At 40.4% G+C, this 72,089-nt stretch overlaps 3 protein-coding genes across 3 annotated transcripts; 2 read left to right on the forward strand and 1 right to left on the reverse strand.

Moving 5' to 3' along the window:
* Window positions 1-9,181: 9,181 nt before the first annotated feature.
* Window positions 9,182-39,436, forward strand: LOC140135184 (uncharacterized). The gene is made up of 10 exons (XM_072156332.1): window positions 9,182-9,332; window positions 24,062-24,190; window positions 27,216-27,336; window positions 27,482-27,595; window positions 27,778-27,891; window positions 28,949-29,056; window positions 29,291-29,398; window positions 29,576-29,692; window positions 29,979-30,086; window positions 31,306-39,436. Exons 2-10 carry the CDS (start codon window positions 24,167-24,169, stop codon window positions 32,082-32,084), a joined length of 1,593 nt encoding a protein of 530 aa, XP_072012433.1. The 5' UTR covers window positions 9,182-9,332; window positions 24,062-24,166; the 3' UTR covers window positions 32,085-39,436.
* A 15,832-nt stretch (window positions 39,437-55,268) lies between these two features.
* On the forward strand, window positions 55,269-56,192 carry LOC140065924 (olfactory receptor 5V1-like). Its single transcript, XM_072113483.1, has one exon. It carries the CDS (start codon window positions 55,269-55,271, stop codon window positions 56,190-56,192), a length of 924 nt encoding a protein of 307 aa, XP_071969584.1.
* A 7,970-nt stretch (window positions 56,193-64,162) lies between these two features.
* On the reverse strand, window positions 64,163-65,095 carry LOC140065925 (olfactory receptor 5V1-like). Its single transcript, XM_072113484.1, has one exon. The coding sequence runs from the start codon at window positions 65,093-65,095 to the stop codon at window positions 64,163-64,165; it is 933 nt and encodes a 310-aa protein (XP_071969585.1).
* Window positions 65,096-72,089: the final 6,994 nt, after the last annotated feature.

The raw sequence follows: 72,089 nt of genomic DNA on the forward strand, positions 1-72,089 counted from the left end.
AGCCATCGATACGGTAACTGGAGAAAGGCTTCAGAAGCACCAATATGTTTTATTATTGTAATTCTGTCATAGAAAACTTGTGCCTTATATCATTTGGGTGTCGCTGGCTCTGCTGTTACTTTTTAAATGACTATATATTTTCTATTTTTTTTTTGTTTTGTTAATTCTGTTAAGATAAAATTTACAATTTTAGCCTATGCTTGTAATACTATCAAGAGGCTCAAACATTGTAACCAATTACATATAATTATACCCAAAGCTGGTTGTAATACTTCCAGTGCACCAGTATAAGGCTAATTTCTCCACCAGGGAAATCATTTGTATTTAGCTCTTGTAGTAAACAGAAGAAATCACCATTTAGCTTGCTGGACATATGTAATCTTCTGCTATATTCAAAAATGTAGAAATCCAACTTCCAAGGTAATCCAATTAAAACATAAAAAAATGTATTAATCATATTAAAAACATCAATCCAGATGAGGTAGTAACAGAAGATTATAGCCTCCACCGTATATGTTCCGAACATTTATGTCCGTATTCATGGTACAGAGAGCTCTCCGTATACCTGAGATCCGGACCGATGTCCTTTCTGTGGTTCCTATAAGGCCCCTTCCACACTTGAGTCTGATCAGGGTTTGGACAGTGAAAAACGCACATTTTGCATCAGAGTGCAATCAGTTTTCAGTCAGAGTTTGTTCAGTGTCTCAGTTTTTCACACGCGTTTTCAATGCAATTTCAATGCATTTTTCACGCGTGAAATGGACTCAGGACTGAGCTCTATCTTTTCTATGGCAATTGATGCATGAAAAACGCATTGGACTTGCGTGTGTCTCAGAGTGCAATGCGTTTTTGATGCATCTCCATAGACTTGTATGGTGCGTTTTTCACGCGCGTGACTTGCAAAAGTAGAGCATGTCGAGATTTAAACGTGCGTTAAAAAAAACGCGCGTGTGTGCGTGAAATAAAATGCAAGTCTGAAAAGACCCATTGGTTACAATAGGTCAGAGTGCAATGCAAGTTCTGTGCGCCAAAAGTATGCGCAGAAAACGCGCGTGAAAAACGCAAGTGTGAAAGGGGCCTAACACATGAACATAAACAGTTTACAAGAATGGAAGAGCTGCAATCTTTTGCTCTTTAGTTTATTTTTGGACTAATATTTTACTATTAGGCTGAAGATCTTAAGTTTCCTGGTTTAATCCCGAGTTTCAGCATCCGACAGTGACTGTTTTGTCAAAAATTCTATTTTCAGTAGATTTTTTTCTATAATTCTATGAATGGTAGAACATACTTAAAGTCACCTGTAAAATCGGCACCTCTGATAACGCAAGCAGACAGTGCCGCGCTATACAAAAGGAACGTCGGACCGCTCTGTAAGTGGTCGGGCATATTCATTAGGGGGCGGTCTGAGGCGCTGCTTCTCTCCCAGACCACCCTTTCCACTTCATAGGCCAGCGGTGACTGCCAGGCTTCACTGCCTCTAATACCGCCCCGCCATGATTACGCCCGACCGCTTACAACGTGGTTTGGCGTTTCTATTGCACATCGTGGCAATTCTGCTAGCGTTATCGGAGGTTTGGAATAACAATAGCAGTGTAACACTGCTGCGTCTGTTGTAGCACTAGGAGCTGCGTACCTTAGTAAGAAGATCCTAGTGCCGTTTTTACAGGTGACAGGTCCTCTTTAAACATAATCACAAGTTGTAAAAATGGTAGTCTTGGTTGCAGGACAGGAACACATACATGTAGTACTGACATCTACTGGCCACCATGACAACTACAATATTTAACCAAAAGGAAATTCAAAAGTCCCTATAAAGCAGCTTTGCCATTTTTAATTAATTGCTATATTCTAAAAACCTTTATGATTAAGGTATTTTTTTGCCATTGTTTTTTTTTTTTTTTTACAGTTTTGTGATTCAGGCAGCCCCCTGATATTGTAGGTTTGTTCTTAAATTTAAATGTTTGTGTAAGCTGGTACAGGTATTAATACCGTATTTTTCGGACTATATGGCGCACAAAAAATCCTTTGATTTTCTCAGAAATGAAAAGTGTGCCTTATAGTCCAGTGCACCTTATATATGACGTTTTAGCAGGCATTTATTGATGGTGCGCCTTATACTCCAATGCGCCTTATAGTCCGAAAAATACTGTCATTCCTACTCCAATTGAAGTGTACTTAGCTGATCAGAGGGTTTAATTTTCTATAGTATTTTAGTATATATAAATCATGCAGTATTTTTTTTAAATATGTCCCATGTATCCTATTAGACCTTGTTCACCATTATACAGGTCTGTATTTAATCCTTGAGAATGTATCTTTTGTTACATTTGCATATATTTTCAATTATGTAAAAAAAAGGAAATGACTTAGTGCTTAGATGTATACAGAATACATTCTAGAAAAAAACAGACTGCACCCAGACTCATTGATTGAAAGGATGACTACATTTATACAGATAAAAACTAGACATCTCTACACATGAAGCACGCAATGGGTCCCCATGTTGGCCTTAAAGAACACGGAAAGCTCATGGACAGAAATCATAGATGTAAAATCAGTGAAGGTAAAATATTGCAGCATAAAAAATCATGTTCTTTTCCTACCCACATGTTTTAAAAGTGCATCGGAAACAGGGCAGTGGTACACATGGTCATGATGAGCAGTGCAAAACACCAATAAAATACATCATATAGAGTCAAATCATTTCTATCATTAATCACCCATTGCTCCTATTTGCATAGTCCATCATTCATTGTGTGGCCACCTGCCTCCATCCTCTTCCTGTAAATACTGTCCTCCAGCCTCCTCCTGTAGCTCCTGTCCCCAATCCTCCTCCTGTAGCTCCTGTCCTCTATCCTCCTCCTGTAGCATCCTGTCCTCCATCCTCTTCCTGTAAATACTATCCCCCATCCTCCTCCTGTAGCTACTGTCCTCCAGCCTATTTCTGTAGCCTCCTGTCCTCTAGCCTCTTCCTGTGGCCTCCTGTCCTCTAGCCTCTTCCTGTGGCCTCCTGTCCTCTAGCCTCTTCCTGTGGCCTCCTGTCCTCTAGCCCAGTGTTCCCCAACCACCGGTCCGTGGCCCAAGACCGGGCCTTGGAACACCTGGTACTGGGCCGCGCCTAACCACTGTAAAACAAAAAAAAAACCCACCAAATAATGCACTGCTTTATTGACGACAAGCGTCATGATGTCATAACATCATGCAATTAGTGAAGGGAAGGAAGAGAAGAATTTTGCAGGGGAATGAGGAAGGTAAGTATTCTTGTTTTTGACAGAGTTCGGCTGGGAAAGGGGACATTGGAAGCATATGGTGAGGGAAGCAAAGGAAAGGAGACAAGGAGGGAAGACATAATGCAGTAAAGGGGACATGGGAGGGGAGGATGCTACAGGAAAAAGGACAATACAATTTGGGGTGCTTCTTCAGGAAATGGAACGGTGTAAGCTAAGCACACAGGGAATTATGGTGGAGCATTCAAATATACATTTTTAGCTATGAAACTATGACACCAGACCGCAACCCCCCACCGAACTGGTCCCTGAAGAAAATGTATGTTTACAGCTGGTCCCTGGGCAGAAAAAGGTTGGGGATTACTGCTCTAGCCTCTTCCTCCTCTAGAATCATTGTCCTGTCCCCCAGCCTCCTGCTGTTCCCCAGCCTCCTCCAGCATCATCCTATCCTTCAGCCCCCCGTCCACTATCCTCCTCCTATCCTCCAGCCTACACCAGCATCCTCCTCCTGTCCCACAGCCTGCTCTAGCATCCTCCTGTCCTCCAGCCTCCTCCTGTCTCCCAGTCTCCTCCACCATCCTCCTGTCCTCCAACCTCCTCCTCCTGTCCTCCAGCACCCACTGTCCTTTATCCTCCTCCTCTCTTGCAGCCTCCTCCTCTTCTAGACATCCTTCTTTCCCCCAGCCTGCTCCGGCATATTCCTGTCCCCCAGCCTCATCTATTATCCTCCTGTCCTCCAGCCTCCTCCAGCCTTTTCCTCCTCCTGTCCCCCAGCCTCCTTCTGTCCCCCAGCCTACTCCTCCCATCCCCCAGCCTTCTCCTCCAGAATCCTCCTCCTGTCCCTCAGCCTCCTCCAGCCTTCTCCTCCTCCTGTCCCCCAGCATCCTTCTGTCCTCCAGCCTACTCCTCTCTTCCCCCAGCCTCCTCCTCCAGCCCCCCTGTCCTCTATCCTCCTTCTGTCATCCAGCCCCCCCTGTCCTCTATCCTCCTCCTGTCCTCCAGCCTCCTTCTGTAGCCCCCAGATTCCTCCTGTCCTCCAGTCCCCTATCCTCCTCCTGTCCCCCAGCCTCCTCCTCCTGTCCTCCACCCTCCTGGTGTATGGTGATTTCACCTTATTGAGATCCAAAATTATCTGTGTCCTAGTCACAGGTCCACATGTACTTTGCAGGAGCCGAGGATCCTCCATGTAGATGGCACGAGGAGTTGCATGCAAAAATCTTTGTGGATTGAATGAAATAGATACATATTGTCTTCTTTTCCCATAAACCACATCCCTATTGTTCCCTCTCACACCCCACCTTTCACACAGTCTGCACCCCATCCCCTCCCTGTTTGCTTCCTTCTGGCACAGCCTGTACCACCATTCCCCCCTCCCTGTTCTGACACGGTCCAATTCCACATTTTTCACACAACCTCCATCCCAATGTTTTATTAATTCATGTGCATGTGCTGGATTAAATTTATACTAGGGCATATGCTGACCTACATATATGCTGGTGGCATGTGCTGGGCTTCATATAGACTGGGGGTATTTGCTGGGCTACATATATACAGGTGGCATGTGCTGGGATACATATATACTGTGGCATGTGTTGGCCTACATGTATACTGGTGGCATGTGCTGGGCTACATATATACTAGGGGCATGAGCTGGGCTTCATATAGACTCTGGGTATTTGCTGGGCTACATATATACAGGTGGCATGTGCTGGGATACATATATACTGTGGCATGTGTTGGCCTACATGTATACTGGTGGCATGTGCTGGGCTACATATATACTAGGGGCATGAGCGGTAGCTACATATATACTTGCGACTTGTGCTGGGCTACATATATACTTGTGGCAAGTGCTGGGCTACATATATACTGGTGCCATGTGCTGTGTTACATATATACTAGGGGCATGTGCTGGGCTACAGATATACTGGGGGCATTTGCTGGGCTACATATATTTACTGGGGGTATTGGCTGGGCTACATATACACTGGTAACATGTGCTGGGCTACATATATCCTGGGGGCATGTGTGGGGCTACATATATACTATGGACATGTGCTTGGCTACATATATTCTGGTAGCATATACTGAAGGCATGTCTTGGGATACATATAGGCTGGGGCAGGTGCAGGGTTACCAATATAATGGGGGCATCTGCACTGCTACATATATACTGGAGACATGTGCACAGACAAGTAAGATATATCTGTGCCTGCCTAGAGGGAGCCCAAATGTGTTGTTTAATACCGGTATATTATTTATTTACTGCTGATATATATTTATGCATATAGTACATTCATTTTTGGTTTATATTTATATGTGCAGGATATTTTTATATGTGTAGTGTAGTTCATAGTTAGTAAATATTTATATGTCTGGCACAGTCATTGGTATCTAAGTGTTTGATATATTCATTGAAGGAATATATTTATGTGTTTACTACAATTTTGCAAGTATACATTTAATTTTTCACCTCAGGAAAAGCCCTGATTCTGTGGCCTTGGCGCTATCTCACTTGTCTGCTTAGGACACTAACACACCTACTCAGGGCCCTGCCCAGGACCCCCATGTCCCCTTGTTCCCCACATAGCTTGCTCTTTAATGTCCCCCTCTTTACACAGACTAAGTCTAGGTACCTTCTGATTGATCAGGGGCACATAGGGTTTCAGGCTCATTCTCACACAGCATGCACCCCCTCATTCTCACATAACTTGGCCTCCCAGGGTACTCCCTGGAACTTTCCAGAGTATGCTGGGTGCTGGTGCTGGACCCGCAGAGCTGCCGCTGTGTGATACAACAATATCTGCCTCTGTGACCGCAATCGCTACACCCCTGGACATGTTGATTGGATCTGCCCTAAACCTGTGGGAAAGGGGAGGATCTCAGTGGTAGAAATGCAGTTCACCTATCTTAAGATGAATTACTATTTCTAATCATTTTCAATGTTAAGAAAGCAAATTTAATTAGACATTTGCCTTTTTTCTCCAGATACATCATGATGAAGAAAGTCAATTTAGGAAAATGTTACTTTTCTATGTGGTAAATGGCTCCTGAGGATAGTCAGTGAAATATTTCACAAATCTATGTCAGGTAATGAGGACAGCAGTATGACAGATATGCAGCTACAAGGCATACAGAAACCACAGATGTTCTGTATTACAATATATAAAGGGCACACATCACATTCTGTTGTTTTGTGCCCTTTTGAAAAGAAACATTCAAATTCAGAAATTGGTTAAGAACCGCACATACACCCAGCAGCCCTTCCCCTTGTTACACAGTGCTAAAGGATTGTGTAGACTGGATACAACTCTTACAGTATTAAGCCCTTAAAGGGGTTTTTCCATGAAGCAAGGCCTAACTTGTTGATTGCTGAGGGTCTCAGTGATGGGACCCCCGCAGATCACTAAAATGGGGGTCCGATGGGATCCAATGTACCCCCCTCACACCCCTCCTAACACTACCGAGATGTCCGGAGCAGCATGGCCGGGCTGTCGCTTTCATCTCTATGGAGTTGACAGAGATTGCCAGAGATGACTGGAGGATAAACCAAGTTTTTCAGCACAAAAATTGAGATCTTTTTGCTTCGGATGTTCCGGTGCCTCTTTGGGTCCTCTTCGGTACCTTCAGCTCCTCTTCAGGTCCCCGTGTGATGCCAGCGGTGCACAAGCAATGACGTTGGCAATGACGTTAGCCACGTTATTGTGTGTGTTGGCTGTACAAGGGGACCTGAAGAGGACCCAAAGAACCCGAAGAGGACCCAAAGAGGATCCGAAGCAAGAAGAGGACCTGCGGGGGACATCGGAAAGGCTTGACATACACGGAGCAGGGCCTGGCCGGCTATATACTGGGGGGGATGGGCTGGCTATTTACTGCAGGGGCTGGCAGGCTGTATACTGGGGGGAGGGGCTGGCAGGCTGTATACTGCAGGGGCTGGCAGGCTATATACTGGGGGGGAAGGGGCTGGCAGGCTATATACTGGGGGGCTGGCTGGCTATATACAAGAGGGAGCAGGGGCTGGCAGGCTATATGCTGGGGGGCAAGGGCTGGCAGGCTATATACTGGGGAGGCAGGGGCTGGCAGGCTATATACTGGGGAGGCAGGGGCTGGCAGGCTATTTACTGGGGGGCAGGGTCTGGCAGGCTGGGGGGACAGAAAAGTATAGGCATTGTTATTATACTGTTTTATGAAAAATGTTATCATTCAAACAACTTAGGACTGATGAAGGACAGACAGAAACGGGGTTACCATGCTGATTCAGTAATGTGTCTTTTTAATGATTTTATGCATTTTTAGTCCAGTAGCAAAAACGTCAGTATGTCTCCGATCATGTATGCGAGCCATTTCTGCCCCCCAAATATTCTATTCTATGATTTCTATGGAGAGACCACACCGCAAAAATTTAAAAAACATAAGACATGTTATATTTATATATATCTAAACATAAGACATGTTATTTATATATATATATTGTTGTCCGACTGTTAGAAAGATTTGTCAGCCAGGCTGGGGAGGTTTTTTAAAACAAATAAAGCTGTACACACCTGATCCGGCTCTTGCAGTGTCCCACACCCAGTCTGTCAGAGCTGTGCCCATTTGTATGCAGGGGCACGAAAACTCAGCTCCGCAAACTTCCGGCCAGCCTGGCATGCCCTTCTGTCCTCTGTCCCAGTGCTGTATTAGGCAATGGGACAGGAGATGGGAGAAGGAGGTGGGAGTGGTGGTGTTCCTCAACCCTCCTCCCTCTATGGGCAGATGAGCAGCCACATCTCTCAAACAGTGACTTTGGTGGTTGTGCCGCAAAACATAAAACATGTCCTATATTTTGGCAGATTTGTGAAAACGTCTGCCCAACTCGGTCACAGTGTGGTGACACACCATGTGCTCATCGCACCACGACTGGAGCCATTGCCTTCTGTTGTAGCTGTGATATAACTGCAATCGATGAAAGACTCTCTAAGCCACTTGATGTATCCACCAGGATATGGGGGGGGGGGGGCGTGGTCTTTATTATACGCTGGAGCACGGGCGCTAGCATATGTTAAATTCCCCCCAATGTGTACAAGTTCTTCTACTGAGCTTTCTCTATTCTACTCTTTAAATGCACTTGTGACTCTTTACCGTGGTTCTTAACTCAACAAATAGTTTTATTTCCCAAGAAAGACATAGGGGCACAATTCTGACATAGACTGCACATAAATACATATGCAGACTGGTTGCACATCTATTAATAAAGTGTCTGCACCAGTATTACACATTTTTTATAAACTATTATATGTTTGTGTAGTCGGAGTCACAGTGCAGAGGACAGGACTCTGAGCATCCTATTGATATACAGTATAATGCACGGAGTCCATGCTTCCCCATGGAACAATAGCACCAGTTTGTTATCAAGATTAGAGTTTGGCGCTGTTGTCTGGAGGTTTTCAGCGGCTCCTTGCATCATATATAACTATGATGATTGAATTCCCGTCCCTGGGTCAGTGATCGTTCCATAAAGTCCAACCAATGTAAGATCCAGGATTCTCAGACAATCGAGATTTCGTGTTTTTTTGTACAATGACGTTTGGTTGTGTCGTCAGAGTTATAACTGGGACAGATCGGGGTCCTTGGGGATTCAATAGAATGGCTGAATGTGAGGGATATAAGTAATTTTAAAGAAAAATGTTCATTATAACATGAGAATTTTCACAAAAAAATTTGATTAGCATGGAAAATGATGAGTTTCTTCATGACTTACATTAGTGAATAATCACACACACATTTCCCCAGGTTCTGCCCTTTCTCTTGTGCTGTCAGTCACCCTCTGCACGTTTCTGCGCTCAGGAAGAGACTGACTGAAAGTTCTGTCAGAAGAACATCACTCATGATCTTCTCCCTTCCCGGACTATTTGTTCTGCACGGAGCACAGCTACACACTGACGTTCGTGACGTGATCGCAACACACCCAACGGCAAGCGTTGGGCGCATCACCAAACTCCCGTTTATGGTGAATAGGCGGAGGGATCTCTATTCCCAGAATGTGGATCCGGAGTAGGTGAAGGATGCAGCTGGGAATGTTGTGTGGTGGCGGCGGTGGCTCCCGGACTTGGTGATGTGTGTGCGGTGAGTATGGCGATGCCGGACTCTCCTCCTCCCGCTACTCACCTGTCTTGTGCGCGGTGCCCCGTGCTAATTCTTTACCTCGGGGCCATAGTTATTCGCGAGCGGAGATGTCAGGCCCCGCCCCCCCGCCTGCTGCAGAGACAAGGCCCGGGTGTCAGGAGCGCTGAGCTCTGCCCGTGTCACTGCGCGCTCTGTGCCGAGCATCCTCTGCCTGAGCATCAGCGCTGACACTGACAGATGCCTCCACGGCACACCCACTGCTGCCCCACATGCAGTATATAGCCACTGCTGCCCCACATGTAGTATATACCCACTGCTGCCCCACATGTAGTATATACCCACTGCTGCCCCACCTGTAGTATATACCCACTGCTGCCCCACATGTAGTATATAGCCACTGCTGCCCACCTGTAGTATATAGCCACTGCTGCCCCACCTGTAGTATATAGCCACTGCTGCCCCACATGTAGTATATAGCCACTGCTGCCCCACATGTAGTATATAGCCACTGCTGCCCCACATGTAGTATATACCCACTGCTGCCCCACCTGTAGTATATACCCACTGCTGCCCCACATGTAGTATATAGCCACTGCTGCCCACCTGTAGTATATAGCCACTGCTGCCCCACCTGTAGTATATAGCCACTGCTGCCCCACATGTAGTATATAGCCACTGCTGCCCCACATGTAGTATATAGCCACTGCTGCCCCACATGTAGTATATAGCCACTGCTGCCCCACATGTAGTATATAGCCACTGCTGCCCCACATGTAGTATATAGCCACTGCTGCCCCACATGTAGTATATAGCCACTGCTGCCCCACATGTAGTATATAGCCACTGCTGCCCCACATGTAGTATATACCCACTGCTGCCCCACCTGTAGTATATACCCACTGCTGCCCCACATGTAGTATATAGCCACTGCTGCCCCACATGTAGTATATAGCCACTGCTGCCCACCTGTAGTATATAGCCACTGCTGCCCCACCTGTAGTATATAGCCACTGCTGCCCCACATGTAGTATATAGCCACTGCTGCCCCACATGTAGTATATAGCCACTGCTGCCCCACATGTAGTATATAGCCACTGCTGCCCCACCTGTAGTATATAGCCACTGCTGCCCCACCTGTAGTATATAGCCACTGCTGCCCCACCTGTAGTATATAGCCACTGCTGCCCCACCTGTAGTATATAGGCACTGCTGCCCCACCTGTAGTATATACCCACCGATGCCCCACTGACATACACATGTAGTATATACCCACTGACATGCACATGTAGTATATACCCACCGATGCCCCACTGACATGCACATGTAGTATATACCCACCGATGCCCCACTGACATACACATGTAGTATATACCCACCGATGCCCCGCTGACATACACATGTATATACCCACCGATGCCCCACTGACATACACATGTAGTATATACCCACCGATGCCCCACCGAGATATACATGTAGTATATACCCACCGATGCCCCACTGACATACACATGTAGTATATACCCACCGATGCCCCACTGACATGCACATGTAGTATATACCCACCGATGCCCCACTGACATGCACATGTAGTATATACCCACCGATGCCCCGCTGACATACACATGTATATACCCACCGATGCCCCGCTGACATACACATGTAGTATATACCCACCGATGCCCCGCTGACATACACATGTATATACCCACCGATGCCCCGCTGACATACACATGTATATACCCACCGATGCCCCGCTGACATACACATGTAGTATATACCCACCGATGCCCTGCTGACATACACATGTAGTATATACCCACCGATGCCCCACTGAGATATACATGTAGTATATACCCACCGATGCCCCACTGACATACACATGTAGTATATACCCACCGATGCCCCACCGAGATATACATGTAGTATATACCCACCGATGCCCCACTGACATACACATGTAGTATATACCCACCGATGCCCCACCGAGATATACATGTAGTATATACCCACCGATGCCCCACTGACATACACATGTAGTATATACCCACCGATGCCCCACTGACATGCACATGTAGTATATACCCACCGATGCCCCACTGACATAAAGTGTGTCCCACACACTGTCCTAGTACTGTGTATGTTAACATTCCACCTCTTGTATGTCATATGTAGTCTACCCCAACTCTTCCATATTTATATGTAATGCATGGATACATTATGTGTGCCTCCATACCATACCCATACAAATTTATCCTAGATACCGTAGATATACAGCGCTATACAGTCTGTATACATCTTCCCTACATTTATCTGTGCTCCACAGTTGCACTGGTTTTGTGCAATGTATAGACTCACATAGAACGTGTTTTATAAGGAACACGGGACATTTGTATACATTGCTCCGAATTAGGACTGTGTTGTACAAGAATGGGATGGGGGGTATATACAGAATATATCTGTATTCTGCAACTGTGCCCTGGTTATATATAATGTATAAAGCTATACTTTGTATCTGTATACCAAAACTGCTATGTATGTATATGAAACTTTATCCTTGTTATGTGCAATGTATAGATCTACAATGTATGCCAATATGCCACATGTATATACATCTATATCTGTGTGTATTCTACCGCTGTGCTATTCTGCCCTAGCAGTGTATAGAGCAGTACTATATATCTATATAGTTCTACCTTGTATGTGGTAAATATGTATTCCACAAACTCAACACTAACCCAGTTATATGTTATTGCATAGATATACTGCTTAGCTATACTGTGTGCCTGTGCCTCATATATAATGTATGTGTTCAACTGTTTTACTATTTCCTAAGTATATGAAATGTATAAAAACCTAGTGTGCACCTGTATACTACTCCTCCTAATTCTATGTATTCCATTTAAAGTATAAAGTTGGATTATGCACCTACAAAACATCTATATATAATATATATTTATTCTCCATTACTTTGCTGTAGTTATATGTAATGTATGGTGAGATACTGTGTGGCTATGCACATCCTTGCATGTATACCTCACCTCCTGTATATATATGTATTCTAGGCCCCTACTGAAACACTATGTGTAACATATATATTTATGAGTCCCTTTATGTCCCAATGTCATGCTCATACCACTCCCTCCAGCTCAGGTGATTGTATCATATAATGTATGTGTATTCTACAGCTCTTCTCTAGCTGTGTATAATCTGTATGTATATACCATATGCTATATATACTTTTTAGGTATAGTATTATTACCATTCTGCAGTTCCTGGACAACTTCTAAATAGTATTGTATAAATCTATACTGTGTATCCCATATACCTTCTATTTCAGCCATAAGGTGCCGCTGCCCTAGTTATTCGCTATGTGTATGCCTATGCATATAGCTATATGTATATGGTATAACTCCCCCTTTTTGATGCACAACTCTTCCCTATTTATGTGTTATGAAACAGCCTTATATATAGTTATATGTTTTTCTATAACCGTTCTGTTATGCAAATCAATGTGTTCCCATTTATTCCATTAAAAGGTGATTTTTTTATTTATTTATTTTTTTAATCTACCGTAATTTTTTTGGATGGGCAGATCATTTAAAGGAACATGACTTGGACATAAAATTTATGATGGTGGAACTGAAACTGAAAATAGTCTGTTCTCTATAGGCAAGGTGGTATGAGGTGGTATTTTCAAGAGTTTTTTCTTGTGTATATAGTGTATGTATTGTGTTTATAGATAGTGACATGTAGCTTATATCTACTCAGTCTGTTAAATTCTGGGACAGTAATGTGTAAGGTGAGTTCACAACACAGTTTTATATATATATATATATAATTTTTTTTTTCCTGGCACCACACAACTGTGCGTGGTCTGTGAGCTGGCTGGATTTCATTACAGTTAGAGACGAGTGGACCCAAACTTTAGTTTCGGCATCCTCCATTTGGCAGTTTTGCCTAACCCGATAATGTTGCTTGATGCACTGTAGCGCAGCTTTCCGCCCCAGCAACTAGGCATTGCTGTGATTGGCCAGGTGGACATCTGGTGGATGCTGGCCAATCAAAGCCATACCTAGTTGCTAGGGGTGCAAAGCTGCCTGATTGGCTGCTCTATAGTGCATCAAGCAACACGTCCGGGTTAGGCAGAGCTGCTGAACCTAAAGTTCTCATCTTTAACTACGAGTCCTGTCCCCGAAACTGTGGTCAGTGAGATCCAGCACATGCACTGGCCGAACACAAACGTATCTACCGCGCTATCCCAGAACATAACAGTTTGGAGCCTAGTTGCATCATGCTGACCTTAGGTTATTCTCTTACGTTACCAAAAAATGGCTTTGTTTTGTCGCCCTTCAGTTACACTTCTGTTATTCTGGCGGTGATAATAACGCAGGCGTCTGCACTATTGTTTCCAATAAAGATAATGGAAGCATAAGATGAGAGGTTTCAATTACAACATTGAATAGAAGTTTTCAGATGCTTTTTGAATTATTTTTGTCATCTCTTCCGTTGTACCTTCCGTATTTTTAAAATAAATATGAAAAGGAAGACAAAAGTGATGAAAACAGAAGATAACGGACAATTGTAGTTTTTATTCAGTTTGAAAATAAAATATGAGGGATTTGCCAATACTGAATATCATAAGCTGCTGCAAGTTTCTAAACGCATAATGAATCTCCTGCAAAGCACAGTAGGTTAAAGATTTGGCAATTATGGCATATTTTGTTTAATTTCCCCTATGTGTTTTACTATATGCAGTTTCATAGCGACCATAACCTGTGTTATGTATAGATCTGGACTGTGTCTTCTTCCTCCCAAAACTTTAACAATCATATGTTATATGCCTGCTCTATTTACAGGTATATTATTGTCACATTAGTTACCTCTATTCTTCCACAAAAAAACAGTGACACATGCTGTCTATAAGAGTAAAACATCATTCCAATTTTGAAATTCTGTCTTTTTGAGATCACTTTTAAAAGAACTTGTATTTGCAAATCCATGCATGTTTCCACTAAAGTTTATAAAAGTGGGTGTAGAAAATGAAATAAAATCTCAAGACATGTGTCCTCCTGGCAACCCCCCAAGCCAGTTGTTTCCAGTGGTCACTGACAGAAGCAGTATGTGTGTTCAGCTCTGACGTCACTATCCTTTGCTTCTGCGACCTCTCAGGCCTCTGACTGGCAGAGGCCGAGCTGTGGAAAGTACATTTTAGGGTTTGACATTGCCACTTCCACAGTCCTCCAGCACTTTTCTTTGAAGATACTCCATATTTACCAAGCAGTTCATAAAAATAGCACATTTTAAAGTTAAAAAGGTTAAAAAGCTTGACTTCCACTGCATTATGATTCCCCCCTATTGTGTCTTTTGTTTCTGATTTTTTTTTCTATAGAACTGTACCTAGTTTCATGTAAAGCACTGTACTAGACCATTATATGTGTTTTATTATATCCCATATCCTCCCCTCCTTTATATACAGCCCCCCCCCCATCCACCTCAATTATATATATCCCTGCTCTTAAAGTTACTAATAATTATTGTCCTCCTTTGTGTCATCCAGGAGAAAAAATCCAACCTGACTTCCACTCCTGGCTGCTAGCCAAATGATTCCAGCTTGTCAGATTATAGTAGATTTTCCTACAGTTCGTTTCATATCTATAGTTGATTTTCCTGGCTCCTAAAATCCCCACTTTATTCATCTCTAATACTGTGTGAACCCTCCCCCTCTCTTAAAGCACCACCTGTCACCGGCTCATTTTTGGTATTTTTGTACATTGACAACTGTCTGAAAACTTTCATTTGCCAGACTGGGGCTACACAGTGATTTGTGTTATATATGTGTTATATATGTTATATATGATATGGTGCTCGACTTGTGAAGGTTATTTAATTATTTAGTCATGAGGATCAAGAATTTGATGTAATTGTGAAAGTAAAAGATTGTAGGGATCATTTATCTTAGGTTTTTCTTATTCTTCTGTTATATTGGCTCCATTTTTTTGGTGCATTTACAGATTTGCGCAAAAATTTGAGACCTTTTTCTTAGCTGTCTAGCAAAGTTTTCTGTGATCACATTTTTCAATCCATCTGGACATCTAAAGAAAAAAAAGGTTGCAAACCAGAGTTACTCAAGAATTTGAGCCTTTGCCCACTAACAAAATCTGGGATTTATCCCCCCCCCCCCTCCCCCCACAAATAAACCAGGTACGAAACTCCAGACTCAAAGTACAACTGTAAAGCATAAAAACTTTTGCCTAACTCTGCACCAAGCAAAAATAACCAAATTTCTAATTTACTCTAATTTGCTATCTGCAGCTGTTTGGCAGCTAGTAGACGTTTTACCTTGTGTCCCCCCCCCCCCCCCAGGCTACTCTCCATTTGCTATGCTTCCTGGTAACCATTGGAAACCGTATAGAACAGCTACAGACAACAGGTGGCTTGTTGGGAGGTGTTGCAGTAGGGCAGTGCAGAAGAATAGGACATGGACTGGTGTCATAAGCATGTGACTTATTACATGCTTCGAGTCGTCCAATTACAAACCTGCTGTCCTGATTCATGTTAAAGGTTGAGGGTGCGTTCAAAAGTTCAGGTTTTCAGATGCAGTTTTTCATGTCCAAACCAGGAGTTGGGTGAAAAAAAGAGGAGCAGCTTCTTTCAATGATATGGTCTTACTTACTATGAACCACACCTGCTTTTGGCTTCAAAACCTGCATTAGAAAACTTGAAAGTTTGAACGCACCCTTAGTGTTCTGGCAAAGGACCTTGAGTGATGTCACAAACATGTGACTCATCACATGCTTCAGGTCGGCCAATTACAAACATGCTGTCCAGACTCGTATGAATGCTCGAAAGTGTGCCCAATTCAGAAATAGCTGAATATGATTTTATAAGAAGGGCTGATGGATATAACAGGCTGTATCTACAGCTAGGAAGAAGCCAGCAGCATTATACAGGAATCGTTGGAATTGTTGTAAAAGACTCTTTTCAGCTGTGCTAAAACTATTTTGGTGGACTCATGTGAGACAGTTTAGCTGCTGGCTTTGCTGCTATGTTACCACAAAATCACAATTTTGCAGTACTGATGGTAAAGCCATGACAAAAATGCAGCTATAAAAAAACCACAGTGTCAAATCTGTGTATTTACACCCATGCCTCCCATACCTTGTGTTGTTGTAAAGCTGCATTGCCCAGCATGACCTGTCACTGTCTGTAGGTAGCACTGTGAATACAAACTTTATGTGACAAAAGCCGTCCAAGCCCAAAAGTTGCCCACAAGTGTCCCTTAAGCTTGCGTCTGCCTTTCTCCATGATGTACTCCCCACATCACCTTCTCTGCTCCATCTGATGCCATGGGATGTTTGACATTCTTGTGTATTTATCACTGAAAGTATCATTATATTGGGGCTTTTGGGCATGAATTTGATTAAGAGGAAAGAATCCTCCACTGCAGGTATCACAGAACATGGGTAAATACTAGGACGTGGGTGCCAAGACCTCAGAGCAATTAGTATATGTAACACAAGATGTCCGGGACTAACATGCACTTTGTTTAGCTATAATCATGCTTGGAAAACATAAATGCAAACCAAGTAGCGGAAGAAGAATTATAGTTCTTACAACAGCATATTTTTATAGTAAACTGTACACAAACTCTTTTACTGTTGATTGTTATGCCAATTGTTTTCTCCAAGATTTTAAGTTGAGAAAATTACCACACATACTCGAGTATAAGCCTAGTTCGGCTTGTACTCGAGTCAAGGAAAAAAACAAAAAGTGAACTCGACTTCTGACGCTCCCCGGCATCCATCGTGGCTCTGACATCAGGTCCTGGTCCGTCACAGTTTTCGTGACGTCAGCCACATTGGCACACACTATGATGTCAGCTTGCGGCTATATACTCCAGGGGGCTGGCAGGCTATATACTGGGGGGACTGTGACCAATGCATTTCCCACCCTCGGCTTATACTCGAGTCAATACGTTTTTCCAGTTTTTTTGTGTCAAAAAAGTATATATCGAGTAAATCTAGACTTTAAAACGCACATGTCCTGTTTTGCCATGCTGCAAACAGTGATGGTCAGGCTACATTTTCTACTCTGTATTTGAAAGTACTAAAAAAATTTAAAATATAATTCCCTTTCTGGAGGGATTTCCCGGTACCAGCAGTGGTTCTCTGAACACTAGGCATGTGACGTCTAAGCCAATCCTTCGCCTCCCACTGCTGAGTAAAGGGGTTGGATGAGATGTCACATGCACAGTGTATGGGACACAACACTGAGGGTGCTGTCACACGTTAGCGTTTTGATTCCGTTTTGTAATGGAATAAAAATGCACTGGACTGAGGTCGATCGCATATGCATTTGTATGCAAACGCATTTGCTCGGCAATCGGACCCGGTGTTTTGCATTTAGATACATATGCAATCAGCTGCAGCCCGGCCCAATGCGTTTTGATTCGATGATAAAACGGAATCAAAACGCTAACATGTGACTGCAGCCTTGTCTAATGCTACCAGAAGCACCTCTGACACACTGATATAATCACATCTGTATTACACTGTGTTACATGAATGAGAACTTGAACAAGCGATCAAAGCATCGCTTGGTCAAGGCTACCTGTTAAAAAATATGGGGAAAAACCCAGTTTAAAACACTTAATAAAGTTTTTCTAATAAAAACAATTAAAGGGGTATTCCAGGAATATGAACGTCTAATACAAAAAACCATAATGCTATAAATAAATGAATGAAACAAAACTCAATGTCATTAGTCACAAAATGGAGCTTAAATAGTTTGATTTTATGATTCACTAAATTTTATGGCCTCTCTAAAGTTATCACCAAGATGTCCGCCACTTAAAACTACAAGTTCCAAGATCCTTTAGTTCTCAGTAACTCCTCCTCCCTCTTATGCTCTGCTCCCAGTGATGATGTAACAGGTTTTCTTGCTCTGTTACCATAGTAATGTATGTAACTGACATCACCAAAACACTGACCATACTGGATGCACTGCAACCAACCGACTACTGCCAAACATAGTAGTGATCACATGACCTGCCCAGGCAGGTGCAGGACATGTGATGTGAACATGTGACCAGTGGCCATCTTCTGTCCTGTCGGTAACAATCTGTAAAATAACTCTTGTTCGGTGAACACCTTAAAAACAAAACTTGACAAAAACATTTTAATTAAATCCCTTCACAAAAATGTTCCAAAAAGTGAGCAAAAAGAGTTATGTGCACCAAAATGGTACCACTGAAAAGGACAAGTCAACACGTAAAAAACCCTAAACCAGCTCTGTCAACCAAAAATTTATTACAGTTATGTCTCCGAAAAGATGGCAATATAGTCTGGTGTATGTGCAATGTTACATGCCTTCTGATGTGAGTATCGGCCGTGTGTGCTCTATGCCAATAGACTGCACCAGTCACACGCATGTTTAACATCTGCTCAATTTCTGCCTTTTTCTTTTTGCACACGAAATTCTCAGATACCTCAAATATAAAATTGAGCAAAAACTTCGAAATTGAGCAAAAATATTAAAATTGTGGACAGAACACAAGTGTGGCTGGCCGGCTCCAGAAGCTGGTACTTTACCTGGAAACTTTATAACTAGGTACAGAAAGACCACAACTATTGCTTTGTATCTGCTTAATCCTGACTTTGCTGCTCTTATTAAAAGACTTAGTGTGAATATCTGGTATTTGTGTAGACATGTTAGGACTTGTTACTGCTTCCAGATTTTTCCTTTCATTCACTTGACCAAACTGATGACAAGAATGTTCTCCGAAAGATCTGGAGCCTAGCGGTGACAAGTAAAGCAGACAAAAATAAAAGCTCCAAAAAATGGTGCAAACCCCATGATAACTCTACAGGGGGGGGGGAATAAGTGTTTGATCCAAGGTCGATTTTGCAAGTTTTCCCATCTACAATTTTTATTGTAGCTACACTTCAACTGTGAGTGACAGAATCTAGAAACACATCTGGAACCTGTTTTGAACTTATTTCCTGTATTAAAACACCTCCCCAAACACTCCTGACATTCCAACCTCTTCACCATGGGCAAGAAGGACCTGCACAAGGCTTGAATGGGCTACAGGACAATAGGCAGCAGCTTGGTGAGAAGACAAGAACTGTTGGCACAATTATTAGAAAATAGAAGACTTGATGACCTTCAACCTTCCTCGGTCTCCATGCAAGATCTCACTGTGGGATAAGGATGATTCTGAGAGAGGTCAGGAATCGCAGTATAACTATACAGAAGGACCTGGTCAATAACCTGAATCCAGCTGGGACCATAGTCTCAAAGTTAACTGTTAGTAACACATTACCCCGTCATGGATTAAAATCAAGCAGGGCTTGCGAGGTCCCCCTGCTCATGCCAGCACATGTCCAGGCCTGTTTGAAGCTCCCCACTGACCATCTGTATGATCCAGAGGAGTCATGGGAGAAGATCATGTGGTAAGATGAGACCAAAATAGGATGTGCTGGTATGTCTGCTACTGGGTAGCAGAAAACTTGTGACAGGTTCTTGTATATCATTATTATTATTTCCCTGGCTCTGTTCCTTTGAAATGGTTTATTCACATTGCGTGTTTAAAACACCATCAAAACTGCAAAGGAAAACAATTCATTTTACCAGAGAATTTTTTTTGGGATCTTTCACCTCCAATATTAACTACTTTAAATAGTTGAGTATAATCCGAGGTTTTCAAAACAATGCTTAAATAAAAGCCCCACCTGGCTTATACTTGGGTATATAAAAGAAATAAAGTTAATACATCACTGGCGTCCTCTTCTCCCCGCAGCACCTATTTGGGTCCCCAGCCGGGTCGGCAGATGCACATCTATGCTATCTACCGGCAGGTGGCAGTGTCACCGCCTGCTGATGTCATAGTTTGTGTGCATTTGCCGACCTGGCCCTGAATTGAAGTGGTTCTACGGGGAGAAGAGGATGTCAGTTCTAACTTTATTTTTTTAAGGGGGCACTCCGCTGGACATTGCATTAATGGGGGCACTCTGCTGGACATTGCATTAATGGGGGCACTCTGCTGGACATTGCATTAATGGGGCACTCTGCTGGACATATTAATTGGAGGGGCTACTGTGGACATTTCATTTGTGAGGGGAGACTGCTCTACATTTTATTAGAGAGTAGTTGCTGAATTTCCCACCATAGGCTTATACTCGAGTCAATAGGCTTTCACAGTTTTTATGGTATAATTAGGTACCTCGGCCTATACTTGGGTCAGCTTATACAAGGTTATATGGTACATGTAAACAGCATCATTTAAACACGCTCTAAATATATTATTCAGCTTAAAGATTTCGAAAACTGACCTCACTTTTATGGTCATGCCCTTAAGCGCTCCATCAAAATGAGCTGTGGTCTCCTGAGTGCAGCTTTGATTTTTTTGTAGTTACATTTTTTGAGAATCCTATTTTGGTGGTTTTCTTCTGTAGGGACTAACGTGAAGACTTTGAGTAGAGCGTGCCTTTTGTTGTCTGGGATGGCAGATTTTGCGACATGGAATGATTTTTATATAAGTGTTTATGGAAAGTCTTTTCATTGTTCTTTTCTAAGGATTTAGTCACTTATAGGTGGCTTTAAACTCTTCAAAGCAGCAAAGCCTTTAATGTCAGGCTGTTAGTGGGGCGGGAGGCAGGTATAATGCTGGGCGGATGTCTACATAAGGTTTCTATTAAATACAGACCGTAAACGTTTTCAGACATGGTGCATGAACCTACTTCTTTAATCTGGTGATTTCTTTTGGTGAATCTTTTTAAAAAGTCTGACCATAACAGACTATACTACGAAGACTCATACACAACCAAATTCCGGTGTGGAGACCTAACCTATAGATGTGCACACTGGTAACTAGCAGATAATTGTAAAGTTACTATCACTATATTACTTCACATTATATATTCAACTCGACAAAGAGCATGTGTGTTCTGAATAGCGAAACCAGAATAAGCAAGTCCGCAAGTTTTACCCCAGTTCTTCACAGGCTAATCCTTGTACTTCATGCAGAATGCCAGTTTTGGGTTTGGGCTGCAGAGATCAGAAAAGGAAGTATTTCCTATTATAAAAACCCCCTTTTGAACTGTTTTGGACGTCTGGGAAAATCCTGGGGAAAGGTTTATCATGAGACAGGGTTTCAGTATTTTAAGACTTGGGAGCTTTTTGCACATCATATTTCTGGAGTGGATTTGCGCTTAGTTTTGTGACTTTTTGAAAAGTTGCACTTCATAAATATGTCTCCCACATCTGGATTCAGATGATAAATCATGAGCAAGCTGCCTGAAGTTAAAAGTGTAAATTTTGAATACAGAGAAGTGACGGAACTACAGTTATACATCTTCACCACCTTTACCTGCCAGACCTTTTCACTGGGTTATTCTACATCCATGGATGTCGGGTTACTCTGAACACTGCCATACATAATGGTATTCAAGAGCAACTTCCCCCAAGAATCCGGGAGCAATTTGGTGAGGAGCCACACTCTTTTCAGCATAATGGAGCCCTGTGCCACAAGGTAAAGGTGGCTCGGTGAACACTTGGGTCAGTGGCCTGCAAAATCCTTATAATTAAGGTCAACAAACAAAAACATGAGAACCTGCTGATTAAACAAAGAATGTGTTGCCATCTGCGGGAATTTGGCCAAGGACAGATAGCTTGCTGTGGTACATTGCTGAAGGAGGATCAATACTAAGTTTTTGAATAAACTGGATGTTATTTTTCAATAAACTTTTAAAAAACATAATTGTTGCTTATGTTTGTATCTTAAGCTACCATAGAAACATCTGACTAAAACATCTAAATACACAGAAGCCACAGATTTGGTATCATTCTCAGAATTTTGGCCACAAATGTCTGTCCCATTTCTCCTTTTTGTCATTCTGCTAGATTAAAATTATATTAAAGATCCTCATTAATGGTTTATAATCGGTAAGGAAATATGTCTTCATGCAGCACATCACAAAGTAGTTGGAGAGTGAGTGGTTATCTGCTGATCATCCAGAATGGCCTAAACCAGTGGTGGCGAACCTATGGCACGGGTGGCTCTGCACAGAGTTCACTGGACAGGACTCAAAAAATCTAACTGCAGTTCCATGCAAGTCAAGTTTTACTAATCACACTGCTATTAACTCTTTAATCGCCTTGGAAGTATCTCGTATGTCCTCATAGAGTGGCACCTCAGTGGCCAAGCATGTATGAGATACATCCTGGAAAATAGAAGCCATAAATTTAGATCCCTGGCACCTAGAATCTCTTGGCAGCTTGGGACTGAAGGAAAAGCGAGAAGGTGCGGAGAGGACCAGAATATCTATGAAGGTCCTCCTGCTGCAGTGATAGTCCGGATTTGCCCTCCTGCTTTCAATTGTATCTGTGTCCTCCGGAGGCTGGTATGTTAGGAGAACAGTTCAACAAATAAATTACTGATTATATTGGCACTTTGTTATAAATGCATGGTTTTTGGTTGTAGTCTGGGCACTCAGTCTTAAAATGGTTCGCCATCACTGGCCTAAACCTTCAGTCATGGTCTCAGGCTATCCCCATCTTATCTGATAGCGGCAGAGATTAGACTGTCCTTGGCACTCTGCCATTCTCATAGGTTCTAAGCTGTTTCCGTCTCTCATTGAGGGGAGTGGGAGTAACGGAAGCTGCATAGAAAACCATTTTCAGCAGTTTTTCATATGAAACCACTTCAGAGTGGTGAAGTCCTGGTCCTTTTAATGAGTATTCAGAGCTGTGGCCTCTTAAGTTGAATTGTGTAGTTTCTTCACTAAACCTTTAAAGGACACCTCTCATCAGGTCTCTGTAACTAATAGTTTCACCACAAGCAGCTCACAAGGATCCCATCCCATCTTTATCTAGTCTATTCATTCATTAATCATAGTAAAATCATCTTTTACAAGATAAATGAGGCTGGTCATATGGTCTGAGGCAGTGATGTCACCCCTGTTACCCCTCCCCCTTCTCATGTCTGTATATAATGTACAGTGAAGCATTTTGAGTGTTTGTGATTTATCTGCTGAAATGTTTTCTTCTTCTATACACAAATGTGAGACACAGACAACAGCTACACAAGTACCTGACAGTTCTGCAATACAAATGGCTGCATCCTGAAGCACTTAAATACACACACAGACTGCAGGGGGCGCCACCACCAAGAGGGTTACATCATTATACAGGCTGTCAGTCAAGCACTGGGGGTGGGGGGGGCTGTACCTCCCACTCATGAATAAGCTGGAAAGCTGAATACGATAATGATTCATTGGACATCTATCAGGTAATTTGCATACAGGCATGTAGAGGGACAATGAAGGGTTAGGGGAAATGCTTTCTAATGGCAGTTTATGAAAATATATTTAGTTTTGGAGATTAATTTGCCTGACAGGTACTCTTTAATGAAGGAGACACAGCTCCTCACAATACCTGCTGTGTTGATTCTCAAGATTGGAGGAGGTGCAAAAGTCATTAAGTGTTGGAATAACCCTTTACTGCTAAATATCCCTTGCAGAACCCATTAATATAAAATGTTTTACACCTAAACGTTTTAGATGGTAGACTCTAGCATGCTTAGTTATACAGAGGGACTCACTTGCTACTTTCCCTATTCGTTAGCAGGCAAGGACATAGTGCTACAGCTTCCACATAGGTAATGGAAGCACACAGCAGGTAGACAAATTCAATGGTATAACCTCTTTATTTCTTCTGTTTGCTTTTAGGCTTCGCTAAAAGTTTTTCATTGCCGTATGTGGCTTTGACCTTTACACACGCAGATCTCCTTTCACCTTTTATTTTGTTGCGAAGACAAAGAAACGGGTACAGACATGGCCGGCCATGTATCCCCCACGGTAAGTTTTTGTATTTATTTTAATATTTGCACAGAGAGAATCTACAGCAGATACCCAGATCTGCGATCGAGATTTTTTAGACTTGACCTGCAGTGCCACAAACTTGTTGTAGATTCCCCCTATTGACTTCAGGTAGTCAAAATCTAAAACAAATACATTAAAACAATACACTGGTTTTTGCATGATCCACTGATGCATTGTTTTCTGATCTCCATCACCTGTTTGTGATCGGATTTGTGGTCCAAATTGTGACAAAAAACTGACCTTTGTGCACTAACTAATAAGAGGTTCAAAGTACGAAGAGCAGGGCTGTGGAGTCTGAGTTTGTGTCAATTTTGGTTGATATTGGGATAAAATGGACCTGCGCTGACTCCACCCCAGAAATTAAAAATACTACCTCAGAAACCATATACTGCATTCCGAGCAGAAAATAACAGTGGAGACCACAGAGCAGACAATGATAGTAATTGAGAGTCCTATCTTTTCGTGGGGTACGGTGCGGTACGGTGCCATACGTCTATGGGGGACGTATATCGGCTGTATATACGTCCCCCATGCGGCAGTGTGAATGTAGCCAAACATACAAATTCTTTGCAGATGTTGACCGGTATGGGATTTGAACCCAGGACCAGGACTGCAAGGCTGTAGTGTTAACCACTGAGCCACCGTGCTGCTATATACATATATATATATATATATATATATATATATGCAAATAAATAAGGTTTGTGTATATATCGCGCTCCTCCAATATGAAAAAAGTTGGTATTTACCTTTTATTGTTACGGTGCTTGGGTGGAAGGTAAGGGATCAGTGCACTGTTTTGCTTCTGCCACGGATCCGGCGCAGCCCCGGCCGGTGACCGCGTTCGGATGTACGTGGACGCTGTTCGGAGTTCTCCGGTGTCTGCTTCGGTGACGTCACCACTGGAGCTGTTTCTTGCTGTGTCCGCAGCTACACCATGGGTATAGTTTGCCAGCTTTCAGGTCCACTTTAAAAGGATGTTTTGTTGCGATGACAGGAGTTGACGGTGCCGTGCTAAAAGCCCGCGACACTATGACTTTCAGCCCCTATACTACAGGGTACATTAACCCTAGATGGTCAGATCGCTCCAACAACATACTGCAATACTTCTGTATTGCAGTATATGGCATTTTTGCAGCACATTCATTACAATGAGCCACTGGCTCATTGTAACGAATCTGCAGAAGCCATGTAGCCTCGTGTCAAACGAAGACCCGAGGCTACCATGGCAATTGTCAATCAGCATAGGATGGTATCCCTGATTTAGGAATGTCTTCCTAAAATTCTTTAGATGTGTTTTTGAAATGGCGACGTCCGGAAGCAGTTATTTAGGATTTTTATGGTTGTGTCCAAGTAGTTCATTTCACTATATGAGAAGTTTTAATGTCCGGTTTATTGTGGGATGGCATTTGTTAAAATTATCATGAACTGTAATTAGCTGTTGTTCTCAAACTGTCCAGATGATCAAAATATCATCAAAAAAGCGGTAGTAGGTTAAGGGTTTGATGTGGCAGGATTCCAGGAAGTCATTTTCGAGGTTGGCATATTGTGGCGCCATCTTTGTTCCCATGGCAGTTCCAGTCTTCTGTAGGTAGATTTGCTCCCCAAAGCAGAATTAATTGTGCTTCAGGATAAATTTGGTCTGCTGTAATACTGGGTTTGAGGCAATCCTATGAGCCTTGAGATGAATTTGGAACGCTTTTAGTCCCTCTTTGTGTGCTATGTTAGAATATAGGGATTCCACATCCAGGGTAGCCAGGATACTGCCCTTGGGGAGAGGACCTATGGAAGAAAGTTTCTTGAGAAGGTCTGTGGTGTCCTGGAGGAAGCTGGTGGTATTTCTCACCAGTGGTTTAAGGATACCCTCTACCCATCCTGAAATTTTTTCAGTGAGGGTTCCCAGACCTGAGATGATTGGTCTCCCTGGGTTTCCTGGTTTATGAATTTTAGGAAGCATATAGAATACACTACTCCTATTTTGGGATCCCCAGGGATTAAGTACAGAAGGTCTGCAGAATCTGTAGACAACCCTCTAATGACTTTCCTCAGTTTTCTTGTGTATTTTTGAGCTGGGTCCTTATTCAATTTGGTGTAGTATTGGCTGTCAGTGAGCTGTCTGTGGCCTTCTTTCATGTAGTCAGATGTATTCATGAGGACTACAGCGCCACTCTTGTCTGCAGGTTTAATTGTAATTTCATGGTTGGTTTTTAGGAACCAAGTTTATAATCTACTATATAACTCAGAAGCCAAGGCCCTTCTTTCCTGCACACTTGCTTCTCTAGTATTGAAGACAACCTGTCTAAAAGAGTCAATGTAATAATCAAAAGTGTTGTTGCCAGGTGAGGGGGTCCAGTCAGATTTCTTTTTGTTTTTCAGCCTGTCTTGAGTTTGGCTGTTTAGGAGTAACCTCTCTTCTTTGTCATGGAAGAATTATTGCGGCATAGAAAGAAAGGCTTAGAATGATTAGCACAGCCGTGCTACAGGAAGGCGTCTTAATTCTACGCCTGACCCCTCAACCAGCGGCCGAGTGCCAGAATTTGTTGTTTTAAAGTTGTTGAAGTAGGATTCCAATTCTGTGCGTCCAGAATACAGATAAGGAGTGTGATTTGAATATACCTTGTAGTGGAACTGATGCTTCATTAGACTTAGTTTATGCATAGACATGCAACTGCTGCACAGCCAGGAACTCGAAGAGGTGCTGCGGGGAGAAGAGGAGGCCGGGGGTCAGCGCTGGAGGATGAGTACTATTTTAATTTTTTTTCCTATATACTCGTGTATAAGCTGAGTTATTCAGCCCAACTCAGCTTATACACGAGTTTATACGGTAATAACATCAGTCAGCAATGAATACACAGCTGAATTTTTATTCTTGATTAATTAGGGTAATTTTTCAGCATTTCCTACTTACAAACCTGGTAATCTGGACTATACCATTTATATACTATCAATATGTAAATGCTTCGCAGTAACAGTGATGTTTTGTCTTTGTTATAATTTGTAGGTGATTTTCAGAGATGTTGCTGTTTATTTTTCTGAGAAGGAGTGGGATCGCCTTGAAGGGTGGCAGAAAGACCTCTACACTGGTGTTATTAAAGAAATTCATGGGATCTTAATCTCACTGGGTACTTTCCTATTTTGCTATTTTCTAGAATATTTTGACATGAACTTTGCGGCTGCTTCTTTTTGACTTAAAAGTACATTTTATCAGGAAGTATTATAATTGACCTCACTGATGTTCTTAAGCAATACACTTTTCCTGTCTTTCAGGCTTTGTCATCCTGAATCCCAACAACTTCCTTAGGATACAGCCGGAAGAGGAGCCTTGTTGCAAAAGCCGTCAAGTAGTAGAAAGAAATGAAAACTTGAATATTGTTGGTTCTGGTGAGTCTTTTTAGAACTGAAATTATTTATTATTTAGATTAGTATTACAAGGTTACCTTGGAAGACCTTGGTAAGGCTTTTCTTGTTCATTATCCCACATTAATGATTTTCACTTGTTGCTTTAGCATAACTCCGAGCGGGAATAGCAGCTGATCATTTGCTCTCTTTTCGCATCCATTTAGAGTGTGGTATGGTGAATCCTGATATTTTATTAACTGTCAAGCTTGGTGAGAAGCAGCGAATGATGAACCCCTATGACCAGGATGTCAGAGGGAGTGTGTCTTTTCCCAGTACAAGTAAGCTCCATGATAAAATAGATGTGTACTTGTGTAATTTTGTCACATAGCTTTTCCTGTAATTCAAAATACCTCTATGCACTTCATTGGCATCTATGGACTGGCACAGGCAGCTGCACAAATCCTTCACTCTGGGTTTATAGCACAAGTTTATAATCTACTATATAACTCAGAAGCCATCTCTAATAAAAGTGCTCTGCCATCTTCCCTGAAGTTCAGTAGTCTGAGATTAAATAAGAGCTCTACATGAGGGGAAGGGGGGGGGAGTAAGCGGGAGATCAGTCACAGCATCAAGTTTCCTCCCATGTGGTAAAAAACAAAATCACTCATTCAATGCAGAGCAGAAAACTGCTAGAAAATAAGGACTGTCATTTAATGGCCATAAAAATTGTTACACCTCATACACAGTCAAGTGACTATTATATCATGTATGCTGTATGACATTGTGAACATATAATCAGATAGTCTTCAATGACTCCATCATAATTTTGTGACAGATCTTTTCTAATCGGTCTATAAGACAATGCACACTCTCTTAAGGATTGTGGGTAAGAAATATGTAAATAGTTCCCACATGCTGTCTCACCACACCTTGACTGAGCATGGAAACATATAGGACATGTCTTATATGTTGCTCTATTACTGCACCTGCCATATGGCTTTCACTGAACATGGTGGGAGTAGGGAACGCTCAATCCTCCTCTCTCCTGTACCCAGCTGGATGCACGCCTAAGCCCCGTCTGTGTGCAAGAGGCCTAAGGTAGATTTCTATACATCAGTGCCTAGTGACATGACATGGGATAAAAGCCAGTGTCTTCCAAAAGAAATAGAGAGTGTAGAAAGCACTTTAAAAAGTGCAGAAATAAGTTTTAATGTAATGCAAAGATGTTTATATTTAATCTACTGTGCAGTATAGCTAGAGTACAACAGGCATATATACATACGATCTAGGTGACCAGCAGCTCCTAGCAATGAAAACTCTATTATACAGTGGCTTCTTACCTCTGAATTGCTCCTATTATGTAGTTTAGCCAATGTTGTTTTGACTTTTGAACAGGTAAATTTATTGACAGATTTGGAGAATACACAGCTGTCAAGGATGAGACTCAACTAGAAGATTATACTGTTATCTCAGACGTTGAATGCTTGGATGACGCCGAACAATGTAAGTAATTGTGTAGCCATTCACTGCAGCCTAACTTTCAAGTGCAAATGCACAGTTGTGTTGCAGTGTGTTGGGAGGTATGTATTGCCATCAATTTATTCCTGACCTGTACTCATCACCACTACCTGCTTTTTGGCGTAGTGGGAGAGGAGGGTAATTTGGGTGTGGATGATTGAAAAAATATGAATGCTGTATATATCTACTCGCAGTATATATGTTTTCTATTTGGTACAGGTTATCCTTCTAGTCCACCGGTTTCTCGCAGGGTTAATAATTTTCAAGAGCACTCCTCTAACAACTCCTTGCAAATCGATGGTAAACACGGTATCAAATATGCAGCTGGTGAGTCTTTCTCTCCTCAGGAAAGCCATTTAATAATACTGTGGGCCCATGTTTTGTCTGCAGCATATTTTTTAAACTGAGAAGCTACACAGAAAAAGCAATATTTGGTGCAGAGTGAAAGTATATTATTCTGGTCAAGAATTTAATTTGTGACGCAGCCTTATCTTCTCCTCCTAGTACAAGGTCACAGAGCATCTACCTCTGGTATCAAGAATACGAGTGTGGTTGCATCTCCACAAAAACTCATAATCAAGAAACCCTACAGCATTTGTGAAAAAAATGTAATCTTGAAAGGTAAATGCGGAAATGATTGCTACATTTGTACAAGTTTTTTTGTTATGTATTGTACATAGGGCCGTAGCTGTGCGGGCATACATCAGTGTGCATGTGGCCTAAGTGTCCCTGGTTTATCATGTTTGATTTTGATGAAAAATTTCCTTTAAAAAAAAATCTTGTCCCGAAAAAAGTCCTCATTCCGCTATGTTGAAAAATGTGGGGCCTTAAACAGAAGAACAGCAAACTGGTATTACTGGACCACTTCATTTTGTAGTACTTCAATTTTGTTTTTTTCTTCTCATAGAATTTCCCAGCATTGAACCTGTTACTCTGAGAATGAAATCGAAGGAGCCACAATCGAACAGTGAAAATATTTGCTTGGATGGAAGAGATGTCATTAATTACACAGTCGGTAAGTTTTTGAGTTTTAGTTTTTTTCCTCCACAAATAGTTGATTTTTTTGCCACTTGTTACCTGGGGCTGTTGAGCTAGTTTAGAGTAGAGTCATAATTAGTAGAAATGTTGCAGCAGGTGATTGACTCCAACAATGACCTTACCCAGGATGGCACATCAGCTGACAAAAGCCAAACTGGGGCTTCAGGAGCCAGCACTGGGCTCCCGTAACTGGTACAGAAGGTATCAATATTTATTCAGCCCACAAAATGTCACAGATGCTACTGTACCCCTTTAAAGTGCACCTGTCATTCCCTGGAAACCAACGCTGCATGTATTAAAGCAGAAAATGACATTTGTAATTACTTTTTCTGTCCTTTCCCCAAAGCTACGTTACCTGGGACCATGACCCTACTGGATTGTTGCTGAGTCTTCTCACACTCATTTGCATACTGGAGCCACTGGCATTAGACAGGAGATGCCAAAAATGAAAGGGAGGAAAAATATTAAATAAAAGAAAAATAACATGAAAAGTAAGCATTTATAAAACCTATGGCACTGATAGGTGATGTGTAAAGTCCATAATAAACTCCAGTTAGTAAGTGGAGAATGACAAGTGCACTTTATAGATTGTTAGTTGTTTCATTATGGAAATGATTTTGGAAGACGACGCTCTGTTCAACTCCACATATACGTTAAAGCCGAGTACTATACATATGCAAGGCTAGTTTTTCTGTTCTTTTCTCCCTTTTTGCAACCAAATTTGGATTTGGAAGAAGGAGGAAGCCACATATCTCTAAGGAAACAAAAGAATTTGGCGCATTGAAATCTGAAAATGGCACCACGAACATAAAACTCTGTCCCTCATTGCCAACAAAGGGCTAACAAGAGTAGGGTATTAGGAGGAAATGTACCCCTGTTTATTTCTGGGTTCTAGATACCAATAGTTTTGTGTCAATAAGGTATTCCATATTCCACATATATGCGATTGACTATTATGGTGGGAAAACCCAAATGACGCAAGGGTGTAGTCACTTGGTAATATTACAATATCACTGGGTGACAAGTCACAAAAGCAGGGGGAGAGCCTTTATTCCAGAGTTATTAGTCATGCGCTAAGGTTTTAATTTTTCATATCATGCACTGAAAATGATGGAAGAACCTTTCAAAATATTGTATCTTCATTAACTGTTTGACAAATGTAAAATATCTTTTTTTCCCCGTCTTCCCAACAATAGATGACGAATTGATTATTGAGAGCCAACGCAGCACTGAAAAATTCAACCTAAGAAATATTCCTTCAAAAAACAAAGTGAAAATTCAGTACAACATGAAAACCAGTGGATACTGCCAAAGATTAGTTAGGTGGCCAATAGGTCAGAAGGAAGAGCTTACACAGAGACGTTATGGGCCAGTTTCCCCCAAGGAGCTCGATAGGACCTTCAACTGCACTGAGTGTGGAAAGAGATTTTTAAGAATAAGCGATCTTCGGCTCCATCAAGGAACCCACAAAATGAAAATAAAACCGTACAATGGCTCCATGGTTCAGTTCAGGCCCCAGCAGAGGGTTGAATCCAGTTTAAAACTTCCAGTAGACGACAAGTTTCCTCATGCTATCTCCATTAAAAATGTATCCGTGGCAAAGTCTTTGACGTGCGTTGTTTATGGGAAGAATCTTAACGCAGGCCCGTCGGTCATGCAAACACAGAAGACGTTTGCGAGGGAGAGGCGCTTTGTGTGTAGGTTCTGTGGTAAACGCTTTCAGAATAACAGTAATCTTATTGGACATGAGAGGATACACACCGGGGAGAAGCCATTCGAATGCCCAGAGTGTGGCAAGAGCTTTAGCCAGAAGGCAAATCTTACCACTCACCAGAGGCTGCACACCGGGGAACGACCCTTTGTCTGCATCACATGTGGCAAAGGCTTTGCGCAAAAGATAAACCTGCTAACACATGAGCAAACGCATACAAAAAAGAAGCAGAAGATAGATGGCAAGCTGGTCCTAATAAACTAATCCAATATCTCACATCAGGTTCTGGTTGATGACAGGTCGGCCGGGATAACCATAAAGTGCCTGGGAATGGCTTATTCCTATTCACTAAGTCTACTTATTTTTAAATGCACACTACACAGAATTTGTCGTTGACTCGCAGGCTAATTTTACTGTTGAAACTAGTTTTTGGGTTTTTTTGGACTAGTATTTTTTTGACAGGTGCTACTCCGAGAAGATAAGATACATACAAAAAAAAAAGTACCTCAGACGTGAGAAGTATTTTAGAGATTTCTAAAATACGAATCATTTGTTCCAATGTTTTTCTAGCCTTATGTTATAAGAAAGTATATATAAATGTTGTAACTAATTTGTATATAACAGTTGAGTTATATAGAGCTCAGTGTCAGGGCTGGAAATCTTGACCATTTCTTCACTAGTAATTTTTCAGGGGTTAAAATCAAAAGACTTTCTGTATATACAACAGTATATTCTCCTCCTCCAACCTCCCCCTCCAAACTACAAAACCTCAATGATACACTTTTTTTTGTTTTCCAGTATGGTCATTGTGTTGTTTCTGGAGGTAAAGTTTAAAAAAAAAAAAAAAAGTTTCTCTATTTTTAAAATGAAAAAGAAAAAAATGACTTCAGCTTATCGACTTGATCGGGGAAATGTTTTTGTTCTGTTATTTATTGCATAGTATATCTTTTGGTGCACAATTCTCCATCAGGTCTTTTGGTAAAAGGTTTTACTATATACACTAAACATCCTGCTATAAGGTATCCTATAACCTCCAGCCGTAACTTATAGTGCAGTAGTGCTCCTGATTTGTGCTTCTATGTAGGCAATGTTGAAAGATGTTACATGAACCTCCATGTTTTAATGGTGTGTTTTTTGGTTTTTTTTTTTTTTTTTTTTTGCCTAACCAAGACTGTCATCAAGACTATATAACATTTTGGAAACTGAGTTCCGCTACATTTTGTTTAAGAAACAACTTCTTACTACTGGGTCAGGTTTCTTCTAATTATTCAATTGATTTCAAGTTTAGACAGTGGAATATATCTATTTGGCTACAAATTTTACTGGTTAAATTTCATTTCTACTTGAGAAATATTTTTTGCCAGAAATTTACATTACAATATGTGGTTTTGGGGTTCAGTCCACCCACTGATCTTTAGAACAAAGTGGTTGCATTTCTTTTCAGGTTAATACCAGCAAGGTTTCCCCCTAGTATTGCGTCTCATTTACTAGAAGAGAAGTCAATGGGACTGAACTTTGTAGACATTTGTCACTGGAGTGCCATGACTCCTGTGCAGTCAATTGGGGAGTTGAGTTCACACTAGCAAGTTCTGTTCCCCCATCTGGAAAAAATAGTGCAGTAACCTGTGTCTTTTTTTCTGGCTAATATAACAGAAGTGGAATGGAAGACAAACTTACATTAAAGTCAATGGGAAAGAAAACTTCCATGACATTCTCTGGTTTAGAAGAGCATAACAAAAACCCCTGATGCAGGTGTCTTAATCTGGTTGCATGATTTGCGGCCAAATCACAGCCCCCATAGACTTCTATGGGTGCCGGTGCGGTGAGCACTGCAGCGCCACCAGGTCGGGTGGCCACGCCACAAATTATAGAACTTATATTCCTGCAGATTTGCAGTGCAGCCACTCGCTGCCCGGCACTGCTCATCCAGAATTACTTATAAGGCCCCACGCATACAAATGTTGTTTCCTCCAAAGATACGGCTGAGCTTTTTGCGGCTGTCTCGCAGCTCCATGTATTTTTATGGGGTCATAGACAGCTGAGGATTCCTCAGCCGTGTTCCTGTTGTTGGCCCTGTTTGCGGCTGTCCCAAGGCTCCATGTATTTTTATGGGCTCATAGATAGCTGAGGATTCCTCAGCCACGTAACGCAGAGCAGTTGCTGTTCTTGCTCTCCCATAGAAATTTATGGGGTCCTGAAAAATACGGCTGACTTGGTGTATCATACGTGTGTCTTTTGTATGTGTGATAAGAAATTCCAATTTTTTATTTTTTTTTTTTTTTGGTGGGACTGTAAATACGGGTGATTTACGGGTGACATGTGACCTTTTTTTGTGGCAATATGGTGCGGGCACGGGAGAAATACTGTTGACACACAGACCTCAAAAACAACTAATACACCCGTATTTTGCTGCCATAGGAAAAGACCTTTGTGTGCAGCGTGCCTAACTAATAGTTTTCCCAGTCCCATGACTGTAACAATGCCTAAATTATTATCCAGGTTTCCAGCTATAGATCTTTAGTTTATGGATTTCGGCTTCCAGAATGTATCACATGATAGGCAGCTCATGATAGAACTGCTGTTGTGTGTAGTGACAGGCCTCATTGGGAAGGGTAAGCCCAAGCGAATATTTGACTTATAGGTCTAGCGCTATCACTCATGATTCATAACCTTGGTTGGCCTTCTATATATTTGCTTCTGATGTTAGTGTAGTCAAAGCTACAAAGTTAGCTTTTGCCATAGGCCGCAAGATATATTTAAATAATATTTAGTTTGTACTTCAAGGATCCTTCTATAACCATGGTTATAAGGATTGTCATCTAAGTGGCAGTCCTTTATTTAGGCTCCCGCTGATAAACTAGTAAAATGGTGCCCTCAGCTCAATCCATCGGAAATCTGCTATATTTTCATAGAACCCAACAGCGCCACTACACTCCATCTTGTTCATGTAATCCATGGATATCCCATATCCCACGAAGCCACGCTGGCTAGTAGGTCTGATGAGTCCACCATCAACTCAGGATTTTCTAGTGGGCTTTTTAAGGATGGGTTTTCCACATCAGATTATTAATGTTCCTTATATCCACGGCTGTAACAAGGAAGGAGCACAATGTCCTTGAATCTTTGACTTCCCTATAAGTTATGAGAATGTTTGCTTGATGCTCATTGCAGCAACTACTTTAAGTTATATTTTCTCTAGTGTGTAAGAAGTTTGCACAAAAGACACTACAATTGTATGTGGAACGCAAGGGTCTTGTGTCGCGCGTTACACATGACTGTACTGACACGGTTTCTGTTGCTCTATGCAGTCCTCAATCCACAACGGGTTGTTCTATAGAAACCTCTGGGTTCAACAGAATAACTGTTCTAAGCTGCTCTAACGCCACCACTGTTGCGTTTTCTCGGTGTTCACAGATTCTTTATCACAAGTTCATCAAGGTAGAAGTGTTTTGGTCTGTTCATCGTCGGGTAGGGACAGATGTTTTGTATAGGAAGTGCAGACTGCATGTCTTTAGAAAGACATCACAATATAAGAAAGCTTTACATATAAGAGGTGATTGCAGCGCCAATGAGTGTATGTTGTGATTCATGGAGATCAGTCGCAGTGGACCCACTGTAGTTCTGGCACCCTCTGGTTTTGTCTTTTTTTTACAATTTGTCTACAAAAGAAAACAATGTTACACTGTTTATTTTGTGTTTACTGTATCCATTATTTCTGTTAAAACAATAACCATTTCTTCCCTAATTTATCAGACTCAAGGAAAGCAAGTGAACTCTGATCCTAAAGTTGTTACCTTTGTCCTTCTTACTTGTGCGTTAATAGGGGTTATTTTGTTATACACCTCCCATGCTAAATGTCTCATGTAGGGGGTTCTTTTATGTGTGACCAGATGCCTAGGCAAGCCATGTGAACATTGAAGAATTGTACGTAGTAGGTGCTGAGCTTTAGGTACATGTCTAAAGTTATAGGGAAGCTGTCACTTTCTTCACTATTACCAGGTATCTGCATTACATTGGGAAGTTTTTTTCATGTTTGTTTTCACTACAATAATACCAATATTATATGATATAACGCACACAGATCACACAGCGCTGCACAGAACTTGCCAAATCAGTCCCTGTCCCCACGGGGCTCACAATCTAGTCAACCTACCGGTATGTGTTTGGAGTTTCTGCCAAAACGTTTCTGGTCGGACTGCCTTGTATGGTAGCTAAACCCAGTCCTTTTTTTCTTTGCTTTACCCATAGTTTCTATAAATCTACAGGTCTAGATAAAAGCATAGAGAAATTTGTATCAATGTGGTAAAGGCAAATATCCGGAGCGAACCGATTGCCAATGTTCTTTTGAACTAGACCAAGCCTAAAGTTCATATGATCATTTGTGTCTTATTGTTCTGAGTTTAGAGAGGCTGACAGTCCTGGTTCACAGAATGACCTTGCAGGCACAGTTTTGGCATTTATGTGGCATCATTGTTCAATATTGAAGGCACCTCATATGGTTAGAAGAATACCTCAGTTGTGTTGTAGCTTGCCATGTATATATGTGTGTGTATAATCACAGATACAGTATATGGACGTCATTTTACATGACTATATGCATGGTTACTCAGATGAATGGGTCACAGAGGCGTCTGAGTGTAGAGCCATGACCTTGCAGCAGCATTTCTGTAAGATCTCTTTTTTGGATATAGGCTCCTTTTTGTTTTCTTTTGAAGTATGTTAGTGTTGTACTGTATGTAGATTACCTTCTACACTCCACAATAGTTATATCTATTGTACCTTAGTTTTTGTGTTAATTATGTTTTTTTTTTTTGCTAATTTAATGACACGTCCTTCTGCCTTACTGCAGATATATGGTTGCCACAGCAGTACTGGTGCCTTAGTAGTCCCCACATATTTATTTACTGTCTATTGGTACATGGGGGTCATGGGAAGCAACTATTTTCCCTTTATGCATTGTAAAGATCTGCAGACCTAGTTGATGCTATTGGGTGCCTTTAAGGTGCATCTAGTTATTTTTAGAGGTTATTTATTGGGTTGTTTGGGATTAGAAAATCCTGGCTATTTCCATTGGTAAGCAGCGTACAGGTGTCAGTAGGTTTTAGGTAGTAATGCGGCTAAGCCCTTTTTAGGTCAATGAAGCTGTTTTTCAGCACAGTACACAACCCGTTAGTACCTCCGCATCTGGAAGATAGCAGACTTATTTTTGTAATCCAGGTCAGCCCATTTAAGGATATTGGTGCTGTTGTCGGTAGGTTGAGTTTTGAAACTCTATAATAGAGTTTTACACCATGGGTCATCTCCTTCAAATGTTACATATACTGTTAATTTATTTACAGGGGATTTCCCACTATATAGACAGGATAAGGGGGTGATTAATTAAAGAAAATCTGCCATCAAAATCAAGCCTGATAAACCAGGGTGGATTCAGACACCATGACACTGGGAATCCTTTTTAAATTTGTTTCTTCTAAAATCAAATTTTAAAATTAAGTTACCAGAGCTCCTCTCTGCTGTAGGTTTGCAGGCTGTTACACTGTCCAAGGAGCCTTCTCCTCTCCCACCATGTGAGATTACAGCAGGCAGAGAGAGGGTGGAACAGCATAACATCCTGTGAATCTAGAGCATGGCTCACCAGCATCTTTTTAAAAGTTGATTTTGATGGTTGATAACCTTTTAAATGCAGAGGGGACGCTTTATATGAATAAAACACTAGTTTGCAGGCTGCATTGGGGTATAAGTGAACATACTGGGAAAATTCCTTTAGGTTTCTGATGTCACTTGTTCTTTGGATCACTAATTAGAGAAGGTAGTAGGACTTCAGATCTGTTCTCTTTCATTTTCCACAATCGGCTTATTCACAAATCCGTTTTTTTCTCAGTATACTTTCCGTGATTTTGAAGCACAGCCTACTGACCATTTATTTTCTACTTTATTTTTCACATTTTAGTTTTTTTCCACTGATCCGTGGCAAAAGTTTTTGCCCTTGTCGTATTTTTTTCCAGTTGTGCGGATCACACATGACAATAAAAGTCTAAGGGTCAGCATAAAAACTGATAACATTTATATTTAGTCAGGTGTTTTGCTGCCTTATTAATGTAAACCATCAGTTTATTTTTTGGACGCCAAAGACGTCATACAAAAACAGGTGCAAATACAGAATGGATTGAACGTAAATCGTCAGTATGCTGAAAAGAACTGAGGTGTGAATAAGCTCTTTGTCCCGAGTGTCAAACCCTTGCCAATCTTATCATCAGATTCACCAACCTGGAAATCATAAGGTGTATGAATAGAAACGGGTGTCTAGTGACAACACAAGAGTCTTTCCCAGTAGAGATTTCTCTTATTTGCCAAAAGCATCATTTTAGGCAAGTAAGGCAACCAGCTGGAACATGAGACATTTCTGCTGCTGAATATGTTGACTGTTACTTTAGATAGATCATTTGCGGTGTATTACATGTTTGGTGTCGCTGTATGAACAGGCCTCTGAAAAGAGAATAGACTAATAGCGGGGGCTTCCCTCCCCTATTAACGTTGCCATATAGTTCTCACTTACTAATCTATTCTTCTTTAACTTGTCCGGGTGTGTATTGGAGCCTCTCCGTTTTCACATCCTATTTTGTCTGTACTCTTACATTTTAAAATGCCTTGTTTGTTTTAAATTTGCATTTCTTAGATTTTTTTCTAATTATTTTATTACTATTTAAGCTATCGTAGTTTTTCTGTTGCTTGGTTTGTCCACCATCAGCGCCAATTAGCACTAAAAACTCATTTTTTGTCTACCAATTTTAAAGCACTAAATAAATTTCAATTTGAAGATTAAAGGGGCTTTCCATGAAAAAAAAAATGTGTGTATATAAATATATATGTATTTTTTATTAATGCTTAGCCCCCCCAAAATTAAAATTGCCCCACTGATGCTCCCCAGGCACTCCATGTCCTGTGCTAACTGCTCCCCCACCTCTTTGCACTTCCTGGTCCAGCACCCCTATCCAGAAACGGGATGGTACTGCTGCTGCCAGCCACTGACTGTAATAGTAAGCACTTGAAAATGTATATATTTATATATAACTTTTTTTTATGGAAAACACCTTTTAATATTAATATTATTTGTATTCATGTCTTTTTAATTCTTGGAAAATTGAACATAGTAAATACAGATTGAGTTAGAATATTTTAGATAATTCCTCTGATTTATTGTTTTCCTGCTTTGAAAGCAGCCTATTATGTTACTATTCCCACTTAAAAAATTATCGAAACCAAATATTATATATGCAAGTTCTTTACTGTTTTCTGCACACTTTTTTTTTGTTTGTTTTTTTGTTTTTGTCACGTGGGGGGAAAAAATCGGTCTTACAACTGTTTCTGTATTTGTCTGTCAGTGTTGTGTGTAACATGCATTGCTCTTCAACATGGGTTAAGCATGTTACCTGGTTTTTCGTGTGTCTGAAATGAATAGAACCTAAGGTACTTCTAGATGAAGGTTGTTAGCTGTTACTGTAATCTTCCCATTTAGAATGAGTGCTTCTTAGGAGTTGAGTTTGTATATGTGATTCTTTATGGTTGTCATAAATCCTGTAATATCTTCCAATAAACTCCTGTTTTGTTACCTATTACCACTTTGTTCTCTCATTCTTTATGCGCTTAATGACCAGGCCCTTTTTTGTTCTTCCATTTCCATTTTTCACTCCCCACCTTAAAAAAATCTATAACTAAGAGTTGTATGACGGCTTGTTTTCTGCTTAACAAATTGCACTAAATCATGACTGTATTTCCTTTTCCATGCCATGTACCGGGAAGCAGGAAAAATAATTCCAAATAAAGTGAAATTGGTGAAAACAAGCATTTGCACCAATTTCTTGTGGGCTTGGTTTCTATGGCTTTTACTGTACCCCAATTGACATGTCTACTTTATTCTTTGGGTTGGTACAATCACAGGGATACTAAATTTATACAGGATTTATAATGTTTTCATACATTTACAAAAACTGAAACCTGCTGTACAAAAAAAAATCTTCATTTTGCCATTTTCTGGAGCTAATAACTCTTTAATTCTACAGGCGGCCCCCTACTTAAGGACACCTGACTTACAGACGACCCCTAGTTAAAGAGGGACCCCTCTGCCCACTGTGACTTCTGGTGAAGCTCTCTGTAAGCTTTACTATAGTCCCAGTCTGCTATGATCAGCTGTAAGGTGTCTGTAATGAAGCTTTATTGATAATTCTTTGTCAAATTACAGCAAAACATTTTGAAACTCCAGTTGTCACTGGGGCAAAAAAAATTGTCTGGATCTACAATTATAAAATATACAGTTTCGACTTGCATACATATTCAACTTAAGAACAAATCTATGGAAACTATGTTGTATGTAACCCGGGGACTACCTGTACAGTATATGGAGCTGTGTGTGGTGTCATTTTTTACAAGAAGTGATGACGTTTTCAATGTTTCCACTTTGAGGACTGTATGGCCTTTTGATCATTTTTATAACAAATTTTTAGATGTTGCAAAATGGCAAAAAGTTTCATTTTCGATTTTGGGCGCTATTTTCCGTTACAGGCTTAAACGCCGGGAATAACCGCTATTATCTTTTGATAGATTGGACCTTTTAGGACACATTGATTTAGATGTTTATGATTTTTACTGTTTATTTTTATATCAGTTCTAGGGAAAGGCGGTGATTAAAATTTTTAGGTTTTTTTAATTCATTTTTTCTTTTACTTTTTTTTTTCTATTTTTCAGACACCCTAGGGTTGTCTGATTGATCCTAACATATACTGGGCTCAGCCCATGAGTCCTCTCCATACACCTACAGCCGATGTGTGACTTACTAATACGTCACCTGTCGGTAAGGGGTTAATGGACATCTTCACCAGGTTGAAGGATTGTAAACCGAGAACACTGACATACTTTTGTGCGCCCCCTCTGACAGGATCTGCTCTTCTTAAATGGAAACTGTCTCCAGCCACACGGCTGTTAAACCCCCAAACATACCTAATAGGGTGTCTTAATTGTTGTCCAGACATGTCCTTATAATAATTCTGAGCTGGCCTCACGCTGAAATATCAACTTATATTTACTGACAGGTAGCAGTCGGGGCTGGCGTTCCGATAGATCAGTCAAGCACTCACCCACCCTTCAGGCTGCTGCGTTATGAAAATCTGCATACTTCTCTTCATTGAGCCGAAACCTGCCCTGTCTCCCGTGAACCCATCCTGTCCCCCCGTCCCCGTCCTCCTGTGCTCTCGTATCAAATCTCGGACGTGCACAGGTACACGGCGAGATTGCCTGCTCTACCCTGAACCCCACCACCCTGACTTCTACCTGCCCGTGAATATAAGTTGATATTTTAGTGTGAGGCCAGCTCAGAATCTGGACAACAATTAATAACCCTCTAAGGTATTTTTGGGGGTTCAACAGCAGTGCGGCTGGTGACAGGTTCTCTTTAAGCTTTCTATGCCCTTGTTTTTAAGAAAAAAGGCTTTAAAAGTTAAGCAAATGAGACAGAGGGGCTCCAGGCTCCATTAACACCTCTGTCTAATTTGCATAATTTGAAAACCCATTTTTTGTAAAAACGGCATAAGAAGGTAAAAGAATGTCAGTGTGCTTGGTTTTAAAATCCTTGATCCTCGTGGTAGTTATCATTTAAGAATTTATTTTAAGATAAAATGCTACATTTCATCAGAGCATTGCTCATCTTTTAGAAAAATTGCATATATCAGTAGTGCAGATGATAATTGTACATTTTGTAATATTGTTTATTAAAGAAACATGTTCCTGTCTCCTTCTTTCCCCCAAGTAAAAATGAAATTATTGGGGACGTCACTGACACCTCTCTGGACCAGTGGGAAGCTATGCACAAGTATCACCCTCGATATTACAGGGACAAAGAGGTAAAAATAGAATAGAAAGTACTTGTACCAGATTTATCCAGTTTGACCACGGACGACCCCTAGTTACAAACGGACCTCTGGATGTTGGTAATTTCCTGTACTTTAGCCTTGGGATACAATAAATAGCTGTAATAGTTATCAAAGGTGACTGCAATTAAGCTTTATTTTTATTCCTTGGGCATGCGTCTTTCACCTCACACTCACATCCGGAAAAAGCTAAGTACAGGCAGTCCCCGGGTTACATACAAGATAGGGTCTGTAGGTTTGTTCTTAAGTTGAATTTGTATGTAAGTCGGAGCTGTAAATTTTATCATTGTAATCCCAGACAGAACTTTTTTGGTCTCTGTGACAATTGGATTTTAAAAATGTTGGATTGTCATAAGAACTAGGAGTAACAATAAGCTTTATTACAGACGCCTGTGATACATGTTATAGATGATTATTGTAGCCTAGGACTAAAGTACAATAAATTACCAATATCCAGTGGTCCATTTGTAACTAGGGGTCGTATGTAAGTCGTGTGTTCTTAAGTAGGGGACCGCCTGTATATTAGAGCTCCAATGTAGATGTAGCAAAGCTTTTCACCTGTGCTCCCGGAGCCTGATACTGCCCCAGTAGGTCAGTAGGCATTGTTGATTTCCAAAGGTGCCCATATCCCAATATCCAAAGACAGTTCAAAAACCCATCCCAAATTCCTACCTCTTATTTCTGTATTGTTTACAACCAACACATGAATTCAATAGACCTAAGTGATACATAGTTATAAACTATGAGAATCGAATAAGATTACATAAAAAAAAAATAATGAACCTCTAATTACATATAAATTCAAATAAAGTTAACAAATATTCTAAACAAAAGTGTTGAAATAAAAATGGAATATGTTGTAAGTTCATAAGCAGCGCTGCCAAATGTATCTTAATAACACTTACTCCTAGTTCTACCACAGATAATAAGCCTTGTTATTTATAGTCTAGCAGCATATAATATATGGGAGACCAAATTTCTTAGATCATTCATTTGAAAATATCTCCATGCCCATAGTTAGGAGCGCTAGCTCTGCTGAGGAGTTTAGAATTCTCTTTTTTTCTGGTTAATAGTGCCAGCAAAATACTATTTTTTGCCAAATCAATATGGTTAATGCACATGGAGTACAAGGTTATTGATTTCCATGATAATTCCCACTCTTGTTTAGAGAGCCTGTTTACGTCTGTCTCCCATTCCTTCATAAAGGCAAGTTTGGATGTTGTTTTATTTACTATATTATCCCTATATATGTCTGATAAGCATTTTGCTTGTTTTTGTTTTGCCTAGATAATTTTAATATGAATTCATATGGTTATTTTTGGGTGTATATTGTCTCTATTATTTTATATTGTTTTAGAGAACTGACTACAGGCAGTCCCCTACTTAAGAACACCCGACTTACAGACGACCCCTAATTACAAACAGACCTCTGGATGTTTGTAATTTACTGTATTTTAGCCTTGTGCTACTATAAACAGTTATAAGAGTTATCAAAATGGCTGCAATAAAACTGTATTGTTAATTCTGGTTCTTATGAGAACCCAACATTTTTAAAATCCAATTGTCACAGAGACAAAAAAGAATTTTGACTGGGGTTACAATTATAAAGTATACAGTTACAACTTGCATACAAACTCTACTTAAGAACAAACCTACAGAACCTATCCTGTATGTAACCCTTGGACCTCCTGTATTTGGGCATGAGATAGAAAGTCCTGAGATGTAAACAATCTACAAGCTTTAAGTTCCTCAAACTTAGCTAATCTGTTATTTACAATTAAATCCTGTAGAGTTGTTTTTTGTGTTTCAACCAGAAATTATGAGGGATGTTTTATATATATATATATATATATAAGTAGAAGATCCAGAGCAGCACAGCTAGCGGTGGGTGCAGAAGCCGGTGATCCCTTGGCCAGGGTCTCCAATATAGGTTCAGTGAAGAGGCAGCACTCCTTGTAGTAGTGAAAGGGGTGAAGCTTTATTCCATAAAAAGCGACGTTTTGGTGTACTGTTACACCTTTATCAAGCATAGTGTGAGTAACAAACAGCCAACTATTTAAGGACCAACAGACCTGCTGATTGGTCAATGGTAAGTGACAGTAATTCAGTGTACATCATACAGAAAAGTGACAAACAAGTTATAACATTATTCATATACATGTTATAAAGTGACCAGTGGTGCCAATATATTATTATGAAGTGTACCATCATCATAAAGTGACATAGTGCAAAAGTAAACACAGTAAAACACGCCCATCGGTTTGTAGACCTCCTCCACGTCTCCTCCTACTCATTCATGAAAAACAATTGTTTCAGCTTGGCCACCTGTTGTATCAAGCCATGTGCATTGCCAAACAGGAAGTGTATACTTTGACCTCCAGGAAACCGGAAGTGAGGTAATCAGCTTGGATGGTGCATGTGTATTGAAGGTATTGAGTTGATGGCGGCCATCTTGGATAAGGGCAGCCCTCTTCTCATTCGACCAACACCAATATGACAAGAGGTAAGTATTAAAATACCATTATTTTTAGCGCACGTTATGTGGATCAGCATGTATTGTTCGTCCCCAGTGTACAGAGGACTCGCTCGTGCCAAGTACCTCCCTAGTGCCGCAGGATCCATCGGACGACAGACCTGAAGCAAGATGGGTATATAGTACCATTGTCCCGAACGTGTAATCACCAATTGGGATGACAATCCCACCTCATAGAGTCATGGATGAAGGTCTGGGGAGTTGTTAGAGGGTTATGCCGCGCCAATCGAATTTGAATGGGAGACGTGGGAAAAACGGTCCTTCCGATGGGGGTTTTCAATATATGACTTTAACTCTGTAGATATAAAGATATAGGTATTAGTTGGATGTAAAGAACAGTCTAGCGTTACATAATACAAGAGATGGTAGGGACAAAAAATACATTCAGGCCAAGGTGCCAACACTCCACCATGTCTGCTCCTGTGTTAGATTATGCTATTTATATTAAATTCAATATTCAAACCATATGGATGGAGTGTGTTTAATCGATGGATCCATTTTAATTCACATTTTCTGAGAAGTTGTGCCCTGTCACCACCCCTTCTCAATGGAGGAATGTGGTCAATGAGGATAAAGCGCAATTGTGAATCGTTATGTCCTTTTTCAAAAAAGTGTCGACTGACGGGAAGATCCCGTCTCTTTTTATGTATCGTATATTTATGCTGTGTAATCCTGACCTTGAATTCGTTCGTGGTTTCACCAATGTATTTTAGTCCACATGGACATATCAACATGTAAATTACATGGTCACTAGTACACGTTAAATAATGTCGTATTTTGTAAGAAACTCCTTCATGTGTAAAAGACTCGTCTTTTTGCATCAGTGAGCAGTTGATGCATGATCTGCATGGGAAACTCCCAGTGCGTGTAATTCCCATTAGACCCGTTTGTATAGATGATCTTAATGGTCCCACATCTGACCTCACAATACGGTCACCAATATTCTTGGCCCGCCTGTATGAGAAGAGGGGGGGATTACGGAATTCAGGCACACCGGTGGATTCCTTCGCTAGTGTATTCCAGTGTTTTTTATTATGTAAGATATTCGGTCACTTTTATCGGAAAAGGTAGTAATAACTGGAATTCGACTGGAGTTGTGCCTTTTATTTTTAGGTCTAAGTAAATCCTTCCTATTGTAAGTGTTGGCAAGATTCCTATTTTTGTCAATTATTTTTTTCGGGTAACCCCTTTCCAAGAATTTTTTTGACATTTTCTCCATGTTGGACATACACTTATTGTCGACACTGGAAATTCTTTTTACCCGAAGAAATCGACTTAGAGGTAACGATTTTAACATGCTTCTTGGGTGTGCACTGTCATATTTTAGTAGGGTATTCCTATCTGTCGGTTTGACAAATAGGTCTGTGTATAATGCATGTTCTGCATAGGATACTGTAACATCTAGGAACCGAATAGAATAGAGTACACCACCGTAAATTTGATATCTTCATCTATGGAGTTCAGGTAAGTGTGAAACAGGGTAAGTTCATCAATAGTCCCAGTCCACAAGAGGAAGACGTCATCTATGTATCGCCACCACTCCACAACATGTTGGAAGTGGTGGGACACATAGACAAAGTCCTCCTCAAGTGACGACATCATGATATTGGCGTAGCTGGGAGCCATATTTGCCCCCATAGCTACACCCCTCAATTGTGTATAAAATTCGTTACCAAATAAAAAGTAATTGTTATACAGAATCAGGTGTAACATATCCAAAATGAACGTGATAGTTGACGGTGAGTAAGAAGTGTTATGTAGACATTTTTCTGCAGCTTTTAACCCTCTGATGTGGTCAATGGAGATATACAAAGACACCACGTCGAATGAAACCAACAAGAGATGGTTATGTTGGGACAAGTTAATGTTTTGTAATTTGTTAAGAAAATCCGATGTGTCACGAATATATGATTTGCTTTTCATTACAAAGTCTCTCAGAACAACATCGAGAAAAATTGCAATATGTGAAAAAACAGAGTCCCGGCCAGACACAATAGGCCTACCGGGGGGATCCTGGAGACTCTTGTGAATTTTTGGAAGTATATTATTACAGAAAACATGCACAAGTACCTAACTGTTCCATACCCGATCACACCGGTGATATATATCCTTCGGGTAAAAAGAATTTCCAGTGTCGACAATAAGTGTATGTCCAACATGGAGAAAATGTCAAAAAAATTCTTGGAAAGGGGTTACCCGAAAAAAATTATTGACAAAAATAGGAATCTTGCCAACACTTACAATAGGAACTTGACCTAAAAATACTTAGACCTAAAAATAAAAGGCACAACTCCAGTCGAATTCCATTTATTTCTACCTATTCCGATAAAAGTGACCGAATATCTTACATAATAAAAAAACACTGGAATACACTAGCGAAGGAATCCACCGGTGTGCCTGAATTCCGTAATCCCCCCTCTTCTCATACAGGCGGGCCAAGAATATTGGTGACCTCACAATACGGTCACCAATATTCTTGGCCCGCCTGTATGAGAAGAGGGGGGATTACGGAATTCAGATGTGGGACCATTAAGATCATCTATACAAACGGGTCTAATGGGAATTACACGCACTGGGAGTTTCCCATGCAGATCATCCATCAACTGCTCACTGATGCAAAAAGACGAGTCTTTTACACATGAAGGAGTTTCTTACAAAATACGACATTATTTAACGTGTACTAGTGACCATGTAATTTACATGTTGATATGTCCATGTGGACTAAAATACATTGGTGAAACCACAAACGAATTCAAGGTCAGGATTACACAGCATAAATATACGATACGTAAAAAGAGACGGGATCTTCCCGTCAGTCGACACTTTTTTGAAAAAGGACATAACGATTCACAATTGCGCTTTATCCTCATTGACCACATTCCTCCATTGAGAAGGGGTGGTGACAGGGCACAACTTCTCAGAAAATGTTAATTAAAATGGATCCATCGATTAAACACACTCCATCCATATGGTTTGAATATTGAATTTAATATAAATAGCATAATCTAACACAGGAGCAGACATGGTGGAGTGTTGGCACCTTGTACTGAATGTATTTTTTGTCCCTACCATCTCTTGTATTATGTAACGCTAGACTGTTCTTTACATCCAACTAATACCTATGTCTTTATATCTACAGAGTTAAAGACATATATTGAAAACCCCCATCGGAAGGACCGTTTTTCCCACGTCTCCCATTCAAATTTGATTGGCCCGGCATAACCCTCTAACAACTCCCCAGACCTTCATGACTCTATGAGGTGGGATTGTCATCCCAATTGGCGATTACACGTTCGGGACAATGGTACTATATCCCCATCTTGCTTCAGGTCTGTCGTCCGATGGATCCTGCGGCACTAGGGAGGTACTTGGCACGAGTGAGTTCTCTGTACACTGGGGACGAACAATACGTGCTGATCCACATAACGTGCTCTAAAAATAATGGTATTTTAATACTTACCTCTTGTCATATTGGGGTTGGTCGAATGAGAAGAGGGCTGCCCTTATCAAGATGGCCGCCATCAACTCAATACCTTCAATACACATGCACCATCCAAGCTGATTACCTAACTTCCGGTTTCCTGGAGGTCAAAGTATACACTTCCTGTTTGGCAATGCACATGGCTTGATACAACAGGTGGCCAAGCTGAAACAATTGTTTTTCATGAATGAGTAGGAGGAGACGTGGAGGAGGTCTACAAACCGATGGGCGTGTTTTACTGTGTTTACTTTTGCACTATGTCACTTTATGATGATGGTACACTTCATAATAATATATTGGCACCACTGGTCACTTTATAACATGTATATGAATAATGTTATTACTTGTTTGTCACTTTTCTGTATGATGTACACTGAATTACTGTCACTTACCATTGACCAATCAGCAGGTCTGTTGGTCCTTAAATAGTTGGCTGTTTGTTACTCACACTATGCTTGATAAAGGTGTAACAGTACACCAAAACGTCGCTTTTTATGGAATAAAGCTTCACCCCTTTCACTACTACAAGGAGTGCTGCCTCTTCACTGAACCTATATATATATATATATATATATATATATATATATATATATATATATACAGGTGGTCCCCTACTTAAGAACACTCGACTTACATACGACCCCTAGTTACAAACAGACCTCTGGATATTGGTAATTTATTGTACTTTAGTCCTAGGCTACAATAAACAGCTATAACAGTTATCAAAGGTGTCTGTAATGAAGCTTTAGTGTTAATATTGATTCTTAATATAAGCTTTAGTGTTAATATTGACAACCCAATATTTTTAAAATCCAATTGTCACAGAGACCAAAAAAGTTCTGTCTGGGATTACAATGATAAAATATACAGATCCGACTTACATACAAATTCAACTTAAGAACAAACCTACAGACCCTATCTTGTATGTAACCCGGGGACTGCCTGTATATATATATATTTAAACCACAGAAGTTTAATTTCACATGGAAGGAAAGTCAGCCAACATTCCCCCATTTTTTTTACAGCTTTCCATGTCTTAATCATTTGCTGGATTATGTTGAATTTACATGTGGGTATTTTTATTCCCACTGCCATACTAAATAAAATTTGCCTAGGAATCCAAGCCGTTCCCAGGAGTTCTTTTTCTAATTCCAACCAGGGGAGTGGATCGTCCCTGAACCAAAACACTGTGGACTCTACCCTAGCAGCTAACAGATATGATGTTAAGTCAGGGATGCCAATTCCCCGTAAATTCCAAGGTAAACTTAATATTGGGGCAGATTTATCAAGCTGTCAGAATATTTCTAGTTGCCCATGGCAACCAATCACAGCTCTCCTTTAAAATATTCATGGGCAACTAGAAATATTCTGACTTTCAGACAGCTTGATAAATCTGCCCCAGTGTATTTTAAATCCAAGTATTTTTCCCTTCCAGAGGAATCTGAGGAGCAGACTTTGTAAACTGTTAATATTATTATTTTTGTTAATATATTATATTTTTTGGGAAGGCTGGAAGACAGCCAAATATCTATAACATTTTCAGAAGAACCAGCATCTTTATTATGTTTACTCTAGCTATCCAGGTGAAAGGACCTTTAGGATAATCCATAAGTTTTTAGTTAGAATTTGTGTATTAGCTTTAATTGTTGCTTTCATATCTTTCCCTATTATAATTCCCAGATATGACAAATCCTCAGCATGTTTATACCTATAAATCTGTCTCTGATCCATTAATGAGAAAGTACTGATATTTATCTTCATTTAGTTTTACATAGATGCAGCAGAGAAATCATCTATAACAGATTTAACATATTGAAGTGATAGTTTTGTACAAGAGAACACAATATTATCAGTGTACATTGAGATCAATGAAGATTTATTCCCACACTGTACTCCACTTATTTTGCTACATGATCTCAAAGCCACCGCAAGTGTCTCAATCACCAAGTTGAAAATGAAACGTGAAACTGGACACGCTTGTCTAGAACCATAACTAAGGGTGAATTTAGCAGAGGTGCAACTGTTTAACATTACTATGGCACATGATGCATATAACCTCATCATCGAAGTCAGCATTGCTCCATTAAATCCGCTTTAATGGAGAGATAAATTGTATTCAAGAACCTATAGGTTGCATCTGGTTGGCTTGCCTGGCATGAACCCAATCTGATCCCGCTCCACCAACGAGCCCATTCATTTTCTTAAGTGGCGAGCCAGGATAGAGGCAAAAATTTTAAGATTCAACAGGGTTATAGGTCTAAAGTCCTCTGGGTTATTAGAGGTTTTACCAGTTTTTTGGGATTTCAACTATTGAACCCTCCAACATTTCTTTTGGAAACTCTTCTCCCTTAGCTACCTGGTTGTACAGTTTCACTAGATGCGATGCAAGGACCTTTCCAAAACATCTATAATAATCATTACTCAAGCCATCTTTCCTTACCCACCTTTAAGCTGGAGATTGTGTCTAGTACCTCAGAATTATTACATGGCCATTACAGTGGCTTCTTCATTTCTATTTTCTGCTCAGCAGTTAGTGATGTTAATTTCACTTTATTCAAGAAGGTGGAAATATTAAGATCATTAACTCCCCCCTTTTTTTTCCCTATGTTATAGAGCCCTTCATAGTATTCAGCAAATACGGTACATTAACAATCTTTTGTGGTGAAAAGAACAATTCCCCTGTTTTATTTTTAGTGCCATTTACATTGCTGCTAACTATAGTTTGGTTAAGGCGGTTGCTTAGTAAACATCCTGCCTTATCTCCTACTTTATAGTGTTTTGCCTGAATTTTTTTAAAATTCTCTGCGTGCTCCATTTTCCCTAATAAGTTCAAGGATGGAAGTAGTTTATAGTCCTGCTCTAGGGTTACTAGTTCTGTTTGAAGCTCCTCAAATTTCTTATTTTTTGCTTTCTAAGCCAACCTATTAATTGAAGGCATTTACTCCTGGCTGTAATCTTACGATAGGACCAAATGCTTTGTGGGTGTGTGTTATTGTTTTGATTGTAATTAAAGTATTCACAGAGAGTTTCAAATATACTATTTTATATATTCTAAGTCGAATAGTGTTGATTTTAAATGCCAAGTCCTCTGGTTAGAATTACTTGCAAGCTATGCAATTTCGATGGTTATAGGGGTGTGGTCAGACCAAAGTTCTGATCTTAGCTCTACTCACTCTTTCAACTAAAGATCTACTAACCAAAAAGTAATCAATACGAGAGGAAGACGGATGTCGGAAGTAGAAATAAGTGTATTCTAGTTCTTTCAGGTGAAGATAATGTCACACATTGTGCAAATTATATTTCCTCAACAACTCTTGCGTGTCCTTATGTTGATTTTAAGCTGGCGATGCTGAGTCGCAGAGGTTATTTGCAACCATATTAAATTCCCCCCCTCACTATGACATTAGAGTAAGCATATTATCAACCTTCCTAAATACTTTTTAACAAATGCATCTTGTTTTGCATTTGGGGAATTTAGATTTAACAAAACAAAGCTTTTTCCTTGGATGTCCCCACTTAATATTAACTATCTCCCTTTTTCATCACAGTCCACATTTGTTAGAGTATAGATTAAAGTATTTTCGATAATTATAATCACCCCTGCCTTCTTTGTGTCAGAGTTACCAAAAAATAAATGTAGAAATTTTATGTTATGGATTCTAAAGTTTTCTTTAACCACCAAATGTGACTGCTGAATAAATACAATATCACTCTTACTCTTTATTATTTAATTCCACATCAGGAATCTCTTCTGGGAGAGTTAACATTTAAAGAAAGGTATTTGAAGCCCATATTCCTAATCTATTTATATAACCAGATAATACCTTTTGTGTGGGTTCACAAAGTTTTCAAAGGCCAGTATTTGGTAAAAAAAAAAAAAGAAAATCTATAGAAACATTAGTTAAATGTGATGACCTCTGCTTGGGGCCCTCTGTACTACACAGAGTGGTCCTTGCAGCACAAACACAGACTGAAATATATTCCTTTCTGTCTACACTTTTCCTGCAGATTTAGGGGGACAGAAGAAAAAATAGTTAATTAGTACATCACATTATTTAAACTGTTCTACCGAAATTTAAGAAAAACATTTAGCAAGACTCTTTTTTTCCCTTCCCTCTAAGTAACAATCCAAATCATATTCCTGTAAAAGCTCTACATGGACAAGCTATCATGCCACATTCCATTTTTCTTTTTGTCTGTAAATTTTGGTCTGTACTGTTAGTTACCTTGTAAGCAATACTTCAATGATGTATGTTTTTTGCTGTATTTAAAATGTTAGAAAAATACTCTTGAAACCAAATGAGAAAAAAAATCAAACACGAAACCAAACCTACATACTTTGTCAGAAATCTTTTTTGTCAACTCTGGATGCAGGGCTAATGGAAGTTCTCTAGCTTCAGTGACCACATTTGAAATATTAGTAATCACTGCCTTCTTTTTTTAACCTCTTTATCAATCAATAATAGGTTTTCCAGTTGGGACTCCCGTTTCGTGGCAAAGTTCAAAACAAGACAGTCGTTGGGTTTGTTTTCCGCTCATTGGGAAACATTTAACAAGGGCTGTATACCAATTTTCAAATGTACAAGTCCTGAAATAATCATAATTCCTGGTGTACTGCCAGCAATGTATGATTGTGTTTCCCTTTTGGTCACTTCTGCACCAAGTTGGAGGATGATTTTCAGAGACTGATTGGGCCAACCTGGGGCGTTTCTGCCCTGCGTCTGCACATTAGCTGTAGCCTTCGTTCGTCCAGCACAGTGGGAGGAGCAAGATTTAATCATACGCTGGTGCACAATATAATATGATAAATGCCCCACAAATGTTTTTTTTTATGTTACCCAAAAGGAAAGAGATTGGTCTTCATTAATAAGGCTTCCATAAAACCACTTGTCTACGTCAATGTATTTGACTCACAATTAGAATCTTCTTTATTAAATTAATTTAAAAATGCATACAAATGTGTACAATTGCTATTAAAATACTGATGACATAAAAATAATAAAATTAAAGGGCATCTACCACCAGGATGAAGATTTTCCAAAAAAAGGCGTTAGGTGTTAATGGAGTCTGGAGCCCCTCAGGCTCATTTACATAATTTTTAATGCCTGTTTTCTTAAAAACAGGGGCATAAGAAGCTTAAAGTAGAGCGGATCCTGCCTGAGGGGGCACACACCAGTATGTCAGTGCTTGGTTTACAATCCTTGGTAGATGTACTTTAAGTTCTTCACTTATTATTACCTTGATGTGTTATTATTTCCCTAAGGGAAAGTAACAACATCTGTGCTCATACTGGTGTCTCAATGCTATGCTAGATAGGCTTTAAAACATGAAGATTCAGAATCTGTCTCAGAAGGAAGAGAGAACTGTATGATGATGCTACATTTTGATTTTCAATTTTATTTTCATTTTTTTCAGATTACAAAAATATTTTTTCTATTTACCTTAAGCAATTTGAGTTGGTAAAATATAAAAATGAAACCATGGTCAGCTGAGAATAACCCTTCCAGGTTTGTCTGTTTCATTTGCAATAATGATAATGATATGTTTTCTCTTTTGTGTAATTTGCCATCTCCCTCAGTAGACACAATTGTATTACAGCTTTGTAAATGTTGGTGCTCTGTGGAGCTGTGGTCCTACCGTACAAGACCAATATTGAGTTTCTTTTAATAAAAAACAAATCTGACAAATTGTGGCATGTTCCATTGTATGCAGCATTGCACAGGCATTCTCACCTATTCAGATCGCTACAGGAGCAATAGGTAATAAAATAGGGCAACAAAATGTATACTCTTTAAGGCATTAGCCATGACAAATTAGTGGTAAAATTAGCAACTTCACTTTAAATTGATAAAAAATGAAAAGTGAAAGAGGGGGCAGAATATTTAAAAAGAGATAGCTAAGGTCACAATTATAAGGGAACATTAAAAGGAGAAAATGTAGGGGGGGGGGGGGAGGAATAGGTGCTTTAAAGGAAATCTAATTTAAAAATCAAGCATGATAAACCAGGGACATTGACTCATCCAGTCACCACGACTGTGGTAATCTTCTTATATATTTGTTATCCATGGCCTCCTTCTAAAATCAATTTTTAAAATTATGCTAATAAGCCAAAAAGGCTTTGGGGGCATTACCAGTGTCTCTCCATGCTGCAGCTGCACAGGTTGTTACATACCTCACCTACTCCCCTGCTCCCTTAACAATTCCCATTGCTGTTTGTAATCTCATGGCAGCAGAGGAGGTTTCATCACACAATGAGAAGGAGAAATAATTCTGCACAGTGAAACAGCCTATGAAGCTACAGCACAAAATGGCTCTGTATAATTTTAGGAGTTTATTTTAGAAGGAAGGAGGCCATAGATAGCAAATATAAGAAGGTTACCACAGTCATGGTGCCTTGGGACCTGGATCTATGAGTAAGTGTCCTTGGTTTATCATGGCTGATTTTTATAGATTTCATTTAAAGTATATATTTAGTCTGCATTGTAGTGTATCCCTCACACAGATTGAAGAATTGTTCACATTATATAGAATATTTACATTTTTTTAAATCTAATTTTTGTAATGCACCATGTATTAGCTTACATGATATTTGCGCCATTATATTGGCGCCAGTAACTTGTGTATAATTAAAGAAAACCTACCATAAGAAATCTATGGTCAGAAGCAGATCTGACAGGAGATTCTTCCTGTCTGCCTCTGCCCTAATCTGTAATTTAATAATCCTGTAACCTAACCTAACTTGTTAAATACTTTATTTTAGTAATATGTAAATTAACTGCAGAGGCTACTTGGGCGTGTACTATACTGGCCGGACACTGGGAGCTAAGGCTACTCCACACCCCAGTAGCCCCTGCAGTTATTTTACATATTACTAAAATAATGTTTTTAACAAGTTAGGTTAGGTTCCAAGATTATCAAATTACAGATTAGGGCAAAGACAAATAGGAGGAATCTACCATCAGATCTAATTCTTATCATAGATCCCTTATGGGATCACTTTTCTTCTAAAAAGTATCCACTTTTTATTTTTCAATATTAATTTGAAATTATTTATGCATTGAAAAATAAAAGCAGATACTTTTTAACTATTCAAAAGTGACTAACGCCGATTCATCACAGAGGAAAAAACGCAGGACCCATTCATCTTGCTTGTCTTCTAGCCGAGTACCTCCAAGAGCGCAGCCGGATCACCATTTGGATACACTGCTGTTGCTTCGTGTTGTACCAATTGTACAATATATATGATGTGCTTGAATTTCATACATGTGGCACACCTGCCATCTCCTTGCCTTTTTTCTTTAAAATAACAAAGGTAAAATCAAATCTAAAAATTAAGCACACAACAATTTACAATACAAAAAAAAGAAAACATTAAAAACCTCCAAGCTCAGGCTTAAAAAAGAATGGAATTGCTATATCATGGATCCATGGTTTCTGGCTTTAGCTCTAAAGCCATAATACCTTGCAAAGTACATTATACATAACTGGCACTATTTTTTTCTATTAGATGTGTGATGGTGAATAAAAGTTCCGTGAAGGAGTTTATTCTCCTTGGGTTTCCATCTATGCTTTCTGTGAAACTTTTATTATTTTATGTATTTTTCATATTTTATGTAATGACTCTTGGTGGAAATTTTCTCATTATCTTTGTAACTTTGGGCAGTAAGGCGCTTCAAACTCCGATGTATTTTTTCCTATGTAGTCTCTCTGTTCTGGAGATCTTCTACACGTCAGTCACGATTCCAAAAATGCTTCTAAACTTTATTCTAAAGAGAACCTCCATTTCATTTTATTTCTGCATGGCTCAAGTATACTTTTTCATTGCGCTTGGCAGCATAGAGTGCACATTACTTGCTGTAATGGCTTATGACCGATATGTTGCCATATGTAATCCATTACAATATGTGCTGCTCATGAACACTAGGACATGCATAGCATTAGTCTGTGGCTCCTGGATCAGTGGCTTTCTCAATTCCATGGTCCACACCATCTCTACCTTCCAGCTACCCTTCTGCTCATCCAACAGGATTAATCAGTTCTTCTGTGACATCCCACCTTTGCTAAAGGTGGCTAGTGGCAATACATTGCCCAGCGAGGTTGTTCTTTTTACGGTTGGAGGAGTTTATGGTTTTGGTTCATTCCTTTCTACTGTAATATCCTACATCCATATAATTTCCACAATTTTGAAAATCAAATCTACAGAAGGTCGTAAGAAAGCTTTCTCTACTTGTACTTCCCATCTTACTGTTGTAACGTTATTTTTTGCAACATCATTTTCTGCCTACCTGAAGCCAACATCTAAGTATTCATCTGAAGAGGGGAAACTGGTCCCTGTGTTTTACGCTGTTATTACACCTACGTTAAATCCTATTATATATACACTGAGGAACAAGGAATTTAAAAATGCATTCAAGAAATTGATAGGGTTAAAATTTTAGAAATTATTATCTGGATTATAGTTATGCACCTTGATCTTGCTAAACAGATAAACAAGCTATGAACAACAGTGAGAAATACACATTTATCAGTGCTTCCACGCCAGTTTTCTGGTATAGAAGCACTGAAATAATGAAGGGGCGCTGCCGCTGGTGGAGTGGTCCAGCATGTGGTCAAACGTTTGTTCGCAGGTCTTTGTGCAGAACTACAACATAATCTAAGTCAGCAAGAAAAAAAAAATTATAAAGGTGTGAAATCCATTTTCCTAATGCTAAGATCAACATTATGCACTAATCAACAAGAACTATTCTTTGAGATTCTATTTTACTCTTTATAGACAGACCCAATTCTGCTGAAAAAAATTGTGGTCAGATGGGAACCCTACCCCACATTTTCCGGTAATATCCACTGGCAATATGGCAATCCATACAACAACTCTTAAAGGGCACCTACCACCACAAATCTACCTATAAAGGTAGATCGGGTGGTAGGTGGATCAATGGGACGTGAGGATAGCCCTTTTAAGGGCTAATCCTCGCGTCCCCGCACTTTTTTGGAAACTTTTATTACCCTAATATGTAAATTTTGTTATGCGGCTACTAGGGCGTGGAGTAGCCGCATCTGAGGTTACACGAGGCGGCTACTCCACGCCCCGGTAGTCACTTTACCCCTCCTACTCACCATCTTCAGCGCGCAGCTGCTCGTAGCTGCGCGCCCTCTTCCGACAATCCTGCCGTCTGCGCATGCGCAGAACAGCAGGCCCGCGTCTGTGCAGCCCCGGCTTCGGAGCAGTGACCGCGCAGGCGCCTCATGTAACCTCAGATGCGGCTACTCCACGCCCCAGTAGCCGCATAACATAATTTACATATTAGGGTAATAAAAGTTTCCAAAAAAGTGCGGGGATGCGAGGATTAGCCCTTAAAAGGGCTATCCTCACGTCCCATTCATTCACATACCACCTGATCTACCTTTATAGGTAGATTTGTGGTGGTAGGTTTCCTTTAAGTCTCTTTCAAACTAATGCTATGGGGACGTATATCCGGCCTCAAATTTGCCAAGACGCCTATGGAGCCGTGGTAAGGTGCACACACACATGTGCGGCCATATCGTACCATGCATGGGAAAAAGATAGAAAATGCTTTATCTTTCCCCATGTTTACAGCCTGGCTCACTTCTCCTCTCCAGCATGCAGCTGTATGCTCGCCTGGGCTACAGCCAGGCAAGCATACAACAGTATGAAAGAAGTCTAACCTAAACCCCAGAACTTTCCCCACTTGGAGTTAGTATAGGAAATAAACCCAAAGGTTATAGAACAGAAATAAGCCAACCACTGGTTCTCTGTCATAGATTTCTTATCACTCTTGCTGACAAAATCTCTCTCTAGCACACCGTTAATATGTCTGTTTAATATCTTAGAAGAAGAGAGCTGGTCTTATCAAGAAAGAATCTTCCTTCAGGAATCCTTATTCATAGCTAGGAAAGCTATCGCCCTACGCTGGATGGGTGACTCTATGCCATCTCTTTCACAATAGAAACAGTTGGTTAATCAAATTATTCTATATGAACGTAGGGGATGTCCTGAGAAATTTGATAAGGTGTGGAAAAAGTGGTGTGATTCCCCGCTCACCGCATTTACTCCAGAGGAATTGGTGGCAAACTTGCATAGATAGCTCCTATAAGTGACTGACCCTGTGACTGACGTATGGTGGGAATGGTTTTTGTGGTATACCCTCATTTGGCCCCTGACCATGCCCTGTGAAACAGAAGAATCTCATGTGTAACCATACCAAGTAGATAGCTTACTTTATTTAGGTTTATACTGCAGTATTGTGTTTTCATGTAAAATATGATTGTACCTGCATACATCTAGCAACACGTGAATATTTCAAAGTGATCTGTGCTATTGCGTACTATTATGTATATCTATCCTCTTTATGACTGTATCCCGTGTTTGATGCTCATTGGACATATATTTTTCAATAAAACAGTTTAAAAAAAGAAATAAACTCTATTCACAATTATTTAATCACTAGCACACACATTCCCAATATACAATATATAAGAGATTTTCAAGTAAACAAATAATAATTACAAACATAAATTACAATTACATGAATATTCTGCTGTTCCATTTCACTTACCTAAAAACAAAATACACAGCAAAACCAGAGTCTCAGTGATAAAAAAAAACTTGTTGTTGTACTTAACTCTCCCATTGCAAACTTAAAGGAAACCTACCACTTCATAAGGTAGGTATGAGATACAAACACCGGGCACCAGCTCAGGGTGAGCTGGTGCCGGTGCTTAGTCTCGTTAGTGTTAAAACCGCGGTATCGCGGTTTTAACACTTTTGAAACTTTCTAGCAGGCACTGCTTCGGCGCTTCGTGCACACGATCGTGCGCGCGCCTACATTGGAAACGCCGCAGGCGCTGCGCGCGCACGGTCGCGCGCAGCGCCGAAGCAGTGCCTGCTAGAAAGTTTCAAAAGTGTTAAAACCGCGATACCGCGGTTTTAACACTAACGAGACTAAGCACCGGCACCAGCTCACCCTGAGCTGGTGCCCGGTGTTTGTATCTCATACCTACCTTATGAAGTGGTAGGTTTCCTTTAATCCTCTCCTACCTGTGCGTAATGTATTTTGCATGTACTTCATACAAATGCCCACATATAGTATGGGCTGTGCGCGGATTTCCTGGCAGACTTTGCGGTTTCTTTTCAGTGCAAACTGCTTGCACGGATATTTAAGAAGTGTCCGAGACACATTTGCGTCGCACGCAGCTGCACTTGTCTTCATTCGACACAAATTTCTGCACTGAGGGAGGCTCTCCGGAGCATGGGCCAGATATAACATGCAAAATCCAACACAAGTGTGTCTCACGGCCTATGTTAAAGGTGCACAGAAAAAAGTGGTCTGCATTCTACACAGGCAAACTGCACATTCCTCCACTATTTGTGAATCTCCTTCAAATTTTTTAATGGCCTTTTTTTCACAATCCTATCAAGACTCCAGTTATCCTGGTTGCTTGTGCACCTTTTTCTACCACACTTTTTTGCCACTCTATGTTCTATTAATATGCTTTGACAGAGCACTCTGTGAACAGTCAGGCTCTTTGATTTTTACTTTTTGTGGCTTAGGCCCCTTCCACACTTGCGTTGCAGATCACGTCAGAGTTTGATCAGGGTGCAATCAGGTTTTGGTCAGTGAAAAACTGACATTTTGAATCAGAGTTCAATCAGTTTTCAGCCAGAGTTTGTTCAGTGTCTCAGTTTTTCACACGCATTTTCAATGCAATTTCAATGCATTTTTCATGAGCAGGTAATGCGCGTGAAAGGACTCAGGACTGAGCTCTATCTTTTCTATGGCAATTGCTGCGTGAAAACGCATTGCACTTGCAAAAGTAGAGCATTCCGAGATTTAAAAAAAAAACATACGTGTGTGCGTGAAAAAAACGCAAGTCTGAAAGACCCATTGATTACAATGGGTCAGAGTGCAATGCAAGTTTTGCGCGTCAATAGCACGTGCAGAAAACACGCGTGAAAAAGGCAAGTGTGAAAGGGGCCTTACCTTCCTTGTGGGGTGTGTCAATGGCTGCCTTCTGGACATCTGTAATGTCAGCAGTCTTCCCAATGATTGTGTCGTTTAATGAACCAGACAAAAGGACCTTTTAAAACGTGTAGAAAGCCTTTGCAAGTGTTTTGGGTTTATTAATTGCATTTTCTGAGATAAAGATGAGCATGTCCATGAAAAACATAATCTGGGATCTCCACTTAGGGGTGGGGGGGGGAGGGATGGGTGGCCTTACTGTGAAAAGACATGCAGTAGATCTTCAGACTGGACTGTTGGCAACTGAAGGGCCTAAATGACCAACTATCATTCACTCTCTTTATCTGTGCCACTCGCAGACTATGGAGTGACTGTACAATCTAGGAATAATGAATAATTCTATAAATCTAGGAATAATCCCTGACACATACCCGGTGATAACATGCTGGTGTGCTTTTATGGACTACTATCAGTCTATCACCTGGGCAACATCCGATGTCTTTTATCTGTTTATCTGCCTTCCTGCTTCTAGTGAGTGCTTTCCCCGATGTAAATATCTGTATGCATATCTCACCCCTTTCACCGCTGGCACCTTCCATTGTTTCTGTTTGGGCCCTGCCACCTGTTACCTGTCCTTCCGCTCCATGTGAATATAGCGATTCAATGATTTATATCCCGCCTCAGTCTGAGGTAGGGTGTTGGTGATCACCCCATCTTGCCACTACCATCGGCACATGTGTGTTCGCATGTGTGTGTGTGCCCATTCCCCCTTCCCCACTACACAAGACACAAACATCCTTATGCACTGATGACAATTGAAAATGACTGCCTGGGACGTGCATACGAGCAGAAATAGGACCTAACCCATTTTTTGTGTTTTTACCAGTTAGCTCATACACTGGGGCAAACATACTGTCATTTGCTTAAGTCCATAGTCGTGAATTAGGACATGTGCTGAGGCTCCTGTTGTGACACTGCTTTTATCAACTGTCCAGAGGTGATTGATGTCACTATAGAGGGAGTCCCATTATCTACCTCTAAGTAGCCATGTATAAAATCAGCTCCAGGACCTGTAGTGATGTTATAAGCATGTGACTAATCACACCTTAACACAATGTTAATGTATGTGTAGTTTTGTAAAAACTATTTTAACAGTTATGTAATCATGGGGATTTTATATCTTCCACTAATGGTGTATCATCCAGTATAGGAGAGCCGTGGCCATTATATGTTGAGATGCAATTAGTATTGAGGAAGGTGTATACTTATCCCATTCACAGTGGGTTTGTTCTTGTAAGTAGGGTGTACTATCTTCTTACCAGTAGCTCCGCATGACGGGACATTTTGAGAGTCTGTATTTTGATACATACAGTATAAGGGAGAATTCACACGACCAGTGAGGGACGTATATATGGCCACCGTATATATGTCCCCCCGACAATGGGTGCACGGAAGCTGTACGGTGCACGTGCGGAGACCGTACCATTCCGTACCCGGGAAAAGATAGACATGTCCTATCTTTTCCCGTATTACGGTGCCTTGCGCCATATATCTTTAAGGAGTGGGGTGAGGGCGAGAAGCGCTCACCCCCTCCTCATCTACCGTGCACCAACATGTGCCCGCCATGCTACGGCGTCGCGCGCACATGTTCGTGTGAATTCGCCCTAACACTTATGAAGGGTATTCTAGTGTTATTCTACACATGATATCTCTAAGATCTCTCTTATATCTTTAAGAATATAATAAAATATAACAATTAAGTTTTATTGCACCTTCAACTTCTCCCTCCTTATCCCTATCCTATTTTTTGTTCATACATGGTATTCTTACCACACCTGGTGTCCTGGTGCTGCATAGGATCGAGGGTAATTGGTGAAGCACACACATCCTTACTGGAAGGAGAGACTTATGTTTTAAAACCTTAATGTCTCACATGCTGCAGATGTTATCAATGTGGATTCACTCTGCACGGTGCTAGAATGTGTTTTACATACTCTATCTAAATACCTTATACATCTCTAATGATAGAAACCATCTAGAAACGCGGAGGGTCTTATGTCAATTGGATTAGGTGCAACTGGAGTGTAGTGAGGTAGACGCTAGTTATCCCTGTTCCAAGTAATAGAGAGACATAGCTTTTGATGGAGAAGGGAGCACAGTCTAGTCTTAATGCCAATAAGCACCTAGAAACTCAATTCTAATCTTGGGATGTTATTAAACAAGTGATACAGCAGGTCACATATCACAAAATTTTATCTGCTGGTAGTGAGACACACAATATAATGGGGGCATGTAAGGAGGGTGGCAAGAGGATGCATGATGACAGACAGGACACTGAACCCTATAAGCTGAGCCCCCCATCCCTCCCCAAACTGTCACTGATCTACTTACTGGCCCCACCCTAAACGCTGGGCAGTAACTAGGAGCCGTTACCATCCTAGGTCACAGACACGAAACAAGACTGACAAACAAACAACACAAAACACGAGGTCAGGGGTCTGAGTCACAAAGAGATAGCGGGTACAGTACAGAATTGAAGTCCGGGAGGGATAAAGAGCACAAGCATGGTACGGAGCTGTGATAATATAACCAGCGAGGTCTGATGGAAATAAGCAGGCATATACTGTATAGCAGGTCCTAGACTCGACTCCAGCAGCAGCTGTCCACCAGGATAGTAACCCTTGCTGGACAGGGCTGTAATGCAGAGAGCAGGGTGTGGCTCAATAAACCCAAAGCACACTAAAGGCTAAGTCACAGTTCACACAGAGGAAACACATCTGTGTGAAAAAAGATGAACACCAAAAATGATCAGTTCATAGGCATAAACAACTTTTTAAATTATTCTATTGAGCCAAAAAGGCTCTGAGGGTGTTACCAGAACCCCTCTGTGCTGCACAGGCTGTTACACTTTTTCACTCACCCCAATGCTCCCTCAGCCCTACCCCCCTCAACCTCCCTCTGTCTAATTTCATGGCAGCAGTGGAAGACTGCAAAAGAGGGGTAGTGCAGCATACACAGCGTAACAGCCTGTGAAGCTACAGCACCTAGGGTCTCTGGTAACATCCAACAGAGCCGTTCCAGCTCATTAGCATAATTTTAGCAGCTAATTTTAAAAGTGCCTCTGGATTATCATGATTGATTTTGATTTATTATGGGCAGCACGGTGGCTCAGTAGTTAGCACTACAGCCTTGCAGCGCTGGGGTCTTGGGTTCAAAGTTCCACCCAGGTCAACATCTGCAAAGAGTTTGTGTGTTCTCTCCATGTTTGCGTTTTGTTTTCTCCAGGTCCTTCTGTTTTCTCCCACACTCCAAAACATACTGGTAGGTTGACTAGATTGTGAGCCCCATGGGGACAGGGACTGATTTGGCAAGCTCTGTGCAGCGCTGTGTAATCTCTGTGCGCTATATAAATAAAGGAATTATTATTATTATTATGGTAGTCTAAGTAACAGACTGACACTTGCTAATTTTGTAGGGGTGCTATATGCAATAATCACCTCATTTACATCATATCCAGGGGTACAATAGAAGATAGCATCTCTATACAAAACATCATTGGATCCATTACTGTCAATACATGATGTTTTTCAGCAGTGTATCAGTAGATGTAATTATTATTCTGCAATTATTTATTAACCTCACTACTGTGGCAATTTTATACATAAAAATTTTATTCATAAATTATATGAATTTAGTCTTAGTTTGGTAGCAGTTTTGCTATTCTCATTAAAATATGAAGAATATGGAGATGTTGAAAGAAAAAATAGGATCACTCCGGCACAGAGACCTTCTTAAAAACTTGCAGTATTTATTAATCCCCCAAAAATTTTTTCAAACGATAAAATCAGTAGCAAACATCCATTATCGCATCACCAGAGACACTTCTTGTGGAGAGAGCGAAGCCTACGCGTTTCAGGTGTGTACTACACCCTTAGTCATGGCATATGGAGATGTTGTTCAGTCATGATCAGATGGATCTGTTTAAACATTGTATAGTATAGTGGTGTTATTTTGTTCTGGTATGGCGACACTGTTAAGTCAATGTATAAGTCAATTTACAATGGTGATAGCCAGTAATGTTATGATGGTATTTTCCAGTCATTACATGGCCTGTAATGTTAAAGGGATTTATCATGAATTCTGGAAAATCCTTTGATGGCGGGAGCAAGGGTAGCAAAAAAAGAAAGAGTACTTACCTTGCTCCAGCTTCCAAATTCTGCTTTTCTCCAGTACTTTAGGACCCCTGGACACTGGAGACACTGTCCCTTGAGATGTATGGGGAAGTCACTATCATCAAAGTGATGAAGGCCATCGACAGTGGTCCAAGAAGGGCACAGATAGGCCAAAGCAGGCCCTGTAAACCCCAGCACTTCTGACCATATAATACAAAGTAACTCCATGGCAATATTGTGGAATATCTGTCAATTTTATTTCAGATGATGATATTTTCCAGTAAAAGCCTTTGTCAGTGCCTTCCTGACCTCTTGGTTCCTCAGACAGTAAATAACAGGATTGAACAAGGGGGTTAAAACGCTGTACAGCACAGATGAGAGCCTCACTATGTCAAAAGATTCTCCCGGTGCAGGTCCGATATAGTTAAAGTTAGCAGTCACATAGAACACTGTAACAACAATGAGGTGAGACGAACAGGTGGAAAAAGCCTTCCGTCTACCAACTGATGAACGTATCTTTAAAATAGTTGCAATTATTTGTACATAGGAAACAATGACAAATACAAATGGTGTCATCCCAAGAAAAACACTGACTATGTAAAGTAGTAACTGACTAGTGTGTGTATCAGTACAGGCTGCATTCAACATGGGGGGAACATCACAGAAAAAGTGGTTGACATGCCGATGTCTGCAAAAAGTCAATTTAGAAGTCATCAAGGTATGAAGAACAGAGTTTAAAAAACCACTGAACCAGGATCCTCCTACGAGGTATGAGCAGAACCTCTTATTCATAATTACATGGTACTGGAGGGGGTCACATATGGCCACGTATCGGTCATAAGCCATGGAGGCTAGAAGAAGACATTCAGATCCTCCAAGAGAGACAAAGAAGTAGAGTTGGGTGAAGCATGTGTTGAAGGAAATCCTTCTATTTCCAGTAATAGCGTTGACCAGCATAGCTGGAAGGGTTACTGTAGAGTAACAGACATCCAATATTGATAAATAACTCAAGAAAAAGAACATGGGGGTCCGTAGATGGTTATCAATCTTTATGACACTAAATATGGTCAGGTTGCCTAGTAGGATCATAGTATAGATTATGAAAATAAGAAGAGACAGCAAAACCTTTCCATTTGAAAATCCTAGCAGAATAAAATCACAAAAATAAGTCTGATTTATCGTCGCCATCCGATGCTGAACCAAATGCTGTAATAAAAATATATTTAAATATTTCAAGTTAGGTGAAAGATTTGTCCATTCCCTGTAACCCCTTAGCGCTCCGCAGCATTTAACTTAGCTTTGGGGAGTCTTTCCCCCTTGATTGCCCCCCCCCCTCCCGTACCGTCTTCGTCCGCCAAAAATTATAATTTTTACCTATTTAATCCCACAAAAAATGCAATAAAAAGTGATTGAAAAATCATATGTACTCCAGAATGATACTGTTGCAAAGTACAACATGTCCTGTAAAAAACAAGCCATCAACCAACTTTTTTTTTTTTTTTTTTCAAAAAATTCATAATTTTTTCTTTTTTTTTGTAAATAAATGCAAAACTTATCAGCCAACATTTACCACAAAAAGGAAGTACAACATGTGGGGAAAAAACAATCTCAGAATCTCTTTGAAAAGTAACAATTTTCAAAAGTTATAACCATATAAAGAGACGCAAGTCAGAATAAAAAAAATGGGGCTGAGCCTTAAGCTATAAAATGGCTGTGTCCTTAAGGGGTTAAAGAGAGTTTGTTACCAACTGTGTAATTGTGTACTACTCAGGTGTGTACCCCTCACCTGAGTAGTCCAAAAGTTATGTGCCATCCAATGACTGACACGTATATAGCGCTCCATCTTTACTTTCCAGGATCTTCAGTGTGCATTAAACAGTAAGCTATGCCTGCAGTTCTAGAACCTTATATTACACAATATCACTGCTGCAGAATACACTGACGTAACTGAAAACTCAGTTGATCTAAGCCATTACTGTATACTTTTTGGGTGCTGAAGAACATAAAGTATACACCTCAGGGGCTGCAGAACCTTAAAGGGGTATTCTCATCAGGGCATTCACACACATATATACACACATAAATATATATATATATATATGTATATATATATATATATATATATAGACTCATCGGTCACTTTATTAGGTACACCTGTCCAACTGCTCGTTAACACTTAATTTCTAATCAGCCAATCACATGGCAGCAACTCAGTGCATTTAGGCATGTAGACATGGTCAAGACAATCTCCTGCAGTTTAAACCGAGCATCAGTATGGGGAAGAAAGGTGATTTGAGTGCCTTTGAACGTGGCATGGTTGTTGGTGCCAGAAGGGCTGGTCTGAGTATTTCAGAAACTGCTGATCTACTGGGATTTTCACGCACAACCATCTCTAGGGTTTACAGAGAATGGTCTGAAAAAGAAAAAACATCCAGTGAGCGGCAGTTCTGTGGGCGGAAATGCCTTGTTGATGCCAAAGGTCAGAGGAGAATGGTCAGACTGGTTCGAGCTGATAGAAAGGCAACAGTGACTCAAATCGCCACCCGTTACAACCAAGGTAGGCAGAAGAGCATCTCTGAACGCACAGTACGTCAAACTTTGAGGCAGATGGGCTACAGCAGCAGAAGACCACACCGGGTGCCACTCCTTTCAGCTAAGAACAGGAAACTGAGGCTACAATTTGCACAAGCTCATCGAAATTGGACAGTAGAAGATTGGAAAAACGTTGCCTGGTCTGATGAGTCTCGATTTCTGCTTCGACATTCGGATGGTAGGGTCAAAATTTGGCGTCAACAACATGAAAGCATGGATCCATCCTGCCTTCAGGCTGGTGGTGGTGGTGTCATGGTGTGGGGAATATTTTCTTGGCACTCTTTGGGCCCCTTGGTACCAATTGAGCATCATTGCCACGCCACAGCCTACCTAAGTATTGTTGCTGACCATGTCCATCCCTTTGTGACCACAATGTACCCAATGCGCCATGTCATAAAGCTGGAATCATCTCAGACTGGTTTCTTGAACATGACAATGAGTTCACTGTACTCAAATGGCCTCCACAGTCACCAGATCTCAATCCAATAGAGCATCTTTGGGATATGGTGGAACGGGAGATTCGCATCATGGATGTGCAGCCGACAAATCTGCGGCAACTGTGTGATGCCGTCATGTCAATATGGACCAAAATCTCTGAGGAATGCTTCCAGCATCTTGTTGAATCTATGCCATGAAGAATTGAGGCAGTTCTGAAGGCAAAAGGGGGTCCAACCCGTTACTAGCATGGTGTACCTAATAAAGTGGCCGGTGAGTGTATATATATATATATATATATATATATATATATATATATATATATATATAAATTAAATGGATACGACCACCATGGCACTCCTCTAACAGTAGCCAGGCATGCATTATTGATGCACCCAACTGCCTGAATTAAGCTCTTGTTACCACAAGATTAGGGGTGGATTAAGACTGCCATGGGTCCTGGGCTGTTTGAATATTATAGCCCCTACAAGTCTGGAATCACTTCCTACATATAGTACTAGAATCACGCTTGTTGGAGGATGGAGGATGCGTCCCTTCAGCCTGCTTTCAATCTGTAGTTTCAGGACCTTTGGAGGACCTTCAAAGTATCTGAAATGGCTCTTGTGTACATGTGTAATGAGAGCATGAACAGATGTTTGAGGATTTTTTGGGTAAAAATACTTATTAGTTTGTTGGTTGGTTTGGGTGGCCATAGGACCTCTAGAAGGCTTGGGCACATGATGGCTGTGGGACATGCAACAACATTGCCATTTCACTTGCAAAAACTATTTCTTAGCAAAATCTCAGCAGTACTGGTCGTATCCAAAGACAACGGACCTCTGTTTCTGATGTACCATATGACTACACTATTTATGGCAAATTATCTTCACACATGTACTTTATTTTTAATAACATCCAGTTGATGAAATGTATGTATATCACACATGAATTAAATTAAATGTGAATATCCAGATGAGAATACCCCTTGAAATACGCATTTCCACTGCTGCAAAACATCACTACACACTCCTCAACCGCTGCAAAATACTGTAAAACTTTGAAATCATTCAACTCATCCTAATGGTTCTGCAATATCTAAAGTTGGCCATATACATTGGCTGTGTATTGGCTAAAATAATCGATTTGTGGGGACTGGTTGTTCAATTAATATACAGGGAAACCGGACCTCAGCAAAAAAAGAATGGGGGGAATAATGTCTGCTTGATTTGTTTTCTGTTGTTGACAGAGTTATCAAATGACACACATACTAACTGGCTCAATGTGTATGAGGTTCAAACAAGCATTCTGCTTACAGCTGTTAATTGGATAAAGAAAACTTTAAAGCTGGCTGAGGCCAAGGGATGGAGAGAATTCCCAATTTTACACAATTACACACATTTTAGTGTTCTGTGTTGTAAGAAGGCATCCAGGCCCTTTTTGAGTCTTTCTTCTGTCCCTAATGTGAGCGACTCTTGAGGCAGGCTAGTCCATGGATCTCATAGTAACAAAGACTTGTCGCCTCCGCAGACTAAACCTTGAAATCTATATAGAGAGTGCCCCTTCTTTTATGAGGGGAATTTACATGTAACAGCTCTTCACAATAATTTTTAGTTTCAGCCATATATATGATTAATATAAATGAATCATGTTCCCACTTTGATTTTGTTTCCTAAAATTATTTAAATTTCGATTTTACATTTACATTTTGTAAAGGTATTAAAATATAATGTAAGCCGTATAAATTTGGTATCCCAGTGATCATACTGACCCGATGAATAAAAGGGATGTGTCATTTGTACCTCACAATGAATGTCATACTGGATTTGGAATTTTTTACCAGTTTTCTGGTGCATAGCATGGAACTTTAAGGCAGTACAGTGTGTCCTGCTGTTAACAATCCCGCAGTAAAAGGAAAATGTTATGGCTTTTGGAAAGTGGTGAGTGAAAAATGGAAATTCAAAAACTAAAAGGGGCCTTGTCTGGGATAAATGTGTTTTGTGATATGTTATAGGTATCATGAGGTTCTGCAGCAGCTGAGGGTTTGCAGCCACTTAGCTCAGTGATGTGCATGGTGTTTGTCTGCAGTTGGGTTTCAGCAGTATCTGGGGCACAGAACTGTATCAGGACGCTTTCTTGTGGCAGTTTTAGGTCAGTACTTTGCATTATTATTTGTTAGGCATTAAAACTTGGTACAAACCTTTTAATTATACTTGTGCTTTGAGCAGATTCTTCTTACAGTTTTCGGCTCACAAATACTAATGCATTGCCTACAATACTTAGATGTGAAAGTAGCACAATACTCAATTTGTTTGTTGCAAATCATTGAGTGACAGATCTATCCTGTATGAAGAGTATCTATGTAGTTCCACACATCTCTGCATAGACAGCATGTTCTGACATTAGATTATTATTATTTTATTAATCATCAATACACTCATATAATTGGGAAACAAAATTAAACAGCATAAAAGTAGAACACAGAGATATGAGCAATGGAAGTAACTGCAAACATGTAATTTGTGGTATGTAACTGCTCATGTCATATCTAAAAACTTACCTTGCACAGAAGATTAAACATACATTTGCTCTAAATTATTTGCATTACATAAAAAGTCTTATTAATACAAATGCTGAAAAATGAAAGTCTGAATGTCAATGAGGCAGAAACAAGCTGTCCCCTCACTATGACTCCTGTTCCTATATGTATTTAAGCTCTAGTGAAAGCCCTGGGGGGGTATGATCTTCACTCTGGAGGATATAATTATAAGTTTCATTGTAATATTTTACAGTAAAAATAAATGGATATAGTACTATAAATAAACGCCATTGAGCATAGGAACAACTACAACAACTTACTTCTTCCCTAACAAAACACAGCCACAGAGTACTAAAGCTGTATTTATAATTTGGCAAATTGATCACACACGTATTTGTAGTGTAGCACTTAAAGGGGGTTTCCACTTTCAGCAAATAATGGTTTGACTAAGGAAAAGTTAAACAATTTTCCAATATACTTTCAGTATCAATTCCTCTCGGTTTTCTAGATCTCTGGGTGCTGTTCTTCTATAGAAAGCTTCTATAAAGAAAAAGACTTAGGGATATCGGTGGATGTTAAACTCAATGTTAGTGACCAGAGCCAGAAAATCATGGGATGTAGCAAGTGAGGAATAGATTCTCATAATAAAGACATAAGGGCATATTTATCAGGACCTCTGGCGTTGCGCAGAGGCCCTGAAATAATCGCAAATTCTAGCTTATTGCTAGTTTTTGCAATTATTTTTCCCCGATCCACCACCTTCACGCCAGTGGGGCGTGAAGGGAAGTGAAGGGGGGCGTGGCCGGCCGAGCAGAAGGCGTGGCTGGCCGGGAATGGGGCGGTGGGGGCGTTACTGTCCCCGCTGCCGGCGATCAATTCAAAACTGTGCTACCTTTTCAAGATGGCCTAATGGTCACATCTAAATAGAATTCAAGTTTGTGTCATCATATGCATGAACAATAGACAATAGAGGATATTTTTCAATGCCGGCATTTTTCAAGCTAATCTCAATAGCCCCTTGTATCTTGCACCTAAGATAAGCCGAGATCTTTCACTATTCAGTCACTATACAATACAGTTACTCAGCAGGACTAGTCTTACTCATTTAGGACCGGTCTCAAAGACCAGCCTCATTTTCACCTTAAGTACCGAGTCCTATGTATCAAAACTAACGTGTCACTTCATATTGTAATAACTTTAGAGTGCCTTAACATACCCAAGTTATTTGGGATAAAAAAGGATAAAATGCATCTAAGAATTTGTTGTGCAGTTGTATATAATTCACTTACATTTTGTTTTAACTCCTGTGGAAAGTGTAAACGGATTTTTGTAAAAGTTGTTTTAGTTGTTTTTTTCTCATTAAGGTACACCCTGCAGCCCAATGTGCCAGAAAAAACTGAAACATATATATTTTTGCTAATTTATTAAACAAGGAAAACTAAAATATCACATGGTCATAAGTATTCAGACCCTTTTTTGTGACACTCATTTTTACCTCACATGTTTAATTAAACTGATTGGACTTGATAAGGAAAGGCACACACCTGTTTAAATTAGACCTCACATCTCACAGTGCAGGTCAGAGCACATGAGAAACATAGTATCATAGTATCATAGTATATAAGGCTGGAAAAAGACACAAGTCCATCAAGTCCAACCTTTAAGAATTAAATAAATGTTTTATCCCCATAACCCGTGATATTTTTTTCTCCAGAAAGACATCCAGGCCTCTCTTGAACATGTACACAGAGTCCGCCATAACAACCTCCTGTGGCAGAGAGTTCCATAGTCTCACTGCTCGTACAGTAAAGAACCTTTGTCTATATTGATGGTAAAATTGCCTCTCCTCTAGGCGTAGAGGATGCCCCCTTGTCCTGGTCACAGGCCGAGGTATAAAAAGATCTTTGGAGAGATCCTTGTACTGTCCGTTCAGGTATTTGTACATTGTAATGAGGTCTCCCCTCAGTCGTCTTTTTTCTAAACTGAATAATCCCAAATTTTTTAATCTGTCAGTGTATTCTAATTCCCCCATTCCCCTAATAATCCTGGTTGCTCTCCTCTGCACCCGTTCCAGCTCTACTATATCCTTTTTATACACTGGTGCCCAAAACTGTACACAATATTCCATGTGTGGTCTGACCAGGGATTTGTATAAGGGCAACACTATGTCTTTATCATGAGAATCTATTCCTCTCTTGATACATCCCATTATTTTATTTGCTTTAGCAGCAGCTGCCTGGCTCTGGTCACTAAAATTAAGTTTACCATCCACCAATACCCCCAAGTCCTTTTCAGCTTCAGTTTTACCAAGTAATTGACCGTTTAGAACATAATTATACCTTTTGTTTCCATGGCCCAAGTGCATAACTTTACATTTATCTACATTAAATCTCATCAACCATTTCTCTGCCCACTCCTCAAGCTTCCACAAATCCCTCTGTAATGCTAAACTATCGACCTCAGTATTTATTATTTTACACAGCTTAGTATCATCTGCAAATATTGAAACTTGACTGTGTAAACCCACTACAAGGTCATTAATAAAAATATTAAAAAGAAGTGGCCCCAATACTGACCCCTGTGGCACTCCACTGGTAACCTTAACCCAATCTGAGAATG

This window comes from Engystomops pustulosus, chromosome 6 (genome assembly GCF_040894005.1).
Source record: "Engystomops pustulosus chromosome 6, aEngPut4.maternal, whole genome shotgun sequence".
In the NCBI taxonomy this organism is placed as follows: Eukaryota; Metazoa; Chordata; class Amphibia; order Anura; family Leptodactylidae; genus Engystomops; species Engystomops pustulosus.

Bases quoted from the DNA above. Each gene is read 5' to 3' on its own strand.
- LOC140065925 (XM_072113484.1), bottom strand. From the start codon at position 65,095: ATGGCGACGATAAATCAGACTTATTTTTGTGATTTTATTCTGCTAGGA.
- LOC140065924 (XM_072113483.1), top strand. From the start codon at position 55,269: ATGGTGAATAAAAGTTCCGTGAAGGAGTTTATTCTCCTTGGGTTTCCA.
- LOC140135184 (XM_072156332.1), top strand. From the start codon at position 24,167: ATGGCCGGCCATGTATCCCCCACG. The intron at 27,596-27,777 runs GTGAGTCTTTTT...GCATCCATTTAG, and splicing joins CTTGAATATTGTTGGTTCTG to AGTGTGGTATGGTGAATCCT. The intron at 30,087-31,305 runs GTAAGTTTTTGA...TCCCAACAATAG, and splicing joins TGTCATTAATTACACAGTCG to ATGACGAATTGATTATTGAG.